The sequence below is a fragment of the Cryptomeria japonica genome, chromosome 10 (genome assembly GCF_030272615.1).
Source record: "Cryptomeria japonica chromosome 10, Sugi_1.0, whole genome shotgun sequence".
NCBI classification, from domain to species: Eukaryota; Viridiplantae; Streptophyta; class Pinopsida; order Cupressales; family Cupressaceae; genus Cryptomeria; species Cryptomeria japonica.
In genome coordinates this window covers 505,167,352-505,239,440 of record NC_081414.1, presented here as the reverse complement: position 1 = coordinate 505,239,440, position 72,089 = coordinate 505,167,352, and the positions used below count along the sequence as shown (strand labels likewise).

At 36.6% G+C, this 72,089-nt stretch overlaps 1 protein-coding gene across 1 annotated transcript; it reads left to right on the top strand.

Annotated features, from left to right (window-relative positions):
• The first annotated feature begins 54,089 nt into the window (after positions 1–54,089).
• On the top strand, positions 54,090–55,275 carry LOC131079669 (phospholipase A1-Igamma1, chloroplastic-like). The gene is made up of 2 exons (XM_058017679.2): positions 54,090–54,373; positions 54,483–55,275. The coding sequence occupies exons 1-2, from the start codon at positions 54,090–54,092 to the stop codon at positions 55,273–55,275; spliced, it is 1,077 nt and encodes a 358-aa protein (XP_057873662.2).
• The last annotated feature ends 16,814 nt before the right edge of the window (positions 55,276–72,089 follow it).

Sequence of the window (72,089 nt, the reverse complement as noted above, 5' to 3'; positions counted from 1 at the left end):
CTTGTGCACATTCTCTATTTGCCTCCCTTTTTAGGCACTAATACAGTAGGAATAACACATAGACTCAAAATATTCCTAATAAACCCTTTGTCTAAGAGTTTTGGCACTTGTTTGGCAATCTCTTCATTTTGGCTATGTGTCATTTTGTAGGCAGCTTTGTTTGGCAAATTGGCCCCTGGTATTAAGTCTATTTGATGATTTACATCTCTCATTGGAGGCAAATAATCAGGTATGTCATCCCCTATCACTTTTGCATATTCTTTGAGTAGATCTTGCACCTCTTGAGGCACTTCACTCATTAGATTTGCCTTAGCTTCATCTCTAGGCTTCAACACTATAGCATGGCCTTGTTGACCTTCTTGTTTCAACACTTTTATAAAATCTTTTTCTCTCATCAACATCACACTTGAGCCTATTTTATTTTCTTCCTTTGGTTCAGGTAGTGGATCCATTTGATACTTCTTCCCATTCTTAGTGATAAGATAGTTGCTCTTCTCCCCATCATGAGTAGCTCTCACATCATATTGCCATGGACGGCCCAACAGCAAATGACAAACATCCATAGGCAATATGTCACATAATAATTTATCCTTATATTCACCAATTTCAAAATCCACCCATGCTTGTTCATCAACCAAAACATGTTGCCCCCGGTTGAGCCATGATACCTTGTAAGGAGTGAGATGAGGTAATCTTTTCAGTTTGAGTTTGTCCACCATTTCAATTGAGACAATATTCTCAGTGAAACCTAAATCAACAATCACCTTACAAATCTTCCCATGTGACCTACAAGTGGTCCTAAGCAAACTTTTCCTTTGGGGTGGCTCTTGAGCTTGGGGTATCTTGAGCATTGTTCTCCTCATCATCAAGTTTTCTCCATCCGTCACTGGCCCTGCCTTGTTGATTGAAGAAGTTACACTCTGAGTGTCTTCCTTTTGCAACAATTGAGTTCTTCTTTTCCCCATGTATGAGCTTGTGGAGCTTGAGGCTTTCCCCGGGCACTTACTCATAGTATGCCCAACTTGATTGCAATGATAACACCTACAAATGAAGACTATATTTCCTCTTCTTGAATTCCAAACCTACCCCTAAAATTGCTCCTTTCTCTATAGGATCCTCTAAATGCTCCTCTCTGAGAGTCTCCATTGCCTTCTTGGCCTTGTTGCTCTTCATTTCTTGATGATTTCTACCCTCTACCAAAGTTTCCTCTACCTTTGAAATTCTTACCTCCCCTATGTTTCTGATTTTGTTCACTCCTCATTTTGATCTTCTCTTCTTCCCTTAGGGCCAATTGAAAACACTTATGGATAGTGTTTGGTGTGAGGATACTTATCTCATCTTGTATATTATGTCTAAGGCCATTCATGTACCTGGCCAACTTCTCCACTTCATTCTCATGCTTCTTAGCCCTCAAACTGAGTTTGTGGAATTCCTCAGTGTATGCATGGATATCTAACTCCCTTTTTTTAAGATTTTGCAGTCTCTTATGGATTTGAAATTCATAATCTCCTAGAAGGAATTGTGCCTTAAGTCTAATCTTCATACGCTCCCATGAAGTGAGATTCTTTTTGCCTTCTTGTATCCTTTCCTCTTGCATCATATTCCACCAAACCAATGTTGATCCTCTCATTCTTGATTTGGCCACATTGACTCTTTTCTCTTATGCTACCTCTTTGTAATCAAAGTGATTATTGAGAGCCTCTATCCAATCTAGCAACTCTTATCCACTAAGGTTTCCTCCATAGGTGGGTAATCCATCCAAGTTGTCTTTAGAAATGGATTTGGCTACATCCAAGGATAGCTTTTGGTATTGAGGCATGGCTACTATTGTTGGTTTCTCTCCATCTTCCACTTCTTCATCAATCTCATCACCCCATTATGTCTTAACCTTCCCTTTCTCCTTCTCGACCTCTCTGGTTCCTCTACTTTATTCTACATCCTTCAATCCTTATATCATCTTTGCCACCAACTATCAGATGGCTTCTGGAGACATTGCCTTTGGAGGCATTGAACTTGCTTTTGATTCTTCACAATCTGACATACATTGAATCTTTCAAAGAATGGCTTTGATACCACTTTGATGCAGAGAGTCTTGGAGCTTTGTTTGTTACACCTTCTTGAGTGACTTGTCCTACTCAACCCTACAACTACTCAAGTCCTTCCTATGGCACTTGGCAAGGGTTATGATAATAAGACCTCCTAGGTCTGAACCTTATTTACTTGCCTCCTAGGTATAGCCAATGGTTTCTAGACAATCAACTCCACTCCTTGAGGTTGCCACCTCAGTTACTCACACACTCCTCTCCTGGGCTCCAACCACTCCTGCAAGGATCTTAACACACAATCACTTCCTATGGTTTCCTAATGCATCTACAAGGTGTCTTCAATGTATTTTGAGGTTTTAAGCTCACCAAATCCATCACCTTGGCTTCCTAACCCTTCTAGGTCTCTACATACACCAAAATAGGCCTAATTGCATTAGCCCTCCCTAGGCAGTTTTAGGGGTTTAATTTGTAAAAGTCCCAAACAAGCCTATAAATAAATCATGTATTTGAGTACCCTTTTGGACATTATAGACAATACAGGAAAAGTGCATCTGGGTTATCTATACAAGTGGGGTTTCCAATGCTGCACTATTTTAAAGGGTTTTAGGCCTAACCGGTGACTTGGCAAGATGGGTCTAAAACTCTTCACCAGTCAAATCTCCTTCTACAAGAAATTTGGAAACCTTCAAGGGAACTGAGAGTTATTTCCATTCATGTGTCACTTGGTCCTGCACCAATCCCCATGTGCTCATAAATCACACCTTTCTTGTTGTCCTAACTCACCTACTCCCAACGGTGAGCCTAGGGCTTCATTGTTTCTCCTCCTCCTGGACCTGCAACACCACACATCCTATTCTAAACCTATGTATAGAACCTAACATATAATTCTTAGTGATTTCAATAGGTGTCATCCGAGTATTCCTAGGTTAGAACCATTTCTTTCTCTTAAACCCTACTTGTAAGGGTTTTGCTCCTAGTTGCAAAGAATGGAGGTAATCTCTACAACTTAGGACAATCAAACCTGAAAATCAACCTTGAAGAATACAAATACAATTAATACTCATAATTACAATGGATTTACACCATCTAGTTCATACTGGACTGTACAAAACAATGAAAATAAGAGTAAACTGTCAAAAATTGGTGGAAACAAGGTTGCTTCACAAACCAAAAACTTGCTCTTGCATTTCCAAACCTCCAACCCATACAATGATGTGAATTTTGGCTTATATGCTCTTGTTCTAGTTGGTTCAACCAACTTTTAACGCCTAAAACCAAAAATGCAACTTTTGCAAGGCTCCAAGATGCAACTTTGCATTCTAATGCATTTTAAGACTCCTGAAGGTCCTCGAACACCCTAGAAAACCTAAACACAACACAATTGACACCTAAACATGAATACATTCATCTAGAGTACTTTACCTATGATCTACTTAAGCATCTCACTTCTCAGGTTGTCAGCATCCTGGACACAATTGACTCAAACAAAAACTTGGACAACTCAATCATGGCTCTATTGAGTCCTCAATGGTTGTTCCATTATTATATCACAACGATAACACACAAATTTGAAAGAAAACAAAAACTTTCAACTTGGAGTGCTAGGTGCCCTGCACCACAAAATCCTTGGGTAGAGGAATCCAAAAATTCTCACAATTCCTTAGTATATCCTCCATGTTGCCCAAGAATTGAGATTTTAAAATGGCCTTGCCGAGATTCCTAGCCACTTCCTTGCTTAGCCCCGTGTCCAACGCTAAATCCAGAAACAATTACAAGATGTATGTGTTAACTTGATATCTATGGTCTATCATTATGAAATCTTCGTCCTGAACTAATTTGATTGCATAGACTACTTAAGGATGCTCGTATCTTAGAATGGAACTCAACCTTTTATCTGTGATCCTCCCTAAAAAATTAATTTATCTTTTCTTGGCAGACAGACATAATGGGATCTACATCAAATTGATAAATGCAATCTATGAAGAGATCTTTGTATTTAGAAATATCTCGCCTTCTCAAAAATTCATCATCTTTCCCAATCCTCTCCTAGATTTAATTGATTTTCAAGTCCGACTTAACTTCTCATTATTTCGCATTACTTGGAAGTCTCATTTTGTCCTCCCGTAATTTTCCATCATTATTTGATTGATCTCTTCCTAAGGAAAAACTTCATTAGGTGGTTGATTTCGATAATATTTTATCTTTGTTTCACTAAAATAGCTCCAATTCCTTCTTCCTTTGAAAATATTTTCCATTTAATGCTTTAGCCATTATTCCCTATTACATATTACTCCCTCATTACTGCCCTCCCATAATTGAAAGTACTTCTACCCACTTGTCTTTTAGTCCCATCTCATTTAATGATATGCCTCGATTTTAAATTTTCTCATTTCTAAAATTAACTGTCAACTCAATAATTACATGTATTTTAATTTAAATCCATTCCTTCTACTAATCAAGGGAGATAGGGACGGAGAACATTTACTGATGAGTTAACCCTCTATCCATATCTTTAATTATTATTGGCAACATATTTTGCTAGCCTATCTACTTCACAGTTTCCTTCCCTATATATGTGAGTAGCTCTAAAATCTTCCTGTTTTGCTATAATTTCTCTTATCGAGGTTAACCATTTGGCCTTCATAAAATTTAGAGTTTTGTTGTTGCAAATGGCGTTAATAACTATTAGGGAATCACCTTCATGGTGGATTCTTTTTGCTCCAATTTTGAAGCCCAATTTCAAACCTAATAAACCCACTCTTATCTCTACAATATTATTAGTTGTCACTCTTATGGATTTTGATTCTTGGGAAATATTAATCCCTCCCTCATTTATAGCTATACATCCTATCCCTCATTTTCTTGAATTACCTTTTGTTGCCCCATCAAAGTTAATTTTAACCCATCTTGCTTGTGGGGGAATCCATTTAGTATTTTTCTCTATTACTTCTTGATAACTTGTTTCTCTCATTTTGATAGTTTTTGGGGATAGCTAAACCCTTAAATATCTTGGCCATGTCTTCATCCCATAATTTTCATGTTGAGCTCTTTTCCATTTTATACTTAGTTGCTATATTAACGAATTCTACCAACTAATTTTCTATTTTCCTGATTAAAATTACCACTAGAATTTCCTTGTTCTAAAATATTCTCTTATTTATTTCTTTCCAAATTTCACATATTACAACTGAGGGGGTAACCTACCATACAGTTTCAAACACACCTCTTTTCCTCATGCCATTCCACATTTGAAACCAATTTAACAGGTGTTGAGGTTTGGGGATGTAAAATTCTAATTTACTGAAGAATTAATTCCAACATGTATTTGAGTATTGGCAGTCTAACAATAAGTTATTCACTGATTATACACTCGCCTTACACAGGATGCATATACTTTCTCCTTGATAACCCATCTTAGCCAAGTGATCCTGAGTAAGCACCTTTCCTTGGATTGCTATCCAAGAAAAGACTCCACCTTTGGGGGGGCATTATTTACTCCATAGTAGCTTGCATGGACAATCATCTTTAACTAAGGACATCTCTTTCATTTTGTATCCTAATCCCACCTTTTAAGAGCCCAATTTTGAACCACAACATCTTATATTGTCTAGTTTGTCAGAAGGTATTACCCACCTCTCTTTTAATAAGGTTGCAATGGTATTTTTTTGTATTTATGGAGCTTCTAGATTTTTCAGTGATTTCCATCTCTAGCATCTTATTCTATTTTCTTTTATAAATGCCCCATAATCTTTCATGTTTTTTACCTATTTTATTAGAGTGTCTCTTCTTATTAATTTAACATTATAGTCCTAATTAAGTTAATTGTGATATAGGGCTTAGGCCTTTTACATAACAATTATTATGTGGAAGAGAGGGGTCTCACAAGTAGAGAGATGTTCAAACGGAAAGGACCAAATACAACAAAAAGTACTTCCAACGAGACAAAAACAAAGAGAGACCAAGAAATGACCAAAAAGAACCACGGGAACCAATTGCTGATTTCCAAGATTTGTCTTTTTAAAAAAATGGGTAAATGCTTTTGACTTGGAGCTAGGAACAATGAACAAGGTTTTACTTTATTCTTAAAGTACAAAGATAAACACTTCTGTAGATTTTTCCCATTTTGATTGATATGATTTAATTTGCGATTTGATGTGAATATGCAAGATCTAGATTGAATGATAGAAAATGCATTACTTTCAACATAGACAATAAGATACAAAATTGGAAATCGGAAGAGTAGCTTAGATTTGTTAATATGAGAGAGAATATATATATCTCTTAAAATCAGCCAAAGAGTGTTGGACACAATTGGAGGGCACCATATTCTAGGGGTTTTTTCTTGTTCAAAGTTTGCAATCATCTATTTCTATCTTTGTTATGTTCACGTGTAGCACTCTACAGAGTCAGATCTAAACTTGCACACATGAAAGGAGACAAAAATATTATTTTGTATAGGGACTTTCATAAATAAAACCATGTGTTGGTATTCCATCTCCACTACAACAATGTTTTATGAAAAGAGAGTTTGTCCTCATAAATGACAAAGGTTGAAACATTAATGGAAATGCTTCAAATAATAAATATTGCCTTTGATGCCAAACCCTTGTCTTGAAGTCTCACACAAGGATTGATGTTTCTCTATCGATGTTAATGCATGCCTTCATCTCCAACAATTAGATGTAATTAATGTTAGAGTTAATTATTATTCTTTGACAATTAGTGATACATGTGTTTATAATTTTTTATACTTAATAGTTATAATTAATTATTTAAATTACATCCTACATTTCATTTGAATTACTTACAATTGTTGCCACACAAAAAAATTCCTAACTAATTTTATTTACTCCAATAATAGGAGCTATATATTTCTATCAATAATAATTACAATTTTTCATACACATTACAATTTTTTAGCTTAGTGATAGCTAAACATCTTGAATTCACTAACTCTAATCCACATGATTTCATAAATTTAATAGACATCCAAAAGGGATCTATACTTCCACCCATCGGATAGAGTTTCCCTATTATTTGTAATTCAATATAAGCCACAATGTTTAATTGATTTTATAACAACTATCAATTAATTTCTTATAAATTGGCATTCTTAAACCCATTATATAAAACTTGTTGTGATGAGCCAAGCTCCAAACTACTATATATACTCAATGACTTGAAATTTAAGCTCACAAAGATTTTTTAAATTTATAAAGGAAGCTACAAATGATACAAGGATAACACCTGACTTGAAGTCAAATATTTTTCACATTCTTTAGAAAATCCTAATCTGGAGTTGGGTGAATGAATAGTGGATGTGTAGTAAATATGAAACTGAAATGATGGAGAGACAAACAATAGTGTTAATATTTGATATTTAAGTTCTCTTATAAATATATCAAATACTTCATCAATAAATGCAAACATAGACATGTTTTTTAAAACATAAAACACCACAATCAAAATATGTGATTTCGACACAAAACCATAAAATTTGGCATCAACCTAGATAAAATCCAATCAAATGAATATTTTTATATCATGAACATTTCTCTTTTAGTCCACAACTTGTGTCATGTGTGATGTGTCTATCCTAATTGCAAGCATGATCCAAATTCCACCGTTTATTACTTTGCACACCTTGACATAAACAATATTTCTGTATATTTATTTATAGCTAGTCCTTACACAAATTACAAATGTCCCTTTGAAAAGTGTTCACTTTCACATTCAACAAAATTGGAAAATCCTTGTCAACTTTTGATACCAATATTATACCTAAACAAAATATTTTAACACACAAATTCATAATATTTCCTTTTAAAAATTAAAAGGATAGAAAGGTAAAATCAAGCTTCATAGGGTTACAAAGATATTGTTGAGAGACAACATGGGTTTTAGATCCTCTTGCAAAAGCTAACCTAACAATTAGAAAATTATCTAATGAAAACTAAAGAATCTTGAGGAAAATTGATTATAGTTTCAAACTAGAATGTGTCATCCTTGAAAGTTGCAATGAGTCGTCCAAACTAGTATATATTCATGCAGGGACTTGATACTTTAGCTCACAAATATTTTAAAAAGTATAAAGCGAACTACAAATGATGCAAGGATAACACTTGACTTGAGCTCCAATATTTTTACATTTTTTACAAAACCCTAATTTGGAGTTGGGTGAATGAATATTGGATGTGAATGATCAAACATGGGGACTTGATCAGGTATATTTCTCTCTCCTTTCTTTTATTTGCACACCCTCTTTCTTGCATTATACAATGAGAAATTCAATTGGATTCTCTTAATATAATATTAATGACTATCCAAATTCCAATAGCCCTATGCATAAATTAATTATTCATCAATTCCAAGGAATCACAAATTCAATCCATATTCAATACTTCATATATGCATAAGAAATTATTGATAATTAATAATTAACTCATCACATCAAAAAACTAGATGTTAGAGCTATTTTAATTTTCATCATAATCAAAGAAGATACATACAAGTAAGTAGAAGGACACAACCATGGAATAAATTCACCATCACCATTTCAATTTAATTAACTAAGATATGTACAAAATTAGGGTTACATTATCTATTAAAGATGTGGGGTTTAACACTTTGGTTCCTATTCCTAGTTTACATCTGATTATGCTTATTTGTGGGACATATTTTGGAAACTAGGTGTAATACCCTACTCATGACCTTTTTCCTTGAGTAAATTGTTGAGACTGGGGAACCCAATTCACTTGTCCATGGACTAGGCTTCCCAACACCCCTACAATCTAATATTTTCGGCTACAGATTTTAAATTACAATGATTGGTTTTGATGATAGAAAGAAAGTGGTCCTTGATGTTTGTCTTCATCAAAATTTAAATCCGAAAAGATGTAAGTTGCATATAAATACAACCCTCTCTCTCTCATTTTAAATGTAACTAATGTAAATGATCTATCAATCCTATGAGAACAATTTTAGTAATTGACCACAGGTCTGCAATCAAGGTGTCAAACATTCAAATCAACGTCTTTCTTTCAACAATAATGATCAAGTTTTAAATGTTCCTTCATGATGAAGGCATGCATTATCTTCAATCAAGCAACTTGAAGCATTATGCAAGAATTCAAGATAAGGTTTCATATCAAAGGTAAGAATTATCATTTCAAGCATTTCCATTAAGGGTTTCAACCTTTCTAATTTTTGAGGACAAGCTCTCCTTTCATCAAGCATTGTTGCAGTGGAGATATAATTACCAACATGGAGTTTGATGTAGGAAATCCCCTATATAAGATAACATTTTACCCTCCTTTCATGTGTTCATGTTCATATCTAAACATAGAGAGTGTTAGAAACATGTATGGAAGACAATGATAGATGATCTCAATGTCAGATTGTTGATGGAGTCCAAAGAACTCTTCAGGACATAGGGATTGGTTCCCCCCACCCTATCAAATGAAAGTCATTTCATGGAATATTAGGGGATTGAATCATCCCCACAAGCATGATCTTCTATGCAACCTGGTTAGAGATCACAAGCTGGATATTTTTCTTGTTCAAGAAACCAAAATGTTTGCGTGTAGAGTGGAAAAGATCAAGTTGGTTGTTTTTGGGGAGTGTGGTACTCATTATGTTGATACTGATGGGGCTTCTAGTGGTATTTCCACTTCGTGGAATCCTAGACGGCTCTCAGGTAAGGTTGTATTTACCTCTCCTTATCACATTACCACTATATTTACTAGTCTTGGATCATCTCTAATATTTATGCCCCAAATGGAAAAAATGCTAGAAAGTTGCTCTGGTCCTCAATCATTAATGCTAGAATGGCTTTCCCAAATGAAAAATGGATTCTATTAGGGGATTTTAATACCCCTTTTTCTAGTATGGAAAGGCTGGTGGAATACCAGTTTCAGATGATAGTAGGCAGGACTTGGTGGATATGATCAATTAATCTCTCGATTTGTTAGACCTTGATATCCTTGGAGCTAAATTCACTTGGTCCAATAGAAGAAGTGGGGAGGACCTCATCCAAGTCAGACTAGATAGAGGTATTATTTCTCCTAACTAGATTTGAAATGCTTCATGTAGATTAAATGTGTTATCCAGAATTGGTTCTGACCATTTTCCGATCTGTCTGAATATATCCCCTTTGAATGGGAGAAAGGCTTTTCCCTTCAGGTTTGAGAAGATGTGGCTTTTGGCTCTAGATATTCATGACAATATATCTAATTGGTGGAATGTTGGCATTCAAGGAACTGTGATGTTTAGAGTGGCTAAGAAGCTAGCCAATATTAAGTCCAATATCCAACTCTAGAATAAAGTTTCCTTTGGCAATATTTTTTAGATTAAAGATAAGCTTAAGAAAGATTTAGATGAGGTTCAATCTCGTATTCAAGTTGTGTGGTATGACCCTATGGTTATGGATAAATAAGTTGAGTTACTTACCGCGATTCATGATATCATTTCTAAGGAGGAGGAATTCTGGAAGTAGAGGTCCAAGGCTCTATGGCTCAAGTCCGATGACAAAAACACAAAGTTTTTTCATATGACTACCCTTACGCATAGGGCCTCTAATATAATCAATAAAATTTTAGGGGATCACGACTGGATTGATAAGCAGGAGGAATTGAATCAGGAAGCCATTAGATATTTCTCCACTCTTCTTTCAAATGATGGTCCCCTTGATGTTAATGCTCAAGATGAGATCCTTCAGGAGTTTAGAAGCACCATCTCCCATGACATAAATAAGGAGCTAACCAGAATCCCTTCTCTTGATGAGATGAGAGATACAATTTTTTCCTTTGAAGGTAATAAAGTCCCTGGCCCTGATGGCTTCCCTATTCTTTTTTTTTCAAACTTTTTGGTAGATTATTGGTTCGAATGTTGTGGATGCTACTAGAGAGTTATTTGGGTCCAAGTCGCTTCTTAATGAACTGAATTCTACTCTTTTTGTCCTGATTCCTAAGAAACCTGATGCAAGTTCCTTTCAGGACTTTGGACCAATTAGTTTATGTAACTGGATCTATAAAATCTTTACCAAGATCATTGTGTGTAGGCTTAAAATTTTGCTTCCCTCTTTGATTTCGAAGCATCAAAATGGTTTTGTTCCTGGTAGACAGATTTTGGATTCTATTATTGTTGTCCATGAGAGTATCCATTCCTTGTCTATCAATAAGAAGTCAGGCTTCTTGTTGAAGTTGGATCTCCTCAAAGTGTATGATTGGGTCAATTGAAATTTTCTATTTAAAGTGCTCCAAGCTTTTGGTTTTGGTAACCATTTCATCCAGCTTGTCAATCAATGTGTTACCACTCCCAAATTTTTTATTATGGTCAATGGTTCGGCATCTGGTTTCTTCTTGACGTCGAGGGGCATTAGATAGGGGGATCTTCTATACCCATACCTCTTTATTATAATGAGTGAATCTTTCAGAAAAATTATCCAGAGAAATGTCAGGAAGAGTAATTTGAGGCGTTTGCGGCTTTCATGTCAAGCTACTATTTTCTCCCACCAGGAATTTGTTGATGATATGATACTGATGGGAGAAAGTTTAATTAAAGAAGCAAATAATATTAAGGTTATTCTGGATACTTATGAGAAAGGATTGGGGCAAAAATTCAGTCTCTCTAAAAGCTCCATATTCTTCATGAATACTCCTGAGCATAGAAAAATGAAGATTGCCAATATCCTAGGATGTAAGATGGGTGTCCTCCCTGATTCGTATTTGGGTCTGCCCTTGTGTGTGGGACCTCCCTTGGACTCTTTCTGGTCTATTTTGGTTGATAGATTTCAAAGGAAGTTGGCTAGTAGGAAAGGGGATTTGCTAAGCCAAGTGGGTAAACTTTAATTAATTAAGGCTTCGCTTCATAATCTCCCTGTTTATGCTATGACTCTATTTAAAATCTCGGTCAAATTTGCTAATAGAATGGAAAGTATTCAGAAGTGCTTCCTTTGGTCGGGTTCTAATTCCAAGAGTAGGCTTCACTTGGTCGCATGGGATCAGGTTTGTTTGCCTAGAAATCATGGAGGCCCAGATATTAGACATCTGAGAGACTTTAATAGAGCTTTAATGGCGAAGCAGCTATGGAGATGTCTAAAAGAGAACAATGAGTGGATTGATATTTTTAAGGACAAATACCAAATTCATGGCTTCCAAAGAATGCTGGAAAATTATTCCCTCCTGACTTCTATTTCAGATTTGTGGGATAACTTCTTCAGATCCTCTTCAATTATTTCTCAGGGAAGCCGATGGGTTATGGGAAACGGTAGAAATATAAGGTTTTGGATGATTGGTGGAAAAGAGAGGGACCTTAGTCTAATTTGGCATGGGCTTCACAATTCAAAGAGAAATGCATTAATATGATTGGATCTTGGGTTGTGGATTACATCAATAATGGCATTTGGGTGGACCTCAGAACCTTGGATGCTTCTCTATCTCTGTTGTTTTCCTGGTTGAACCTGATCATCATTCCTTCTTCTCTAGTGGGAAATGTGGTTATTTGGAATGGCTCTTCCTCGAGGCATTTTCAGGTGGCAGATGCTTTTAGAATCATCACCAGGTCTTTTTCTCCTCCCCCCTTTTGGGCTGGAATTTGGAATAATCTCTTAATTCGTAAAGTCAATATCTTTTTCTAGTTATTCATTCAAAACAAGATTGCTACCATTGATAATCTCTTTAAACGTGGGATCCCCATCACTAATAGATGTTTTTTATGTAAAGAGGAAACCGAAAATGTTGATCATTTTCTCTTACATTGCTCCCTTGCTAGGGACATCTGGGCCTTCTTTTTCAACGTATGGAATTGCAATTGGGTCTCCTCTAATTCTGTCCAGAACTTCTGGTTCCAATGGAAGTGCCCTTATGACAATCATGCGATTGGTATTCTATGGAACTTATCCCTACCTCATATTTCTTGGGGTTTGTTGAAGGAAAGAAACAATAGGGTCTTCGGAGATTTGGAGTCCAATTCTCTTGTGGTGGCTATCAGAATAAGGAATGCTATTAAGGAAAATTTTCTTAATTGCTGTCCTGGTAGGAAATATTATCCCCCTCTTGAGTCTTGCCACGAGGAATGGGATACTATCAAGCGGTAGCAGATAAGCTGGAATATATCTATCCCTTTATAAGATCAAACATACTAGAGAGAATGTTTCTTGGAATCCGCCCCTTTCGGGGTGGATCAAAATTAATATCGATGGGGCGGCCAAAGGTAATCCTGGGTCAGCTGGCTGTGGGAGAGTGGCGAGGAACCATTTGTGTTTGCTAGTCTCTGTGGTGGTGCTCCCTTTAGGCACCCAGAATAACCATTTTGCAGAGGCCAACACTACCTATATTGGGCTACTCATGGAGAGCAAGGAGGGGTTCAAGCGGGTCTGGTTTGAGAGTGATTCGCTTAATATCGTCAAATACATTAAGGGGTGTATGGTGCCTAGCTAAACTATCTCAAACTTAATCAAAGATTGTCTTGAAATGATAGCCAGCCTGGAGGATTTTAAGATTTTGTACGTTTTCCAAGAAGGAAACAAACCAGTGAATCATTCGGCTAACTTGGTGATGGGAAACGTGGCGGTTAAATGGTGGAGAGGAGAGGAAACTTTCTCGAAAACCTTGTGCGACTTGGCAAGAAATGATGCCAAGATCTATGAACTTCCAATGAAATTTATGATAAAATATTATGATGGGACGGGAGTCGTTGGGGTGGTATTTCAAATTATTACCACTTTGAGAAGTGTAAGAACAATTAGTTTGCCATGTTTATGGTTTTCTTTCCTCCTTGTTTTTCTAGAATGTTTGTTTTATTCGAGCTTCAGAATGGGAGGTGAGAAGAATAGGTTTGAACCCACAACCTATGATAAATGGCAGAAGAACAAGGAGGTTTCAGAGGAAATATCTGATGGCAAGATGGTTCCTTTTTTGAAAAGACTGCATGGTCATTCGGCAATTGTTACGAAAATATTTGTCAAAGGGTGGAATAATGGTGTGTTGACTGCCTTTGGATCAGAATTTCAAGTTGATGAAAATATGGTCACCACTGTTGCGGGCATGGATATGAAAGGCAAAAAATTCTATAGAGACAGGAAGTCGGGTGAGGAGTCTATTGCTACCTTTTATGATAAAGAGAAGGAAAGACATGGTTATGAAGATGGCCGACGATGGATATAACAGGAAAGAGATTATTTCCCTCTAGGCTAATATGGACAAATTTATCATGAGATACATCACCCTGGATGTTAGATATACTAGTATTTTTTCTCATCATTTTACTATCTTAAACCATTTTAGGCATGGTAGATTGATTTACATTCCCTTTTATCTAGTTTCATCCTTGGAGAATAGTTTAGTTAAACACTCTAAAAATCAAGATAACCTTGTGATTCATGAAGGGCTTATCTTGTTGATTATGAAATACGCCAAGGCCCATGAAGTGAAACCCTCCCCTAAGGATAAAACCCACATTTCCTCTTCTAACCCTATGTACAGTTGGTTTTTGATATAGAAATGGAAGAGGATGATAATGGTATGGCCATGAACTGGTGGGATATCAAGGATATGGAGGACCCTAAGTATAAACCAAAAATGAAAGGGGATTTTATGGTGACCCCGGGAACTCACAACAATAGGAAAACCAATCCCCCAAGGTGGGCAGATAGTAAGTTTAAATCTAGCAACAAGCAAATGCAAGATCTGGATCCTCCCACCAAAAAGAAATCAAAACTTACCAAATCTAGTGGGTCCAAAGCCCTGCACCATGAGATTAAGTTAGACATCCCTATCAAGGTGGGTGATGAGAAATAGGGGAGTGCGATTAAGAAAAATAAAGGCGAGATAAAGGAGGAGAGGGTGATGAGGAATTTGCTATTAGAGGCTACCAGAAGTCAGGAGCAATGTTGGAAGTGGGTGGAGAAGGAGATTGGATCCCTAAAAGATGGGATTAAAGGAATTGTTTACATGTTCACGAAATCCCCTAGGCCCAACAAGTCTGAGATGATCATGAGTATGATCCAGAAGATTTTGCAGGATGTTGAAACCATGAAGGTCAACCAAGAGCGCAGAATTGAGAAGCTCGAAGAGGATGTGAGTGAGATCAAGGAAAACCTGAACAATCTGGTGGAAATCAATAGGCAGGCAATGAACAATAGCACTGATGGTTTGGAGAAGATTAATTCCATGATGATTGATTATAGAACCAGGACCATCACCAGTTACCCTCCCAGGGGTGAAAAGTAGAAAAAGATTGCTTCAGAGGCTGGAGAGAGTGTTGCTCCTAGGAAAATTAGTTCGAGTCCATTTACTAGAACCAGGAGTCAGAGCCAGGACCAAGGAACCTCAATTCTCATCATGGAGGACTTGGAGAATATTAATAGGAGTATTATTCAGAAAAATACTGATTTGATGCACTCTCTTAGTTGAGTGTCTGGTCCTATTTTTTGGTTCATCTTTTTTGTTTTTTGTTGTCGGTCTGTGTGGGGCTCATCCCCTGTTCTACTTAGTTTTTTGGTCTGTAATACTTTGGGTTTCAGGTCCCTGTAAAACCCGTTTATCTTTATTAAAAACATAAGGAAACTTAAATTAATTACAAAGAAGCACAGTTCATTGCAATTAAAAGAAAACATTAATAAATTCAAAGACTCATAAATATCCTCTTTATTCCTTCAATTTCAAAATATGAGTTCACAAACTCAACACCTCTATACAATAAAAATGCATAGTAAAGAAAACTATACTGCCCCTTTCTCCTTTTCTCTCCACCCTTTTTCTATCTATCATTTTATCTATTTATAACTAAAGTTTGTTCCGTTTTCAAAAATAGTGTTTAAAAGTAATGGTCTTGAAAACGACTTCTCTAAAGAATATTTTAAAACAAAAATTATCAAATAAACCCTATTCATGAACCATTAATCTCATGCTCCTTCTTCTTCATTGGGCACTGGATTGAGTGTTGCAATCTAATGGACAATCATGTCCGCTTTCCTTTGTTCTTCAATCAATACCCAAAGGACTTCAATAAATTTATCTTCATCAAGTATAGTTGCTCGAACGTAGGCACTCATGTCGAGAAGGATATCTTACTGCAAATACTCGACATTAGGTTGGATCAGGGGGGTTTTTCCTTTGATCACCATCCTTGATGTTATTTGAAAATATTATTTATTAGGAATCCTCTGTATAGAAAGCTCTCCCTATAGATGTCGCTTGTGAGTCTCAGCCTGCTCCACGATTTTCTCTAACAGGGTAATAACTTTCTATATTGGCTGAAGTCGGTATGCTCTTTCCATGCAAAAGACCGTAATTATTGGATGATATCTTCCTGTTCCATTTCTGGCCAATTCAACTCTGGGTTTCAAAATGAATACTCATCATCATGAGGTAAAACCATTTTAACAAGGACAACTCATGATAGCACATGCTCCTTTAGTAGTTTTCAAAAGGTGGTGTATTAAATTTTGTCTACAAGGGTGATAATATCAAGTGCTACAACACATGTTGTCACCTTTATGTGTTCACAACTGCTTAATCCTTTCTTTAATGATAAATCTTCCTAATCAACTTCTCAAAAAATGGGTACAGCATGTTGGCACGACAGGTAGAAGATGGTAACGACAAAAATGATTGCCTTCGTAGAGTAGATAAACTCGAACAATTTATGTCAGCGGCTAATTATAACATGTTCCCTGTCAACACTCGTATCGTCACCTCAGTAAGCCTATTGCATCCATGAGAAATGTGTCAGCTTCTAAGTCAGGTGGTGGTCCCTCCTTGAAGACTTCATGAATTAACACAAGCATATCGGGAAATTGGGTAGAATCACAACCTACGAACTGCTTCAAAAATCAATCAGAAACGGAAGTTTCTTGGATCTTCATGAATAGCGATCGATCTTTTGTGATTTCTCGCAATCATGTCAGGTGATCAGGAGTTTTCAAAACTTGGGAACCCCATGACATGATCAATAAAGCAAGGGACCAGCTACTTAGTGTTGAAAATTCAAAAATATGTGACTCGAGAGCCACATTATTGAAGAAGATTAAGGGAGTCCTAAGCGCATACAAATTTAAGAAATAGTAGCAAAATTTAAATTTTATGGGTAACAGAGGGCAAAGATTGATATCTAGAATTAGGGTGGGCAGTGAGGGAGCATAATAATTCACTATTTTCATTATTTATTAAATAATAAAAAATATTTATTATTTACTATCTATCAAATGGAAGCCACCAAAGTCAGGATTTTCTAAACTAAAATTTGACGGGCTTCTAGAGGAAATTTGGTCCCATCAAGGCTAGGTCGCATTATTAGAAACAACAAGGGGCAATTCATTGCAGCCTTGGCCTCTAAAATTCCATAAGACACTAATAGCATGGTAGAGACTTTAACTTCATACAAAGGATTAAATCTAGCTTTGTCCTGGCACATTGTTAAAATACACATAGAAGGAGACTCTCAGGTTATTATTAATGCTCTAAGTTCTAAACAAGTTTCAAATTGGAGGCTTCGTTATATCTTTTCAAAGATTTGGAAATTACTAGAGAACTTTGATGATTATGCAGTAGCACATTGTTATAGAGAGGCAAACAGTTTGGCAGAACATCTTGCCAATGCAGGGGTACACATTGATAAAGGGGAATTGATTTTATCTTGAAAAGACTTCATTACAATTCCCAAAGTAGCAGAACAAGTGATTTCAACTAAAAATCAATCCATCAGAGAAGAAATTCAGAGTGTTCATCCTTAAAATTGAATTGAAACATGAGTCCCTTGATCATAGGTTCGTTCTCTCCCTAACATTTATTTTTTTGTGCAGCTTCTCTTTTTCCTGAATTTGAAACAGCAGATGTGCTCGCTAGTTTGTATGGACCACTCAAGTTATTTATTTGGCGCTTTCACCATATGTTAAGCACATTTTGGATCATTATACTAGAGAAAAAGTTTCTTGGAATCCGCCCCTTTCGGGGTGGATCAAAATTAATATCGATGGGCCAGCCAAAGGAAATCCTGGGCCGGCTGGTTGTGGGAGAGTGGCGAGGAACCATTTGGCTTTGCTGGTCTCTAATGTGGTGCTCCCTTTGGACACCCTGACTAATGATTTTGCGGAGGCCAACACTGCCTATATTGGGCTACTCATGGCGAGCAAGGAGGGGTTCAAGCGGGTCTGGTTGGAGAGTGATTCGCTTAACATCATCAAATGCATTAAGGGATGTACGGTGCCTAGCTGGACTATCTCAAACTTAATCAAAGATTGTCTTGAAATGATAGCCAGCTTGGAGGGTTTCAAAATTTCACACATTTTCCCAGAAGGAAACAAATCGGTGGATCTTTTGGCCAACTTGGCAGTGGGTAATGTGGTGGTTAAATGGTGGAGAGGAGAGGAAATTTTCCCGAAAACCATGTGCAGCCTAGCAAGAAATGATGCCAAGATCTACGGCCTTTCCAATGAAATTTATGATGAAATATTATGATGGGATGGGAGCCGTTGGGGTGGTATTTTGAATTATTACCACTTTGAGAAGTGCAAGAACGTTTAGTTTACCCTGTTTATGGTTTTCTTTCCTCTTGGTTTTTTGGGAATCTTTGTTTTGTTTGAGCTTCAGAATGGGAGGTGAGAAGAATACGTTTGAACCCACAACCTATGATAAATGGCTGAAGAACAAGGATGTTTGGGAGGAAATATCAGATGGTGGAATGGTTCCTTTTTTGGATAGACTGAATGGTCATTCGGCCATTGTTACAAAAATCTTTGTCAAAGGGTGGAATAAGGGTGTGCTGACTACCTTTGGAGTAGAATTTTAAGTTGATGAAAATCCGGTCACCACTATTACGGGCCTGGATATGAAAGACAAGAAATTCTATAGAGACAGGAAGTCAGGTGAGGAGGCTATTACTTCCTTTTATGATCAGGAGAAGGAAAGACAGAGGGTTACGAAGATGGCGGACAGTGGCTATAAAAGGAAAGAGATGATTTCCCTCTGAGATGATATGGCACAATTTATCATGAGGTAAATCACCCTGGATGGTAGATATGCTAGTATATTTTCTCATCATTATACTATCTTAAACCATTCTAGGCATGGTAGATTTATTTGCATTCCCTTTTATTTAGTTTCATCCTTAGAGAATAGTTTAGTTAAACACTCTTAAAATCAAGATAACCCTGTGATTCATGAAGGGATTATCTTATTGATTATGGAATACGCCCAGGCCCATGAAGAGAAACCCTCCTCTAAGGATAAAACCCACATTTCCTCTTCTAACCCTGATGTGCAGTTGGTTTCTGATATGGAAATGGAAGAGGATGACAGTGGGCCATGGACTGGTGGGATATCAAGGATATGGAGGACCCTGATTATAAACCAAAAATTGAAGGGGATTTTATGGTGACCTCAAGAACTCATAGCAATAGGAAAACCAATCCCCCAAGGTGGGCGGCTATTAAGTTTAAATCTAGCAATAGCAAAATGCAAGACCTAGAGCCTCCCAGCAAAAAGAAATCAAAACTTACCAAATCTAGTGGTTCCAAAGCCCTGGACCACAAGATTAAGTTAGACATCCCTATCAAGGTGGATGATGAGAAACTGGGGAGTGTGATTAAGGAAAATAAAGGCGAGGTAAAGGAGGAGAGGGTGATGAGGAATTTGCTATTGGAGGCTACTAGAAGTCAGGAGTAATGTTGGACGTGCGTGGAGAAGGAGATCGGATCCCTAAAAGATGGGATTAAAGGAATTGTTGACACCTTCACAGAATCCCCTGGACCCAACAAGTTTGAGATGATCAAGGGTATGATCCAGAAAAAAATTTAGGATGTGGAAACCATGAAGGTCAACCAAGAGCACAGAATTGGGAAGTTGGAAGAGGATGTGAGTGAGATCAAGGAAAACCTAAACAATCTGGTGGAAATCAGTAGGCAGACGATGAACAATAGCAGGGATGGATAGGAGATGATTAATTCCATGATGACTGATTATAGAACCAAGACCATCACCAGTGACCCTCCCATGGGTGAAAAGCAGAAAAAGATTGCCTCGGAGGCTTGACAGAGTGTTGCTACTGGGAAGATTAGTTCGGGTCCGTGTACTAGAACCAAGAGTTGGACCAAGGACCAAGGAACATCCACATTCATCGTGGAGGACTTGGAGAAGATTAATAAGAGTATTATTCAAAAAAATACTGATTTGATGCACTCTCTTAGTTGAGTGCCTAGTCTTGTATTTTGGTTCATCATTTTTGTTTTTTGTTGTCAGTCTGTGTGGGGCTCGTCCCCTGTTCAGCTTAGTTTTTTTGTCTGGCTAGCTGCTGACCTTGGTCTGTAATACTTTGGGTTTCAGGTCCCTGTAAAACCTGTTTATCTTTATCAAAAAAATAATGAAACTGAAAGTAATTACAAAGAAGCACAGTTCATTGCAATTAAAAGAAAACATTAATAAATCCAAAGACTAAGAAATATCCTCTTTATTCCTTCAATGTCAAAATGTGATTTCACAAACTCAACACCTCTGTACAATAAAACTGCATAGTAAAGAAAACTGTACCACCCCTTTCCCCTTTTCTCCCCCCTCTTTTTCTATCTATCATTTTATCCATTTATATCTAAAGTCTATTCCGTTTTCAAAAATAGTTTCTTTAAAAGTAACGGTCTTGAAAACAACTTCTCTAAACATGATATTAAAACAAAAATTATCAAATAAACCCTATTCATGAACCATTAATCTCATGCTCCTTCTTATTCATCGGGCACTAGATTTAGTGTTGCAATCTGATGGTCAATACAGTCTGCTTTCCTTTCTTCTTCAATTAGCACCCAAAGGACTTCAGTAAATTTATCTTCATCAAGTATAGTTGCTCGAACGTAGTCACTCATGTCAAGAAGGATATCATCTTGCAAATACTCGACATTAGGTTGGATCAGGGGGCCTTTTCCTTTGAGCACCATCTTTGATGCTATTTGAAAAGATTAGTTATCAGGAATCCTCTTTATAGAAAGCTCTCCCTATAGATGCCGCTTGTTATTCTTAGCCTACTCCACGATTTTCTCTAACAGCATAATAGCTTTTCTATATTGGCTGAAGTCGGTATTCTCTTTCCATGCAAAAGACTGTAATTATAGGATGATATCTTCTTGTTCCATTTTCGACCAATTCAACTTTGGGTTTCGAAACGATAGTTCATCGTCATGAGGTAAAATCATTCTGACAGGGACAACTCGGGATAACACACACTCCTTTAGCAGTTTTCAAAAGGTGGTGTATTAAATGTTGTCTACAAGGGTGATGATATCAAGTGCTACAATAAATATTGTCACTTTTATGTGTCCTCAACTGCTTAATCCTATCATTAATTATAAATTTTCCTAATCGGCTTCTCAAAAAATATGTACAGCATGTTGGCACGACAGGTCAAAGTTGGTAATGGCAGAAACGATTGCCTTCACAAAGTAGATAAACTCAAACAATTTCTGTCAGCGACTAATTATAACATGTTCCCTTTCAAGGCTCATTTCATCACCTCAATAATCTTGTTGCATACTTGAGAAATGTGCCAGCTTCTAAGTTGGGGGGTTGTCCATCCTTGAAGACTTCATGAATTAACACAAGCATATCGAGAAATTGGGTAGAATCACAACCTACGAACTGCTTCAAAAATCAATCAGAAACTGAACTTTCTTGGATCTTCATGAATAAAGATCGATCTTTTATGATTTCTCGCAATCATGTCAGGTGATCAGGAGTTTTGGAAACTTGGGAACCCCATGAAATGATGAATAAGGCAAGGGACCAGCTACTTAGTTTTGAAAATTCACAAATCCGTGAATCGAGAGCCACATTATTGAAGAAGATTAAGGGAGTCCTAAGGGCATAAAAATTCAAGAAATAGTAGAAAATTTTTAATTTTATGGGTAACAGAGAGCAAAGATTGATATCTATAATTAGGGTGGGTAATGAGGGAGCATAATAATTCATTATTTTCATTATTTATTAAATACTAAAAAATATTTATTATTTATTATCTATCAAATGGAAACCTCCAAAGTCGAGAATCTCGAGATTTTCTAAACTAAAATTTGACGGGGCTTCTAGAGGAAATTTGGTCCCATCAAGGCTAGGTTGCATTATTAGAAACAACAAGGGGCAATTCATTTCAGCCTTGGCCTCTAAAATTCCACAAGACACTAATAGCATGGTAGAGGCTTTAACTTCATACAAAGGATTAGATCTAGCTTTGTTCTGGCACATTGTTCAAATACACATAGAAGGAGACTCCCAAGTTATTATTAATGCTCTCAGTTCTAAGCAAGTTTCAAATTGGAGGCTTTGTTATATCTTTTCAGAGATTTTGAAATTACTAGATAATTTTGATGATTATGTAGTAGCACATTGTTATAGAGAGGCAAACAGTTTGGCAGATTATCATGCCAATGCAGGGGTACACATTGATAAAGGGGAATTGATTTTATCTTGAAAAGACTTCATTACAATTCCCAATTTAGTAGAGCAAGTGATTTCAACTAAAAATCAATCCATCAGAGAAGAACTTCAGAGTGTTCATCCTTAAAATTGAATTGAAAGATGAGTCCCTTGATCATAGGTTCGTTCTCTCCCTAACATTTATTTTTCTGTGCAGGTTTTCATTTTCTCGAATTTGAAACAGCGGATGAGCTCGCTAGTTTGTGTGGACCACTCATGTTATTTAGTTAGCGCTTCACCATGTGTTAGGCGTGTTTTGTATCATTATAATAGAGAGAAACTTTCTTGGAATCTGCCCCTTTCGGGGTCGATCAAAATTAATATCGATGGGATGGCCAAAGGAAATCCTGGGTCAGCTGGTTGTGGGAGAGTGGTGAGGAACCATTTGGGTTTGCTGGTCTTTGTTGTGGTGCTCCCTTTGGGCACCCTGACTAACCATTTTGTGGAGGCCAGCGCTGCCTATATTGGGCTACTCATGCCAAGCAAGGAGGGGTTCAAGCGGGTCTAGTTGGAGAGTGATTCTCTTAATATCATCAAATCCATTAAGGGATGTACGGTGCCTAGCTAGACTATCTCAACCTTAATCAAAGATTGTCTTGAAATAATAGTCGGCTTGGAGGATTTCAAAATTTCACACGTTATCCCAGAAGGAAAGAAGCCTGCAGATCATTTGGCCAACTTGGCAGTGGGTAACGTGGCGGTTAAATGGTGGTGAGGAGAGGAAACTTTCTCGAAAACCCTATGCGACCTAGCAAGAAATAATGCCAAGATCTATGGCCTTCCCAATGAAATTTATGATGAAAGATTATGATGGGATGGGAGCTGTTGGGGTAGTATTTTGAATTATTACCAGTTCGACAAGTGTAAGAATGTTTTGTTTGCCCTGTTTATGGTTTTCTTTCCTCCTGGTTTTTTGGGAATCTTTGTTTTGCTTGAGTATCAAAATGGGAGGTGAAAAGAAGAGGTTTGAACCCACAACCTATGATAAATGGATAAAGAACACGGAGGTTTGGGAGGAAATTTCTGATGGTGGGATGGTTCCTTTTTTGGGTAGACTGCATGGTCATCTGGCCATTGTTACAGAAAGCTTTGTCAAAGGGTGGAATAAGGGTGTGCTGACTTCCTTTGGAGCAAAATTTCAAGTTGATGAAAATCTAGTCGCCACTGTTATGGGCCTGGATATGAAAGGCAAAAAATTCTATAGAGACAGGAATTCGAGTGAGGAGGCTATTGCTACCTTTTATGATAAGGAGAAGGAAAGACTAAGGGTTACAATGATGATGGACAACGGCTATAACAGGTTAGAGTTGATTTCCCTCTGGTTTGATATGGCACAATTTATCATGAGGTACATTGCCCTGGATGGTAGATATGCTAGTACATTTTCTCATCATTCTACTATCTTAAACTATTTTAGGCATGCTAGATTGATTTACATTCCCTTTTATCTGGTTTCATCCTTCGAGAATAGTTTCTCTTAAAATCAAGATAACCCTATGATTCATGAAGGGATTATCTTGTTGATTATGGAATACGCCCAGGCCCATGAAGAGAAACCCTCCACTAAGGATAAAACCCACATTTCCTCTTCTAACCCTGATGTGCAGTTGGTTTCTAATACGGAAATGGAAGAGGATGATAGTGATATGGCCATGGACTGGTGGGATATCAAGGATATCGAGAACGCTGATTATAAACCAAAAATTGAAGGGGAGTTTATGGTGTCCTCAAGAACTCACAGTAGCAGGAAAACCAATCCCCCAAGGTGGGCGGATATTAAGTTTAAATCTAGTAGTAGCAAAATGAAAGACCTAGAGCCTCCCACCAAAAAGAAATAAAAACTTACCAAATGTAGTGGTTCCAAAGCCCTGGACCACAAGATTAAGTTAGATATCCCTATCAAAGTGGATGGTGAGAAACTGGGGAGTGTGATTAAGGAAAATAAAGGTGAGGTAAAGGAGGAGAGGGTGATGAGGAATTTTCTATTGGAGGCTACCAGAAGTCAGGAGCAATGTTGGAAGTGCATGCAGAAGGAGATTGGATCCCTAAAAGATGGGATTAAAGAAATTGTTGACACCTTCATGGAATCCCCTAGGCCCAACAAGTCTGAAATGATCATGAGTATGATCCAAAAGAATTTGCAAGATGTGGAAACCATGAAGGTCAATCAAGAGTGCAGAATTGAGAAGCTGGAAGAGGATGTGACTGAGATCAAGGAAAACCTGAACAATCTAGTAAAAATTAATAGGAAGGCGATGAACAATAGTGCAGATGGTTTGGAGATGATTAATTCCATGATGACTGATTATAGAACCAAGACCATCGCCAGTGACCCTCCCATGGGTGAAAAGTAGACAAAGATTGCTTTGGAGGCTTGATAGAGTGATGTTGTTGGGTGTTGGCATATGTGTAGAGCTTGATGAAATGATGATATTGTATGTTGTCATTGATGTCAATATGCTAAAGTATGAACCGGTATATTGAAGTAAGCAAACTAGCAAGAGAACCAGTATGATATTGTGAACCAGTATATATGAGAACCGGTATGATATTGTGAACCGGTATATGTGAAAAAGTGAAGCGGTATGTTGGAATGAGAACCGGTATATGGGAAGTTCTGTATCAAGGTTTCATTTGGCATGACTACTGGTTGGTAGTCTCAGCTTCAGGGTTTCCGGTTGATGCATTCAAAGTCTGTGTGATTCAACCGATGACATCTTGTGATGAGTTAGCATTGTAATGAAGATCAGATTGTGTTGCCATGTCAGCCTTGTGCACGTGAAGGATTTCCTTGAGGATCTTGCATGGAGCTTGATCCTATCTACCTCGGGAATGTGTGAAGTCTCTGTAAACGATGGAGAGCGCATGATGGGTTATCAACTTCCTGAAACAGAAAATAATGAACGTTGGAGAATGTCTTAAGATTTGTTACAGACTATTGTGTTCAATGCAGTATGATTAACGGTCAGGATTGAACCGACTGAATTGTTAAACCTAAATGTTTAGGGTTTAGGGTTTATGCTACCGACCTATCTACTTCCTATAAGGTCGATGATGTTTTTCATTTTGAAGTTGTTGGCAAATGTTATGTGTGTATCCAAGTGAAGAGATACTTGATTCTTGCCAGACTAGAGAAGTGTGTGGATACCTGCAGAGTGTGATTGCAGAAGCAAAGGAGCTTAAGTAGATCTGCCTTAGCATTGTGTGTTGTTATCAGATCAGTGTATTACCTGTTGACTTCTAACCATTTCACCAGTTGGAAAATCCCTTAACCGGGTAGCTTTAACAGGCTTTTGTGTAAATCCTTTAACAGAGTGACTCAATTCAATGAGTTCTTCAAATCCTCTTGCGAGGTAACCTTTAACAGGGTTCTAACCTTTAACCGGGTATTTAGCCATCCCTTAACTGGGTGATCCCTAGCAGGATCGGTTCCTAGCAGAACCTATTGTAAAAGTCTTTAACCGGACTAGGCTCCTAACATAGCGGACTTCAGAAGAGTTCTAAGAACAGCTTGTGGGTATTCATCCCCACCGTGGTTTTTCCCAGTTGGGTTTCCACGTGAAAAATATGTGTCATGTGTGACACTTTTCATGTGATGCTTTAATATTTTCTGTCAAGTGGTAAGGCATGTTGAATAAGTAGTTATTGTATTTCTAATGATATATTACTTGTTTATGCATACGGGTGAAGTAGAAATGAGATATTAGATTGTGTGGAGATCTGAGTGTTACTGGTTTATGTCTTTCATATTCTCACTGTGTTTTACCGGTAGTGCCCTGATTTAGATCGGTGTTACTGTTTACCAGCTAAGTGCAATCTTTGTAGTCAAATTGGTTCAAGGAAAGTTTTTTTTGTCTGTACTGATTCACCCCCCCCCCCCTCCCAGTACCGGTTTGGTACTAATTGTTCATCATTATTCATCAATTGGTATCAGAGCATCTTCCAGGTCCTCTGTGTTGAAAGCTTAACTGCTTGAGGAAAAGATCCTACTCTAATGATGAAGAGGGAAGGTCCAAAGTTCAACAGAGATAACTTTAAGATATGGAAGGACAGAATGAAGATCTACATTAGAAGCATGGGTTCTCAACACTGGAGATATGTTGAGAATGATTATGTTATCCCTACCGATACTCTCATCGATGATCAAAAAAGAGAGATTATGGAGAATGGGCAAGTCATGGAAGCCATAATCAGCAGTCTATCTGACATTGAGTTTATTGATGTTCAAGATAAAGATAATCCCAAAGAAGTATGGGATGCTCTAGAGAATATCTATGGTGGTGATGAGCATGTGAAACAAGCTAAGAAAGAGAGCCTTAGGGGAAAGTTTAAAGACATGTGGATGGTTGAAGGAGAGACCATTCAACAATATGGAATAAGAATCACAACTATTGTTGGAGACATCAAGAGTACAGGAGGTAAAATAGATGATTCCACTATTGTTAGCAAAGTCTTGAGATCCTTGTTACCAGTCTATGCAATAAGGGTTGTTGTTATTCAGGAGTTGAGGTCTATAGACAAGACAAAGGTATCCCTAGACTCCATCATTGCTAAGTTGACTGCATATGAGCTAAATAATTATGATGGCAGTATTCAGAAGACTGGATCAGCCTTTAGAGCATATGTTGCACCATCTAGAAAGGGAAAAGAAGCTAGTACCAGTTGTGAACCAAGACAAAGCAGAGAAATGGATGATGAGGAGATCCTGATGGAATTTGAAGCTCTCCTTGCCAAGAGACTTCCTAAGGGAAATGGTAAATACAGAGGTAAGCTCCCTTTGAAATGATTTTCTTGCAATACGAGAGGACACATTGTTGTAAACTATCTTAATGGTGATAATAAGGACAAACCGGAGAAGTTCAAAGGAGGAAATAGGAGAAATTGTTTTGTAGCAGTTGATGAAGGTGTCACTGATGAGGAATTAGAAGATGAAGAAAGTGAAGACATTGTGTTTGTAGAAGTTAAGGAAGATGTGTCAAACAAGAAGGCTCTTATCTCCCACTTTGATAATTCCAATGAGTGGATTATTGGCAGTGGTTGTTCTCACCACATGACTGGTGACCGGAGTAAGTTTTTGTCTCTGGAAGAGTATGATGGTGGTGTGGTCCGATTTGGTAATGATGCACCATGTATGGTAAAAGGCAGAGGGTCCATCTCTCTAAATGGAAAAAGCAGTGCTGATAATGTGTATTAGGTAGAAGATCTCAAGAACAACCTTTTGAGTGTTACCCAGTTGAATGATAATGGACTCACTCTGGAATTCAAAGATGGAGTGTGCAAAATAAAAGGAAAGAGTGGTGAACTAATGGCCAATGGTATGCAGACCAGAGGTAACTTATTTCAGTTGAATGCAAATATTAGTACATGTATAATGGCTAAGTTTGATGATAGCTGGATATGGCATAGGAGACTCTGCAATGTAAACTTTGATAATATTGTGAAGGCCAGTAAGATCAAGGTAGTTAGAGGATTGCCTATGCTGAGAAAACCAGAGAATCCTTTCTGTAGAGAGTGTCAACTGGCGAAAATGTCTTCCTCAACCTTCAAAGGTAAATCTTTCACTGCAGACAATTTACTTGATCTTGTGCATACTGATTTGTGTGGTCCTATGAAAACTAGGAGTGTGCAGGGAGATAGGTACTTTATGATTCTCACTGATGACTACTCAAGAATGATGTGGGTCACATTTTTGAAAGATAAGTCTGAAGCTTTTGGATAGTTCAAAGCTTTCAGAGCACTAGTCAAAAAGGAAAGTATTGTGAAGAGAATGGCATCAAGAGGCAACTGTCTGCCCCCCGGACTCCACAGCAGAATGGCCTAGCAGAGAGGAACAACCGGATTATTGTTGAAGCAGCCAGAACGATGCTGATTCAAGAGAAGGTTGCTCACACCTTCTGGAGAGAAGCGATGAGCACTACAGTCTACACTATGAACCGAGTACTCATCAAGAAAGGTAAGGATAAAATACCTTATGAGTATTGGACTGGTAAGACTCCTATAGTAAGCTACTTTAGAGTGTTTAGTAGCAAATGTTATATCAAGAGGAGTGAACATCAGAGCAAGTTTGATGCAAAATGTGATGAGGGAATATTCCTAGGATATTCCACCAAGAGCAAAGCTCTCAAGTGTTTCAACAATAGGACTCAGAGAATTGTTGAAATTATTAATGTCAGAGTTGATGAAACCTCTAAGAAACCTGAGGAAACCGGCAGTGAGCGAGTGGTAGATGAACCAGTTGTAACCTTCTGGGAACCGATTACAAAACAGCCTAGTACCAGTAACAGTGCCTCTACACCAGTAGATGTTGATGCTGATGAAGATGAGGATGAAGAAGAAAAGCAAGAGGAAACAGCTAAGATCATTCCTAGGTATGTAAATTTAAATCATGATCCAAAGTAGCTCATAGGAGATAAGGATGCAGGAATTCTTACAAGAAGAAAGGTCAGAGAAAATTCTTGCATGATCTCTAAATTTGAGCCTAAAACATTTAAAGAGGCACATAAAGATGAAGACTAGATCAAGGCTATGGAAGAGGAACTTGACCAGATAGAAAAGAATGGTACATGGTCTTTGGTACCCAGACCTAAGCATAAAAATGTCATTGGCACCAAATGGGTTTTCAGAAATAAGCTAAATGAAGGTGGCACAGTGGTAAGAAACAAAGCCAGACTAGTGTGTAAGGGATATGCTCAAGAAGAAGGAGAAGACTATGGAGAAACCCTTACTCCAGTAGCTAGATTGGAATGAGTTTGTATGCTTCTTGCATATGCAGCCTTCAAGGGATTCAAAGTATATCAAATGGATGTAAAATCTGCATTTCTGAATGGAATACTTGAAGAGGTGTATATAGAGCAACCAGATGGGTTTGCCCTATCAAAAGACAGTGACATGGTGTGTAGGCTACATAAAGCCTTGTATGGATTGAAGCAAGTGTTGGCATTTTTTATGTTTATGTTGTGATTGTCATTGATGGACACACACTTGCATTGAGATCCCCTTTATATGTATGAGCTAGAGCTCAACTGGTATCTATTCCAACCGGTATGTTGTATTCTAGTCTTTAGACTATTGGTGATTTTGCAGAATGTGTTTCCCAGTCTGAAGCGGCATGTCAACCCCAAGCGGTTCGTAGATCTCAAGCAGTATGAGGGAGCAAAGCGGCATAACACATTCTTACCAATCTTCATTTTTGTCAAACCGGCAACCAGGATTTTGTATGAACTGGTAATACTCTGTGATGAGTTACCAACTGGCGTTTTGTGATGAGTTACCAATCCACCAATTGTTTGACAGTGCCGACACACTAACGGGGCTTCTTGTGTCGTGTTACTAAGTATGTCTAGATTCATTGAACCTAGGAAATTGTAATGTAATCCTATTGGACCAACATGAAATCAGTTTCCTTTTAAAGGACATCATGTCTAGGGTTTTAGGTTGTTGCTAGAAGGGTTTATGTTGTGCTAGGGTTTAAGGTGGTTGATGAGTTGTTGTAAGAGCGATCTTATCTGAGAAGATCAAGTTGTAACTAAGTGAGAGATAGAGAAGACTGAAGTAATGTTGGAATGCATTAGCTGTGAGCTATACTAGATCTAACCAAGCAGTCTGTGCTATTAGATAGATCAAACACTTGTTGATTACTCACATCTTTGACAAGTATGTAGCCCTTAACTAGGTAGGCCCAAGAGCCTTTTGTAAAATCCTCTAACAAGGTGGTTCACCTCTGTGAATCTAAAATCCTCTAGCAAGGTAGTCTTTAATCGGACTTATCTCCTAACAAAGATTGAGATTCCTAATAGGATCTGTTCTGGTGAAGAACATTGTAAGACCTTAACCGGTCTGGTTTCTATTCTGCAGATAGTCACTTGTGAGTTCCATCTCACTGTGGTTTTTCCCATTTGGGTTTGCATGTCAAATATCTTGTGTTATGGTTGTATTGCTTTTGTGGGTGAATGCTTTATTTGCATTTTGGTTTGCATGTGTGATAACCGGTCTGTCTGTTAAACTATTTTACCGGTTTATCTTCAGACTGTTTAAGTGTTTTAGTGCAAAGATTTTTGGCATACTAATTCACACACCCCCCTCTTAGTATTCATTAATTGGTATCAAAGCCTACCTTTCTATAAGTTTAACCACTTGGAAAGAGATATGGGGGAATACACCTTGAGGGAACTTACTCAATGGCTCACTCGGTCTGAGCAAGCCTATGATGATCTTATGGTTAAATACAAGGAATCTCAAGCAAAAAGGAGAGAACATGCAGAAAAGTTGATGGAGCTATCTGAAAATAGTTCTGCAGATGAAGCAAATATGGAATCCATGATAGCAAAAGTAAATAAGTTGAATGAATCAAACTCCAACCTGAGAAAGGAGTTGGAAGGACTGACTATCCGGTTTAGTCAAGAGCTTGAGAACCGGAGGAAAGCTAAAGATCTAGTGAAGGACAGAGATCATGAGATCTCCAAGTTGAAACAAGAGATTAGTGCACTAACTGCTCACCTTCATGAGAGCAGAATGGAAAAAGAAGGAGTACAAGATGAACTGAACATAGCCATCTCTGAAAATGCAAGCCTAATGGAGACAAATACTAATATTTCCAAAGAACTCTCTGAGTCTAAGGAAATACTTGCTAAGTTTAGCCAAAGTACTGTTAAGCTAGAGCAGAAGCTTGAGTCGGCTAGACCAGTAAAGAATACCAATGGACTTGGTTTCTCTAGACATGAGGAAGGAGAATCCTCAGCAACAAATGTTGAAGCATCAAAGAAGCAACCAGTATTCAAAGGAAAAGGTAAGCAAAAATTCAAACCTATTTGCTTTAACTGTCTTAAAGAAGGACACACTGCCAATGTATGTAGGAGCAAAGCCTACAATAATTTTCCTTACTTTATTAACAATGTATCTAGATCCAATAAGTTCAATGGTCATTGTTATGCATGCAACAAGTTTGAGCATAGAGAATTTGAATGCAGGTCTGTGATGAATAACACTGGAAGATATCCTCAAAGGACTCAAGGAGTTGGTCCTGAACCTTTTGTGAATCGGAACCACAACCAGTTTAATGTCTTCAATCATCAACCAAGAAGCGATGGCCATCAAGCGGCAACCGGATGGAGAGAAAATTGTATGATCTGTCATGGTCATGGTCATGGTCACACTGCTGCAATATGCAGAAGGAAGAATGGAAACATGAACAATGGACCTTGAGGAGCACCTGGATTGGTTTGCTACCACTGCAACAAACCAGGTCACATTGCAAGATTCTGCAGAAGCAGAAATAGTATATCTGATGATATACCAGTCACTCCGGAAGGAGAAATTGATGTTGAAATGGTTCAAGCGGACATGAACAAAACCTAGAGGAAGAAACCAACAATGTTGGAAGAGGAACCAGTTTTTGCACCTAGTGTGGAAACATCAAAACCGGCAAACTAAGCTTCAAAAGGCTTAGGGGGAGCAAACAGCAAAATGTTTTCAAACCCCCGGTTTACACTGGTAAAAGACCTTTAACCGGTATGTGATACCTGTTGCTTGGCAGAAGACCGGAAATGGTAAAAAGGCAAATTAGGGTTTACGCCCTAATAGAGGAGCATTAATGGCGGTAGGTGAGAGACATGTATAAAAGCATTTTTCAAATCATTTCTCACTATCTGTTTTCGAGCGAAGAAAATTTTTTCAAAGAGAAGAGTGAAGAAAAGGCGATTTGAGCTGAGATTTCAAGAAATTGACAAATCATGAAGGAGATTCAAATTCAAATTGCAAACGGTCAAGTGGAGAACACAAAGTGGTGATTCGGCAACTGACGAAGTGTGGAGTGAAGGAGGATCAGAAAGCCCTAAATTCGCATTTTAAAGGTATTTCTTGAGTTCTTAAAATATTCTACAATGGCTTCCGCATCTCATACCAGTTCTAGTGCATCCATTGAGTCTGAAAGTTTCATTCAAAGGAAGTCAAAATATAATGCCCTATCACAAGTTTTGACTGGTGTGATAGTAGAAGAGGGAATCTCCGACTACATAGATTGCAAAATAGAAGATCTAGGGTCTTTAGCTATTCACACCCAGTTAGGTTTATTTTGCGGCAAGGATAAGAAGATCAAACCGGAGTTTAATATTTTGGAGAAGAAAAAGCTCCACAATGTTGTCTACTTCCTGGAAGATTTTACAGAGGATCATATTAGGATCATTTTGAGCAGAGTCCATGGTGACAAGATGTACCTAGAGAGGATTCATGATATCACACCACAGGCAATTCATGCAGTCACCGGTTTCTACAACACGGGGGAAGTGCCAGCCCTAAGAACGGTAAGCAAAACTGAAATGGCCAAGCTCACCGATTCAAAGAGTGACTCATGAGGCATGATAGTAAATCCTATCAAGGATGATTTGGTGGAGTATGCGTGTATGGTTATTGGATACCGGACATTCTCAGCCAGCGGGATTAACTCTGTATCTGTTGCAACAGTAAATGCCACTTACCGGATGATAAAGGAGGATGCATCATTTGATTTGTGCACCAGTATGCAAAGACAACTCCTGTTGAATCTAAAGGCGATCAAACAGGATAATGCACTTAGGTTCAAGTTTGGACAACTACTAGTAGCGTTGTTCTTCTATTTTCAAGGCTACTTCCCAGGAGTAGGAGACATTCAGTGGTCCCCTGACCAACTGGTAACCAAGCAGATCAAGGAAAGCATTCAAGCGATCGAAACCGGTTACCCTGATGTGTTGAACAAGTATTTTGATGAGTTCAGATGGAAGATGAGCCAAAGGATGAAGATCTCATGTAATATCGTCAAGAAATATGAAGATGACATCTGTTTTACCATCCAGGTGGACAAATGCTTAATGGAGGCTATTGAGCCTAGAATGGAAGAAGTGGAGCCAATGGGCTATGAGGTGATGTACGATATGCTGGAAGGGTATGCCTCAACCCTTATTGCCTTACCTCTTGATCCTAAGGCAAAGAGGGACGAAACCTATCTGGAAAGGATTGCACCGACCGAAGAACCCTTTGTTAAGAAAGGAAAAGAACCGGCAACAAAGAAGGCAAAGGTAGTGCCTGCAGCATCAGCACCAGCTACTACTGCAACTCCAAGAGTGACCAAGAGGTCACCTACAAAGAAGAAACTGGAAGTGGCACCAGCAAAAGCCTTTGAAAGAAAAAGGAACAAGAAAAGAAGAAGGAAGCAGAGAAAAAGAAGAAGGAAGAAGAAGACAAAGTAGCGAAGAAAAGCAAAGCGGACAAGGCAGTGGAAGTGGTGAAGAGCACACAGATGGAGACTCCGAAGGCAATCGAGAGTCAAGCCAAACCGGCTGATATCACCAGTCCTATCGATCTCCAGTATGCAAGTGAATCGAAGCTAATGCAGAGCATCAAGGTTTCTCAAGAGCGCCTTGAAATCATTTGAAAGAAAAAGGAGTAAGATATAATTCAAGCGGTTGTAGACACCCTTACCGGTTTGATCCCCGGTACCAATCTTCCCACCACCGAATCATCACTAGCACAGCTTAAGCTACTATGTACTGTAGTGGATGATCAGGTGCAGAGCCTGGAAGAAGCAGCTGAGGCACATGTCAAGAAAGAGCATCAAAAGGCTCTTCACATTGCTTTGGTGAAGAAGTTGAATGAACTCTGGTCTGAACTGCTGAAAGACCAAAAGGATACAAGGGACACTTTGGATGAGGGAAATCTGCTTTTAAGAAAAATATTTCCACCCCATCTATTCTACGATGATGTGCTAGCTCAGAAGAAAAAGCTTCAAATGGACTTACAGTCTTACTTGAGCACATTTAAGCCACCTTATGATTCCTTTGCAACTTATGGGCAAACCGTTCACTGGTTTCAGATCTAGTCAGCCAAAATGGAGCAAGAGATCAGCACACGTTCTAGAGACTTGCAGGAGCTACAACTGGTTTTACTTCCACATCTGTAAATTCTTTAGAAGTGTTATCTGAACGTGGATGCCTTGACAATTACGCAAGAAATGAGCACAGTTGATGCCATGGAAGAATAGGTATCCCAGATGCAAACAGAGAAAGAAGTGGCCACCTCCCTACTTGAGTCCTGGTCACTTTCAATGAAACAATTTTTGCAAGACTATAAATCGGTTTTTGACAAGTATTATTCCTTGTTGTCATAAACTTTTATTATTTTAATGGAAACAGGGTTGTTCAGCAATACTTTGTCATTGTTGGCAAAGGGGGAGAAGTACTCTATCTATTTTGGAGAAGTATAGGGAGAAGTATATGGCTTTAAAATTTTGTTATATTCTTTGATATATGCTCTGATATTTCAATGTTTATGCTATGTATGCAAATTGCTATACATTGTATTGATTAAGGGATAGTGTATATGCTTAGGGGGAGCAATTTTGTTAATGGCATGTTTTTGTTGTAAAACACTTAGATGTCAAAATTTTATTTTCCTAAGTGTTGCCATCAATGCCAAAGGGGGAGATTGTTGGCATTTTTGATGTTTATGTTGTGATTTTCATTGATGGACACACACTTGCATTGAGATCCCCTTTATATGTATGAGCTAGACCTCAACTGGTATCTGTTCCAACCGGTATGTTGTATTCTAGTCTTTAGACTATTGGTGATTTTGCAGAATGTGTTTCCTAGTCTGAAGCGGCATGTCGACCCCAAGCAGTTCGTAGATTTCAAGGGGTACAAGGGAGCAAAGCGGCATAACACATTCTTACCAGTCTTCATTTTTGTCAAACCAGCAACTGGTATTTTGTATGAACCGATAATACTCTGTGATGAGTTACCAATCGGCATTTTGTGATGAGTTACCAATCCACCGATTGTTTGACAGGACCGACACACTAACGGCGCTTCTTGTGTCATATTACTGAGTATGTCTAGATCCATTGAACCTAAGAAATTGTAATGTAATCCTATTGGACCGACATGAAATCAGATTCCTTTTAAAGGACATCATATCTAGGGTTTTAGGTTGTTGCTAGAAGGGTTTATGTTGTGCTAGGGTTTAAGGTGGTTGATGAGTTGTTGTAAGAGTGATCTTATCTGAGAAGATCAAGTTGTAACTGAGTGAGAGACAAAGAAGACTGAAGTAATGTTGGAATGCATTAGCTGTGAGCTATACTGGATCTAACCAAGCAGTCTATGCTATTAGATAGATCAAACACTTGTTGATTACTCACATCTTTGACAAGTTTGTAGCCCTTAACCGGTAGGCCCAAAAAGCCTTTTGTAAAATCCTCTCACAAGGTGGTTCACCTTTGTGAATCTAAAATCCTCTAGCAAGGTAGTCTTTAATCGAACTTATCTCCTAACAGAGATTGAGATTCCTAACAGGATTTGTTCTGGTGAAGAACATTGTAAGACCTTAATCGGTCTGACCTTAACCGGTCTGGTTTCTATTCTGCAAATAGTGACTTGTGAGTTTCATCTCACCGTGGTTTTTCCCATTTGGGTTTCCACGTCAAATATCTTGTGTTATGGTTGTATTGCTTTTGTGGGTGAATGCTTTATTTTCATTTTGGTTTGCATGTGTGATAACCGGTCTGTCTGTTAAACTATTTTACCAGTTTATCTTCAGACTGTTTAAGTGTTTTAGTGCAGATATTTTTTGCATACTAATTCACCCCCCCTCTTAGTATTCATCAGCAGGCACCTAGAGCATGGTATGAACGCTTACACTCCCATCTTGTGAAGATTGGATTTGAAAGAACAAGTGAAGATAGCAATATCTATTTGAAGTCAAAAGGAGATCAAATTCTGATCTATGAAGTATTTGTTGATGACATAACTTTTGGTGGAGATGACAAGATGAGTCATGATTTTGCAAATGAGATGAAGAAGGAATTTGAGATGTCACTTATAGCGGAGATTAAGTTCTTCATTGGACTACAGATTCAACAAATGAAAGATGGTATCTTTATCACTCAGTCCAAGTATGTCAAAGAGGTGTTGAAGACCTTTGGCATAGAAGACAGCAAACCGGTTGGTACACCGATGGTGACCGGTTGTAAATTGTCAAAAGAGGATGACTCAACGTTGGTGAATGAGAAGGAATACCGATCAATGATTTGTAAGTTGCACTATGTAGTACATAGCAGACCAGACATTGCACATGCAGTGGGCATTACTGCATGGTTCCAGAAAAGTCTAAGAGAATCCCACTTGGTAGCAGTCAAGCAGATTCTTAGATATCTAAAGGGAACTATTGACTATGGATTATGGTATCCATATAGTAATAATTCCAACCTGAAAGTGTTTACAGATGCTGATTGGGCTGGTAATGTGGATGACCGGAAGAGCACAACCAATGGTGCATTCTTTCTTGGTGGTAGACTAGTCTCATGGATGAGTAAGAAGCAGAGTTGTATCTCCCAGTCTACAGCGGAAGCGAAATATGTTGCAGCATTTATGAGCTGCACCCAGACAATTTGGATGAAGCATGTATTAAGTGGTTTCAAAGTTCCTGTATCTGAACCGATGAGTATATTCTGTAACAACACAAGTGCAATTAATATTTCCAAAAATCTGGTTTTACATGCTAGAACCAAGCACTTCAAGCTCAAGTATCATTTCTTGAGGGAGAAGGTTCAAAACAAAGAGGTTGTATTGGAACATGTTTCCAGTAAGGAGCAATTAGCAGACATATTCACCAAGCCTCTACCGAAGGCTACATTTACCTATTTAAGAGGTGAATTAGGGGTGTTGCCCCTTCAAGAGGTGAACTAAAGGTGTGTGCTCCACATCAGTCAGGTATTGCATTAATAAATCTTTTTCAGGATTGGTGTGTTGAAGGATGCTACTCCTTAGGGGGAGCAGCATAGTGGAACATAGTTGTTTGTGCCTCCACTTTGGCATTGTTGTCAAAGGGGGAGAAGATGTGAAGCGGAGAAGATATCTACAGTATTGGGGAGAAGATGTGAAGCAAAGAGATATCTTTGTATATTGCCATCAATGCCAAAGGGGGAGATTGTTGGCATATGTGCAGAGCTTGATGACATGATGATATTGTATGTTGTCATTGATGTCAATATGCTGAAGTATGAACTGGTATATTGAAGCAAGAAAACTGGCAAGAGAACCGGTATGATATTGTGAACCGGTATATGCGAAAAAGTGAAGCGGTATGTTGGAATGAGAACCGGTATATGGGAAGTTCTATATCGGGGTTTCATTTGGCATGACTATCGATTGGTAGTCTTAGCTTCAGGGTTTCTGGTTGATGCATTCAAAGCCTGTGTGATTCAACTAATGACATCTTGTGATGAGTTAGCATTGTAATGAAGATCAGATCGTGTTGCCATGTCAACCTTGTGCGCGTGAAGGATTTCCTTGAGGATCTTGCATGGAGCTTGATACTATCTACCTCGGGAATGTGTGAAGTCTCTATAAATGGTGGAGAGCGCGTGATGGGTTATCAACTTCCTAAAACGGCAAAGAATGAACGTTGGAGAATGTCTTGAGATTTGTTCAAGACTATTGTGTTCAATGCAATATGATTAACGATCAGGATTGAACCGACTGAATTGTTAAACCTAAATGTTTAGGGTTTAGGGTTTATGCTACCGACCTATCTGTTTCCTATAAGGTCAATGACGTTTTTCATTTTGAAGTTGTTGGCAAATGTTATGTGTGTATCCAAGTGAAGAGATACTTGATTCTTGCCAGACTGGAGAAGTGTGTGGATACCTGCAGAGTGTGATTGCAGAAGCAAAGGAGCTTAAGTGGATCTGCCTTGGCATTGTGTGTTGTTATCAGATCAATGTATTACTTGTTGACTTCTAGCCATTTCACCAATTGGAAAATCCCTTAACTGGGTAGCTTTAACAAGCTTTTCTGTAAATCCTTTAATAGGGTGACTCAATTCAATGAGTTCTTCAAATCCTCTTGCAAGGTAACCTTTAACAGGATTCTAACCTTTAACTGGGTATTTAGCCATCCCTTAACCGAGTGATCCCTAGCAGGATCGGTTCTTCGCAAAACCTATTGTAAAATTCTTTAACCGGACCAGGCTCCTAACAGAGCGGACTTCAGAAGAGTTCTAAGAACAGCTTGTGGGTATTCATCCCCACCATGGTTTTTTTCAGTTGGGTTTCCACATGAAAAATTTGTGTGTCATGTGTGATGCTTTTCATGTGATGCCTTAATATTTTTTGTCAAGTGGTAAGGCATGTTGAATAAGTAGCTATTGTATTTCTAATGATATATTACTTGTTTATGCATACGGGTGAAGTGGAAATGAGATATGAGATTGTGTGGAGATCTGAGTGTTACTGGTTTATGTCTTTCATATTCTCACTGTGTTTTACCAGTAGTGCCCTGATTTAGACCGGTGTTACTGTTTACCAGCTAAGTGCACTCTTTGTAGTCAAACTAGTTCATGGAAAGTTTTTTTTGTCTGTACTTATTCACCCCTCGTCTCAGTACCAGTTTGGTACTAATTGTTCATCATTATTCATCACTAGGAAGATCAGTTCGGGTCTGTGTACTAGAACCAGGAGCCAGAGCCAGGACCAGGGAACCTCCAGATTCATCGTGGAGGACTTGGAGAATATTAATAGGAGTATTATTAAGAAAAACACTGATTTGATGCACTCTCTTAGTTGAGTGCTTGGTCTTGTTTTTTGGTTTAGCTTTTTTCTTTTTTGTTGTCGGTCTATGTGGGGCTCGTCCCCTGTTCAGCTTAGTTTTTTGGTCTGGTTGGTTGTTGGCCTTGGTCTGTAATACTTTGGGTTTAAGGTCCCTATAAAACCTGTTTATCTTTATTAAAAACATAATGAAACTAAAAGTAATTATAAAGAAGCACAGTTCATTGCAATTAAAAGAAAACATTAATATATTCAAAGACTTAGAAATATCCTCTTTATTCCTTCAATGTCAAAATGTGAGTTCACGGACTGAACACTTTTGTACAATAAAACTGCATAATAAAGAAAATTGTACTACCCCTTTCCCCTTTTCTCCCCCCCCCCCCCTTTTTCTATCTATCATTTTATCCATTTATAACTAAAGTCTGTTCCATTTTCAAAAACGGTTTGTTTAAAAGTAACGGTCTTCAAAATGACTGCTCTGAACATGATTTTAAAACAAAAATTATCAAATAAACCCTATTCATGAACCATTAATCTCATGCTCCTTCTTCTTCATCGGGCACTGGATTCAGTGCTGCAATCTGATGGTCAATCATGTCTGCTTTCCTTTCTTCTTCAATCAACACCTAAAGGACTTCAGTAAATTTATCTTCATCAATTATAGTTGCTCGAACGTAGTCACTCATGTTGAGAAGGATATCATCCTGCAAATACTCGACATTAGGTTGGATCAAGGGGGCCTTTTCCTTTGAGCACCATCCTTGATGCTATTTGAAAAGATTAGTTATCAAGAGGTTGCTCTCCCTATAGATGTCACTTGTGATTATCCACCTGATCCGCGATTTTCTCTAAGAGGGTAATAGCTTTTCTATATTGGCTGAAGTCGATATGCTCTTTCCATGCAAAAGACCATAATTATTGGATGATATCTTCTTGTTCCATTTCTGGCCAATTCAACTCTAGGTTTCGAAATGGCAGTTCGTCGTCATGAGGTAAAACAATTCTGATAGGGACAACTCGGGATAGCACACACTCCTTTAGCAGTTTTCAAAAGGTGGTGTATTAAATTTTGTCTATAAGGGTGATAATATCAAGTGCTACAACACATGTTGTCACCTTTATGTGTCCTCGACTACTTAATCCTATCATTAATGATAAATCTTCCTAATCAGCTTCTCGAGAAATATGTACAGCATGTTGGCACGGTAGGCCGAAGTTGGTAATGGAACAAATGATTTCCTTCACAGAGTAGATAAACTCGAACATTTTTTGTCAACGGCTAATTATAACATGTTCCCTTTCAACGCTCATGTCGTCACCTCAGTAGGCCTGTTGCATCCTTGAGAAATGTGCCAACTATGTCGGGGGGTGGTCTGTCCTTGAAGACTTCATGAATTAACACAAGCGTATCGGGAAATTGGGTAGAATCACAACCTCCGAACTGCTTCAAAAATCAATCAAAAACCAAACTTTCTTGGATCTTCATGAATAGCGATCGACCTTTTGTGATTTCTCACAATCATGTCAGGTGATCAGGAGTTTTCAAAACTTGGGAGCCCCACGACATGATCAATAAGGCAAGGGACCGGCTACTTAGTTTTGAAAATTCACAAATCCGTGACTCGAGAGCCACATTATTCAAGTAGCAAAATTAAACTTTTATGGGTAATAGAGGGAAAGGATTAATATCTATAATTAGGATGGCTAATGAGGGAGCATAATAATTCAATATTTTCATTATTTATTAAATAATAAAAAATATTTACTATTTATTATTTATTATTTATTATTTATTATCTATCAAATGGTGCTTCTAGAGGAAATCTGGTCCCATCAAGGCTAGGTTGCATTATTAGAAACAAGGAGGGGCAATTCATTTCAGCCTTGGCCTCTAAAATTCCACAAGACACTAATAGCATGGTAGAGGCTTTAACTTCATACAAAGGATTAAAACTAGCTTTGTCCTATCACATTGTTAAAATACACATAGGAGACCCCCGAGTTATTATTAATGCTCTCAATTCTAAACAAGTTTCAAATTGGAGGTTTCGTTATATCTTTTTCAGAGATTTGAAAATTACTAGAGAATTTTGATGATTATGCGGTAGCACATTGTTATAGAGAGGCAAACAGTTTGGCAGATGATCTTGCCAATGCAGGGGTACACATTGATAAAGGGGAATTGATTTTATCTTGCAAAGACTTCATTACACTTCTTAAAGTAGCAAAACAAGTGATTTCACTAAAAATCAATCCATCGGAGAAGAACTTCAGAGTGTTCATCCTTAAAACTGAATTGAAAGATGATTCCCTTGATCATAGGTTCGTGCTCTCCCTAACATTTATTTTTCTGTGCAGGTTTTCATTTTCCCGAATTTGAAATAGCAGATGTGCTCGCTAGTTTGTGTGGCCCACTCATGTTATTTATTTGGCGCTTTCACCATGTGTTAAGCATGTTTTGGATCATTATACTTGTATTAATGAGGAGATGTTGAAATATTTCATATCTTTCACAAACCGTCTATTTTCAAATTACTATCAAATCAGCATGTGTAGACTACTTAACGACATATTTTAAAAAACTCTTTCGTATCCATGTTTGACACTTGGTTCTCTTCCCATATTTGATAGCCAGGCCATTTATAGAGACTCCTCCAACTTCAAGTGCCATCGCCACCATTTTCAAAATCTTTCTTTTCCTTGGACCATGTGTGCATCACGAAGAGGCTTGAGCACTGCTTCCTCTTCTACATCCCATATTTATGCCTAGTCCTTTTCTTGGCATTTCCATCCTAGATTTTTCTTCCTACAAGGCATAATAGTTTATCATTTCTTGTACAACTGCATCACCATTCCAAATCTTAAATGGAAAAAGCCCATTTCAGGTGTTGTTACCATGTCCCACATGCGTGGAATTTTCAAGATTGACGGGTGGGGGATAGAATGTTCAATTTACATCATTATTGGTGAGGATTTCTTGAATGCTAACTCCCCTAGATGTATTTTCCCATCGCTAAGTATTGTGAAAATTCCTCGAATAGGTTTGATTCAATTTAGGATTGGAGTATGTTCCACAAAGTGGCTGGCAAATATGTTACAGAAGTGTTTATTATGGGAAATGGTGTAAAAATTGTTTTATGAAATGTATCATGGAAAGGCTTCGATTGGGGGTTCATTTCCAGTAAGATATATAGAGGATCGACCTATTTTTGTCAAAGTATATGAGGCTATTAAGATTGGCCTCGACACATACAATTGTAAGCATTTTTAAAGGGAATTGTCATAGGTTGCATACATTCTTTCTCCTCCAATCGCTCAACACATCTCCGAGGTCTTATTTTCTCTTCACATGCTTCTTGATTACAAGACTATTGTTATTATTCCACTTTATATGCCTAGGAATGTGGATTTTGTTCTAAACACCAAAGTTTATCGAGCTAAAAGGGGAGATGGTGACAAATTGCATCTGCTCGTCTCCATTGCCATAGCTTCACACATTGTTGAGGTTCTCCACACTAGCCCATCTCATCTACAGAAAGATAAACGAAAAGTAAAACTTTTTGAGAAATGAGGAATGCTCCCATATTTCTTAACTTTCATATGCTTACTTGTTTCGCTAGTTAGCTTCTAGTTCTATACATTTGTATACATGTCTTTAGTTTATTATGTTGGGCTTTGATTAGTTAGTATGTAGTGATGGTCTAAATATGTTGCTATTTGTAGGACATTTATGACGTGCTTTATGTATCTTTTATAATTATTTTCTTATTAATGCAAGTATGAGTTCTACCCTTTACCTTAAAAAAAAATGCAGTTAGACCAACTGCATAAACTGCATAACCACAACTACCTACTTTAAAACACATAACAATATGTAATATGCCAACATCATCTCCATATTATATTGTCCTGCAAAAGTACCAGGGGACCACCCTAGAGGCTTACATCACAAAAATTGTTAATTACATAAAATAAATACATATTTTTTTGACAAGTTCTTTTTTTGAAGAAAATGAATAGTGAATCAAGTGGACTTCCATCAAACTACATCAGTCCCTAATTCCCGAATCATAAATACTAGATTATTGGACAATAATCTACATTGAGGTCAACACCGAACCCCTTAGCTATCTCCAAAGATCAAACTTCACAATATATACGTTCTTCAAATCTATCAACATCTACAATGAAAGCAAAAAGGAAATCAAGAAACTCATGTAAAAAATGCTTTTCATGAAAAGAAAAAGAACCATCTCAAATAATGAATGTACGTAGCAAGAATGGACCTCCTAGCCTCTTCCATCTTAAATTGAAAACCGTGGATGATCACTATTGGAACTAACATTACTGAAATAAACTTGCACCTCTTTTCTATGTCATTGAAATAAGAAATATTTCTATTTGAGTAGGTCAAGAACCTTGTATTAAATTTATTTTATATAATGATTCTAATAGTTTACAAATTAGTTTTATGCACTTCAGTGAATAATAAATTATTTAAACACTCACCAAAAAATTAGAGTGTCAAACAAATGCTCATAAATTGGAAAAACAATCCTGATCTCCACACCTTTATAAATAAAACTCCAATTAATTTTTAGAATTTTTACTTACACCTCATCTTCACAAGTGCCTCCAAACATTGGAAATGAAATGCTGAAAAATAGTCTATAAATTTTAACGCTAATATTTATATTAACACAAGTCAAACATCTATTCACCATGTATAAAAATTGTGTCCTCATTTCCAATGTTGCAAGTATCCTTCTCTTTCCCATATCGGGTGTAGCTATACATTTGCCTTTATAGAACTTGGTGATATTTTATGTAGCTTTCAAATTACTTGCAACAAATGCAATAGATGTTTGGCTCAAAAACTATCTTCAAACGGCAAGGCAAAGGAATTTTGCAATGCTCTTCAACTTCATTCATGAAGCTTTCAATGCCATTCTTCCCTCTCATGCTAGGAACTTCTCATTGGTCCAAAGTTCCTATTAGTCACCATTTATATAAACTCTCCATGTGCATATCAAATTCCTTCATCACCTACTTTGAAGCATTTTATACAATATAATACTTCAGTTTTATTATTTTTTATTAAAGAATAACGAAATGTAATGAGGAGTAATCCATTTAGGCTAACTGTATAAAATGCATAAATATAACTACCTACATTATCATGCATCATAATGGGATAGAGAGAAGAACATGTAGCTATAATTTGGAGAAAAATATGCCAAGTAAGGATGGAGGGTGTTTTGGTTAACGATAACTTCCAAATTTTGGATCAAAAGACTCTGTAGATTTGTCTCTTCAAAAATTAATTGAAAAGTATCATACATGATAGGATGGTGTCATAGTCCATGAATTTCTACTTATTTAAAGTTTGAGATCATCTATCATTGTCTTCCATACACGTCTCTAACACTCTCTATGTTTAGATCTGAACATAGACACATGAAAGGAGGGGAAAATGTTATCTTATATAGGGGCTTTCCTACATCAAAATCCATGCTGGTAATTATATCTCCACTGCAACAATGCTTGATGAATGGAGAGCTTGTCCTCAAAAACTAGAAAGGTTGAAACCCTTAATGGAAATGCTTAAAATGATAATTATTACCTTTGATATGAAACCTTATCTTGAATTCTTGCACAATGCTTCATGTTACTTGATTGAAGTTAATGCACGCCTTCATCATGATGGAACATTTAAAACTTGATCATTATTGTTGAAAGAAAGACGTTGATTTGAATGTTTGACACCTTGATTGCAGACCTGTGGTCAATTACTAAACTTGTTATCATAGGATTGATAGATCATTTACATTAGTTACATTTAAAATGAGAAAGAGAGAGAGGGTTGTATTTATATGCAACTTGCACCATTTCAGATTTAAAGTTTGATGAAGACAAACGTCAAGGACCTCTTTCTTGCTATCATCAAAACCAATCATTGTAATTCAAAATCTGTAGCCAAAAAGATTAGATTGTAGGGGTGTTGGGAATCCTAGTCCATGGACAAGGGAATTGGGTGCCCCAGTCTCAATAATTTACTCAAGAAAAAAGGTCATGAGAAGGGTATTACACCTAGTTTCCAAAATAAGTCCCACAAATAAGCATAATCAGATGTGAACCAGATATAGTATCCAAAGTGTTAGACCCCACATCTTCAATAGTTAATGCAACCCTAATTTCGTACATATATTAGTTAGTTAAATTGAAATGGTGATTGTGAATTTATTCCATTGGTTGTGTCCTTCTACTTAGTTGTATGTATCTTCTTTGATTATGATGAAAATTAAAATAGCTCTAACATCTAATTTTTTGATGTGATGAACTAATAATTAATAATCAATAATTGCTTATGCATTTATGAAGTATTGAATATGGATTAAATTTTTTATTCATTGGAATTGATGAATAATTAATTTATGTGTACGGCTATTGAAATTTGGATAGTCATTAATATGATACTAAGATAATTCAATTGAATTTTCTCATTGTATAATGCAAGAAAGAGGGTGTGCAAATAAAAGAAAGGAAAGAGAAATAAACCTGATCAAATGCCCCATGAATATTTTTTAAGGATAACCTATGTGCTATAAATGGGAATGAAAAAATGTAATTACCATGCTTATGGGGTTCTTATATTAAGGTTCAAGTAGATATAATTTTAATTCATGTAATGAAAAGGGAGCTTAAGGTTTGGAAATCATTGGGTTATGTCAAAACTCATATGGGTCTTTGTATTGGTGTTCCTACTTCCACTACAATAATGTTTGATGAAAAGAGAGCTTCTCCTCATAAAGGAAAAAGGTTGAAACCTTAATGGATATTCTTTAATTAAGAAATGCTACCTTTGATATGAAACCCCTATCTTCGAGTCTTACACAAGGATTCATGTTTCTCGATTGGTATTATGGCATGCCTTAATCATGGAGGAACTTGTAAAACTTGATCTAAAGTATTTATTAATCATTTTTTAACATAATTTTTTTTTTTATAATTAAACTACTAATTTGGGCCAGTCCCCTGCATTAATCTAAAATAAAATCATATCATTGTGAAATCCCTTCTGAGATAGAGTATTCCTTCTGATATTTCTCAAAAATCACCTAGCATGTAAATACAGTTTCTACTGACATATTACAAAATTGCCTGAAAGAAGATATGATTCATAAGCATTAAAATTTATAGATATTTGTTCACCGTCTAATAAAACCTACCCATATAAGTCTATTCCCGATTTAGCCTATTAAATAAACTTATTTTGCCTATTAAATTAACTTATTAGCTAAACTATCTACCTTGTTTAGCCTATTAAATAAACTTATAGGACATTATGCCAAAAAACTCAAAACAAAGGGGCTTTGCTAACATCTCTAACCTTAAGTATTGTCCTCCATTTCTTCATTTTCCATGGGCCTTCCTATTTCCATATTATTTCAATGACTCTGCAGCTCCAAACTTGCCATCTCCATGAACTTTGTTATCCAGTTCGGCTCTAGATTCACCACCACATTTGTCCAATTTAGAAGGAAATTGAGATTCCTCAATGTTTTTTCCCTATGGTCCTGATATATTCCATTTCATGATCGAGAAGAATGGTTGGCAATTTTTGGATATCCTCTCCCTTTTTGTCAAAATCCTTGGGTAGAGGAATCCAAAAATTCTCACAATTCCTCAATATATCCTCCATGTTACCTAGGAATTGAGATTTTAAAATGGCCTTGTCGAGATTCCTAGCCAATTCCTTGCTTAGCCCCCTGTCCAATGCTAAAGCTAAAAACAATTACTTACAATTATTGCAACACAATTAAATTCCTAACTAATTTTATTTACTCCAATAATAGGAACTATATATTTCTATCAATAATAATTACTATTTTTCATACATTCATTATAATTTTTTAGCTTAGTAATAGCTAAACATCTTGAATTCACTAACTCTAATCCACATGATTTCATAAATTTAATAGAAATCCAAAAGGGATCTATACTTCCACCCATCGGATAGAGTTGCCCTATTATTTGTAATTCAATGCGAGCCACAATGTTTAATTGATTTTATAACAACTCTCAATTAATTTCTTATAAATTGGCATTCTTAAACCCATTATATAAAACTTGTTGTGATGAGCCAAGCTCCAAACTACTATATATACTCAATGACTTGATATTTAGGCTCACAAAATATTTTTAAATTTATAAAGGAAGTCACAAATGATACAAGGATAACACCTGACTTGAAGTCAAATATTTTTCACATTTTTTAGAAAGTCCTAATCTGGATTTGGGTGAACGAATAGTGGATGTGTAGTAAAATATGAAACTGAAATGATGGAGAGACAAACAATAGTGTTAATATTTGATGTTTAAGTTCTCTTATAAATATCTCAAATACTTCATCAATAAATGCAAACATATATATTTAAACATAGACCTATTTTTTAAAACATAAAACACCACAATCAAAATATATGATTTCAACACAAAACCATAAAATTTGGCATCAACCTAGATAAAATCTAATCAAATGAATATTTTTATATCATGAACATTTCTCTTTTAGTCCACAACTTGTGTCATGTGTGATGTGTCTATCCTAATTACAGACATGATCCAAATTACAAATGCCCCTTTGAAAAGTGTTCACTTGCACATTCAACAAAATTGGAAAATCGTGGTCAACTTTTGATACCAATATTATACCTAAACAAAATATCTTAACACAAAAATTCCTAATATTTCCTTTTAAAAATTAAAAGGATGGAAAGGTAAAAACAAGCTTCATAGGGTTACGAAGATATTGTCGAGAGACACCATGGGTTTTAGATCCCCTTGCAAAAGCTGACAACCTAACAATTAGAAAATTATCTAATGAAAACTAAAGAATCTTATGGAAAATTGATTATAGTTTCAAACTAAAATGCCCCATCATTGAATGTTGCAATGAGTCATCCAAACTAGTATATATTCATGCAGGGACTTGATAATTTAGCTCACAAATATTTTAAAAAATTATAAAGAGAACTACAAATGATACAAGGATAACGCTTGACTTGAGCTCCAATATTTTTACAATTTTTACAGAACCCTAATTTGGAGTTAGGTGAATGAATATTGGATGTGTAGGAAGATATAAAATTAAAATAATGGAGAGCATAATGATAATGTTAATGTTTAATATTTAAGGTCTCTTATAGATATCTCAAATATATCTATCAAAAAGAAAAAAAACTAAAGATATTTGTAAATAACTTATTTTATTGACTTAAGGGTTATGGTAAATAAGAATAGTTACATTTCACTTTCTAAGCATTAAAGAGTTAATTTTATTTAAGATTTTTATTTTTAGTTTTAATTTTTTTATAAGTATATTCTTCCATGTTTTAATTTCTATGCCTGCTAGTTTTTTATGTCTTTTTGTCATTCTAAAACATCTCAACATAGTAACTAATCAAAATTGATGTTTCTCTATTTAATAAAAAAATATTTATTAGTGATTAAAATTGAAAAAAAAAATTGTTTATTTCTTTTTGTCTCAAATGTCAAGTGAAAAATCATTGTTGGGAATCCAAATAGTGGTAGGGAGATCAAACCATAGGAAAGTGAATCTAGTGAATAATCTATGTGAAGACCTATCAAACTATGGAGAGCATCAAAACACTTCATTTTAAATTTGTTTTGTATTTGTAAATTTGAAAAAATATACTTAATTTATTTTTTTATAAAAGATGTTTTAATTAATTGTTTATATATTATGAAAAGACTTAAATAATCTATGTGAAGACCTATCAAACTATGGAGAGAATAAAAACACTTCATTTTATATTTATATATTCAAAAAAATTTACTTTATTTTTTTTTTTTTTTTTATAAAAAATGTTTTTGATTGTTTATATACTGTATTAAATACTAGACTTTACAATGATATCTCCATGGGGACGTTTGCAAAGCCCTTCATTACTTAAAAACAAAAAAAACATTAAGGCAATCAAATGCTCTGGCGCACTTTGCATTAATAGAAAGAAATAGCGGTCATGGGTTTTGGTAATTTGAAAGTTAGGAACCCCAGGCCAGACAATCTGAGCGTGGCGATCAAAATTATTATGATTAATTCATGAGATAAATCGTGTGAAGGCGGGTGAAAAAATATAATGTAATGCAATCTGTGTGGAGAAGCTTGACCCCTTCTGATTATAGACTTTGAATAAATAGTATTAATCTTGTGTCTGAACGTTAGGTTTGAAAACAACAACGCGGGAAGAAGGAGAGAAGTCAAAGCCTTATATGCCCAGTTCTCGTCAACATTAATGTGCAACAACAAGAAGTTCAGGTTGGAACCTGAAAATTCAAATTCTACTTTGTCTACTATTGTTGTCACAGGCTTTGGGAGTCAAGCCCGTGCGGCACCGAAAAGTCCCGTCCCGACTCGGAATAAGTCTGCGGACTGAGGCCTTCGGCCTACGCCTTGTCCCTTGTCCAAATTACGCTAAAGCGGAAATGCGCAAATAAGAAAGCAGACCGAACTTCTCTCAAGTAATGACACAGAATGCGGACCATAAAGATAGACTGCTAAAGAGTTTTAAGGGTGGGGCGAGATGCCCAAATCCTTCATTATGAATCCAATATTTACATTGTCGGATAGAACACAGTATTGAGGAATACAGGTCGCCCCCGAATGAATGTCTAGCCAGCCAACTTGGCTTAGAACAAGAATACAAAGAGCCCCTTGGCTCAAACAGAGATCGGCTTGCTCAAGAGGAGGACCAGTTCGCTCCTCGAGTCTGCCTGATCGCTGGAATTACAAAGTCGCTCAAGACTTCAAATGCCTTTGCCTTCACACCGAAGTCCTTCGCTCCAATCTCGCATCCAAAACTCCATGCGAAACTCCTTATCCAAAAATGAGCTTTGCGCTCAGCTCTTATAGAGAAGGCTCGGACCCAAACAAAGGAGCCGTTACCCAAATAGGACCGGTCCCAAATGAATTTCCGCCAATGAGAATTCGGCGCCCAAATAGGTCCGGACTTAAGTGCTTAAATCCGCGCCAAAAGAAATCCATCGGCAAGTTCATGTCGACCCCGCCAAGGAATAAATTTATGTCGGTCGCGCAAAAAGGCTAACTCCATGTCGGCCGCACAAAAGGGTAAATCTCCGATGCAAAATAGAACCCCACTTAAAAAAGGTCCGGCCCAAAATGATGTGCAAGTGATCCGCCCAATGCAGGTCCGTTACATCCTCCCCCACTAAACTAGTGGCGGCGCCCTCGACGCCAGCGCCCCTGCACAAAGCACTAGGAGGCCAAATTCCAAAAAACTACTCCTGTCTAGGAGAGCTCCCCTTGGAGAGGAACTCCATGATGATCTTTTCATCGCGCCAAAGCGCCTCGTTGTGCACCCATGAAGCCGAGTCGCATTCCTGTCCCTCGAAAACTACCAAAAATTCTCGGATGCCCATTCTGCCTCCTCCTCGAGTTCGCATCGCAAGAACTTGGCTGACTCTGCGGTCCGGATTGTCCAACACATTTGTCGGGCCCCTGTGCGGAATGTTCCTTGTCAGGTCTTCCTTATCTGGGTGGTGCGGCCTTAACTGAGAAACATGAAAAATAGGATGTGTCTAAAGGTGGAGGGGTAGGTCGAGTTGGTAGGCGACGGGACTGATCTTCCGGACCACTTCGAAGGGCCCATCAAATCGCCTAACCAAAGAAGCACTCAACCCCTTTGGAACTTTGAATCGATCCTGATTCATTCGAACCAAAACTTTGTCCCCAACGTTGAACTCCAATTTACGCCTGTGCCTGTTAGCAAATTTCTTCATTCTGTCCGAAGCCTGGGTGAGATGGTACCGAGCCAAGTCTACCTTCTCATTCCAGCTCTTCAAGTGCTCTGTCGCATCAACATTCGCACCCTTGTAGCCCGCCATGACTGTATGAGGCGAAAGTGGTTGTTGGCCCGTTGCCAATTCAAATGGACTAAATTTGGAAGATTCGCTCTTCTGCAGGTTATAGGAGAACTAAGCCACGTCCAACAACTTTGGCCAATTCTTCTGGTCCGAGACTAGGAAATGCCTCAAGTAGTCCTCTAGTATGTCATTTATCCGCTCTGTCTGTCCATCGGTCTGGGGGTGGAACCCAGAACTCATCAAAAGTCGGGTCCCAACTAGTTTGAATAGTTCTTGCCAAAAGCTCGAAGTAAATCGTGGATCTCGATCACTCACGATGTTCAAAGGGATTCCCCAGTTCTTGACCACATTTTTAAAGAAGAGTTCGGCCGCCTCCTCGGCTGTGCAAGAAGTCTTGCATGCAATAAACACTGCATATTTGCTGAACCTATCTACAACGACCATTATGCTAGAAAGTCTGTCCACTTCTGGCAATTGTGTGATGAAGTCCATACTCACACTTGCCCAAGGTTGTACTGGAACGGGGAGAGGCTGCAACAAGCCCGCTGGCTGCAATTTCTGAGCTTTGTCTTGTTGACAAGTGAGGGCACTTCTCACGTGCCTCTCAACATCATCCCGCATATTGGGCCAGTAAAAGCCTCTTTCCAACAAGGCCATCGTTTGCTTCTGTCCCGGATGTCCTGCCCAAACGGAGTCATGACACTCCTGCAAGACTTCCTTGCGAACTTCTCTCCACTTCGGAAGGTAAACTGGGTTGGTGGCATAATACAGAAGCCCATCCTGAATCGTGAACTTCCGTGTTCACCCAGCTCGCACCTGCAAAACAATCTGCCATGCTTGCGAGTCGTTTTCTAGACCCTCTTTGATCCTTTCGATCATGTCTTCATTCAGCACAGCTTGACTCTGGCCCAAGAGTTCTAAAGCACCAAGTTGTGTTTTTCGGCTACCACATTGTGCCAGCCCGGGTTGTATACCAACTCGAAATCGAATTCTGCCAAGAATTCTTGCCACCTCGCCTGTTTCGGGGTGAGCTTGGACTGAGTCTTAAAGTATGTGGAGCTGACGTTGTCTGTTTTCACTATGAACGGCACGCCCAACAAGTAGTGCCTCCAAGTTCTCAAACAGTGCACAATAGCAGTCATTTCTTTTTCGTGCGTCGAGTAGTTCCTTTCCCTGTCATTGAGTTTCTGGGACTCATAGGCCACTGGATGCCCATCCTGCATCAGAACTCCGCCCATGGCATAATCGGATGCATCGGTTTGAACTTCAAATGGTTTGCCGTATTTCGGCAATGCTAAGACTGGCTCCTCAATCAATTTATCTTTCAACATCTCGAATGTTGACTGTTGCTTGTCGCCCCATTTCCACCTGCGGTCCTTCTTCAGCAGGTCCGTCAAAGGGCTCGCAATTCGGGAGTAGCCTGCTACAAATTTCCGGTAGTAGTTAGCTAATCCAAGAAACTGTCTTACCTCGTGCACATTGTGGAGTGGCTCCCAGTCTCAGATTGCCTCAAGCTTTTTCGGGTCTGGTCGGATCTGGCCATGTCCAAGAATATGACCTAGAAATGACACTTCTTCCTGTGCAAAGGCGCACTTCTCCTTCTTTGCGAACAATTGATGCTCCCTCAACAAAGCGAACACCTCTTGAAGGTGTCTCTTATGTTCCTCCAAGTCTCGACTGTACACCAAAATGTCATCCAAGTACACAACTACACACTTGTCAAACAACGGTCGAAACACATCGTTCATCAAAGTGCTAAAGGTGGCAGGAGCATTAGTGAGGCCGAAGGGCATGACCAAAAATTCATAGCTACCATATCTCGTCGTGATCGCGGTCTTTTCCTCGTCACCCGGCGCGATCCTGATCTGGTAGTAACCCTGCCTCAGATCCAACTTGCTAAACACTCTTGCATCAACCAGTCGGTCAAAGCTATCCGCTATGAGGGGTAACGGATACTTGTTTTTGATTGTGAGCTTGTTCAAAGCCCAATAATCCATGCACATCCGAAGACTTCCATCCTTCTTGCGCTGGAACAAAACTGGGGCAGCATAAGGCGACCTAGACGGACGCAAGTAACCCGCCTCCACGAGTTCCGTCAGCTGCTTCTTTAACTCCCCCATCTCTGGTCCGGAGAGGCGGTAGGGAGTCTTCGCTAGCGGTCTTGCTCCGGCCTCAAGTTTGATCCGGTGATCTACATGCCTCCGTGGTGGCAAAACTGCTGGGAGACTGTCTGGCATTACATCCGCAAACTCAGACAACACTTCTTGGATCGCCGAGGCGTTGGAGGGTCCCGAAGACTCTCCTTCGTCCCAATCTCCAATTAGTGCGGCCAAGAACAACTCTTCCCACCTTCCTCTGCCGACCTGTTTAGCACTTAGTGCATTCAAAAGGAGATCCTACTCCATGCTCTTCACCGTCGGGATCAGACTCGGTCTGTTCGGATCCAATACGAGAATGCAGCCCAAGTGTGGTACTACTGCCGCAGATGCCAACCTCAAGAACTCTTGCCCAAGTATGAGGTCGAATTCGTTCATCCCAATGGCGATTAAGTCGAGCGCACCCTGCCACGATCCAACTCGAATTACTTCCTTGTGGATCTCGCCGCTCACCTGCTGTGCGGGTGCGGTCACCGCTTTGAACTAATTTGAAGTCGGCTCGATCTTGAGTCCAAGCTTCTTCGCTCGGCATGCGGAGATGTAATTGTGTGTTGCGCCTGAGTCCACCATAGCCAACACCTTCTTTCCACCAAGGAAAGTCTCCACAAAACATAGCTCATGCTTATCGGCCCAATGCAGGTCCGTTACAATTGTAGTGCGTGATTTTCTATTTATAAGGTGCTCGATCGTCTTAAACCTTGTATTCATTCTCAAACGCTTTAATTTGTCTGGCTGATCATTTGTTGACATCCCAGAGATGAGACATTAATTATTTGATTCCTTTTTATATATTATCAGTCAATCAATGGTTGTATTTCCATTGCCCCAGCTTGAAGATAATGCTGGATTAGTACCCAGTTCCCAAACTAACTCAACGGGAAAGTAGCCTCAGCTATGTGAGGAATGGAGAGATATACAAGGTGCCCATAATTGGAATGGTTTGCTTGATCCCATGGTTCCCAATTTGAAAGCTGAAGCTCTCAGATATGGGAATTTGGCACAGCTTTGTTACGACGCATTTGGTGGCAAAAGCTACTCCAAAAACTACGGCACATGTTATCACAGTAAAAGAGATCTGTTCAATAAGATGGGCATGTCTGAAAGTGGCTACCAAGTCACTAAATATATTTACGCCAATACTGATGTGTTAGATCAAGTTTTTGGTGAGAAACCAAAAGACCAAGGTGTTTGGTTGGGTTTTATTGCAGTTTGCACGGACCCAAAAGAGATAAGAAGGTTTGGACGACGAGACATAGTGATTGCATGGAGATCGAGGAACTCAGACTACTGAAGAATGGATAGAAGACCTGAGAGATATTCTTGTACCTACAAGATTATCCTATAGATGCGAGAGGACAGGCAAAGACCAAGGGCATCATTTCGCGGATGGAGTACTAATTGTGAGAGGATTCCTGAGCTGCTATACTTCAACTCTCCGTCACCGTCAAGGTGCTGCAGGAGCCACTGCGAACATCAGCACCAGAGATTTGGTAGTCTCGGAGATAGAACGATTGCTTCAAGTTTATGAAAAAGAGATGGACAATTTAAGCATAACATTTACGGGACACAGCTTAGGAGCTGCTCTTGCAACCTTGAGCGCTTATGATATCAAACAAATGCTTTGCACTAAGCATAATTTTCATCAAATTCCTGTTACCGTCTTCGCTTTTGCCTCTCCCCGGGTAGGAAATCTTGCGTTTGCTAAACGGGTGGAGAAGATTGGAATCAAAGTGCTGAGGTTTGTTAACAAGCGTGACGTGGTTCCCAAAGTGCCCGGAGTTTTTATGAACGAGAACATGGGATGCCTCAGCAAATTGCTGCATTGGCTTCCGTGGACATACTTTCATGTTGGCGTCGAGCTTCCCTTACACAACAATTCCCCATTCATTCAGCACACCCATAATCTTGCCTACTTTCATAATTTAGAGCTCTACTTGCATTTACTGGACGGGTACGTTGGAAGTAAGCAGCCGTTTTCTTGGAGTGGAAGAGATCATGCTCTGGTTAATAAGAGCTGTGATTTATGGCGCGAGAAATATGAAATTCCTCCAAAATGGTGGCAGCAACAGAACAAGGGTCTCGTTAAAGCTCCAGATGGCAAATGGACGCAGGCATCGATAAGATTAGAAGAGGAATAATTCCTGTCTCACTCAAGTCGTACTATGTCGACATGACATCTTCTGCGCTGCAATGTCAACACAACTGTGTTGTGTATTGAATTATTCTTTTTATCTGTCCAGATGGATATATTTAACATGTTTTCACATTCATTATTGAATTAAATTAACCTCCAAGCTTAACCTTAAGCATAGAATAAAATCAACTAACTATGGAGGACTTCATAGCTGTGGATTAGCTTTTGGCTGTCACAGAAAACAATCGTGTGCAATTAAAATTAAAATCTGGGCACCTCCCGTTGTCCAGAAAATGTGGAGAAAGAGTGGCAGAGCCGGATATCATTAGTAATTTTATCTTGCAAAAACTTCATTACACTTCCCAAAGTAGCGGAACAATGATTTCAACTAAAAATCAATCCATCAGAGAAGAACTTCAGAGTGTTCATAGATACTAGTTCCCAAATCATAGATACCAGATTATTGGACAATAATTCATATTGAGGTCAACACCAAACCTCTTAGCTATTTCCAAAGATCAAACTTCACAATATATACATTCTTCAGATCTATCAACATCCACAATGAAAGCAAAAAGGAAATCAAGAAACTAAAGTAAATAAATGCTTTTCATGAAAAGTATCATCTGAAAGAAAGAATCTAACTTGAGATGATGAAAATTCATCCATCCCTCAGTACCACCGGCCTCCCGTAGATCTATTTTATGCTCTATCCATTTTATGTTGTGTTAGATTCCACAAAAGCATGAGCATATGACTTCTTAATATCTTCAATGTCAATAGAAATACGGATGGCCTTGACAACCCAAAATTTTGATGGCATACAAAAACTAAACATTATTATACTTAAAAGTGTCAAGGTATCAATAATAAATTAGATATGCATATGACGTTCTTCAAATCTATCAAAGTATTATACTAAGCATATGACGTTCTTCGAATCTATCAACCTCTACAATGAAAATGAAAAGGAAATCATGAAACTAAAGTAAAAAATGCTTTTCATGAAAAGCATCATCTCAAAGAAAGAATCTAACTTGAGATGATGAAAATTCATCCATCCTTCAGTACCACCGGTCTCCCGTAGATCTATTTTATGCTCTATCCATTTTATGTTGTGTTAGATTCTCCAAAAGCATAAGCATATGACGTCTTAAGATCTTCAATGTCAATAGAAATACGGATGGCCTTGACAACCCAAAATTTTGATGGCATACGAAAACTAAACATTATTATACTTAAAAGTGTCAAGGTATCAATAATAAATCTCTCCATAGATATATACTCATCACCTCTTAGGATTATTTTCAATACATTTTTAAATAGCACTTGATTATGACCTTTGACTAATTCCTCACAACCAACACTCTGATATTCACATTCTTTCAATATCTAAGATAGAAGTACTATTTTCCTAAATAAGAATTTTGTGCTTGGTGAAAATTTATATTCTTTTCCAGTAGGTACCTAATGCCCCTCCAACCACTACCTTTGACTCTAAATTTTATGCCACACCTAAAGATTTAGAAAAGAATGAATGTACATAGCAATAATGGACTCTCGCCTCTTCTATCTTAAAATGAAAACCATGGTTGATCGCTATTGGAGCTAGCATTACTAAAAGAAATTTGTGCCTGTTTTCTATGTCAATAAAATAAGAAATATTTCTATTTGAGTAGGTCAAGAAACTTGTATTAAATTTATTTCAAATAATGATTCTAATAGTTTATAAATTAGGTTCATGCACTTCAGTGAATAATAAGCAATTTAAATGCTCACTAAAAAATTAGTGGCAAACAAACGCTCATAAATTTGAAAAGCAATCTTGATCTCCGCACCTTTATAAATAAAACCTCAATTAATTTTTAGAATTTTTACTTACACCTCATCTTCACAAGTGCCTCAAACATGGAAAATGAAATGCTGAAAAATAATCTACAAATTATAACACTAATATTTATATTTAACACAAGTCAAACATCTATTCACCATGTATAAAAAATGTGTCCTCGTTTCCAATGTTGCAAGGATCATTCTCTTTCCCATATTGGGTGTAGCTCTACATATGTCTCTAGAAAACTTGGTGATATTTTATGTAGCCTTGAAATTAATTTCAACAAATGCAATAGATGTTTGGCTCAAAACTATCTTCAAACGACAAGGCAAATAAATTTTGCAATGCTCTTAAACTTCATTCATGAAGCTTTCAATGCCATTCTTCCCTCTCATGCTAGGCACTTCTCATTGGTCCAAAGTTCCTATTAGTCGCTATTTATATAAACTCTCCATGTGCATATGAAATTCCTTCATCACCTACTTTGATACCATTTTATACAATATAATACTTCAATTTTATTATTATTGATTAAAGAAGAATGAAATGTAATGAGGAGTGATGCATCTAGGCCAACTATATAAAATGCATAACTATAACTACCTACATTATCATGCATCATAATAGGATAGAGATAAGAACGTGTAGCTAGAATTTGAAGAAAAATATGCCAAGTAAGGCTGGAGGGTGTCTTGGTTAACAATAAGTTCCAAATTTTGGATCAAAAGGCTCTGTAGATAAAACCAGAAAAGAATTTCAATTAGGTGGTGTGTGCATCCAAAAATGGCTAGATACTTTTGGGATAGATGGTGGATGGTTTTTTATTATCCACCACATTGTAATTATGAGGTCCCTTTTTATTTTTTGAAGAAATTATACTGTGAGTTTGTAATGAACCAAAAACCAAATTATTTTGACATTAAGTCATTCTAGGGTGTTGGTCGTGGAATGCCATAGCATAGATTAGGGGCACGGAGTAATAATCCCTACCAAATCCACCCATAGTTCCACTTGTTGCTCCATCGATTCCTGCAGATGTCCAAAATACATCATTCATTTCGACATTAGATGCTTTGACTTCCCTCACAGGAACCTGAGTGAGCAAGCTGCTCACATGGCATCTGCTCCTTGATGGATGCTACATATGTGTTCGAGTTGTCATGAGACGTGTGTAGGTCCTACTGCTGCTGCAGGATCTACTTCAGTTCCAGCTGAGCATGATGCAGCAGATGATAGTATGATGGCATCTTATATGGATTTTCTTTGCGCGGATGTTCATCTTGACCAGGTATAGATATATATACATGTACATGTCAATCTTTTAATACTTCATTAAATATAGGTATAAACTAAGTGCATCTCTTTTTTTTATACAATCTAATGCTTCATTAAATAAATTTTGTTTATGTAGATAAGGACTACACCTAATATTAGAGTTAATATTGCATCTACTGGAACACAACTCGGCACACCTTATGGGGTATAGTATAAATTTCTATCTAGACATTGTACTATCTTTTTAAGTTAATATGTTATCATCGTATACTATATAAATTTTCATGTTGATACATTGAATGCTTCTTTCTCTAGGATTCAAGTCATGAGGGACCCTCTACATCACATCGAGAAGAGGGTCTAACTACTGTGACACCATCTATGGTATGTATCTTATAATTCTTAAATTAAATATGAACTCTTACAACATTGTAACTTAACTTGAAATTATTTAGTACACATATATATGTTCACTAAATATGATTTCATTAAATGCATGTATGCAGGTGGACACTACCATTAGGATAGGTTATCCTCATAATTTTGATCAAAGCCAATTTGAACGCACATCGACATCCTTTGAGGTATTAATATGTAATACTTAATTTGATCTTATTTTGACTCTTAATTTAAGATTTAATTGGACACTTTGAATTTGACCTTGTACAGGAGTTAGCTAGCACTACATTTGGTGTTGATACTGCACAAGATACTGCTAGAGGATCTGATGAGCATATGGTAAGTTTGTAACTTAATTTATGAATTCTACTATATTTGATAAATGATTCTTTTAATAGTTAATTTCAAGTAATATTTTAATATTATTTTTTTATTGTACAGCATGAGACAGGTGGATCTAGACCACGTCTCGGGGACAAGAGAGATACTACTAGAGGATCTGATGAGCATATGGTAAGTGTAACTTAATTTACAAATTCTACTATATTTGATAAATGATTCTTTTAATAGTTAATTTCAATTAATATTTTACTATTATTTTTTTCTTGTACAGCATGGGATAGGTGGATCTGGACCACGTCCTGGGGACAAGAGACCATGGGATGTTATTGATGATAGCACTTAGATTTTACTATTTATTTGGCTTTGATATGTACTTTTTTATGGACTTTACACATTTTTTTACATGTGCACATACTTTATATATATATGGATAGTTGCATAATAGGATTAGATCATATATATTTTGGTGCATACTTTATATATTTTGTGCACATTAGATATTATGTGGAGTGAACATCATGTTACCATCTAGATATATATATATGGATTAGATATTATATGGATTATGTGGACTTGAAATTTTACTGTTTATTTGGCTCTGATATGTACTATTTTATGGACTTTACATATTTATTTGCACGTGCACACATACTTTATATATATGGATAGTTGCATAATAGGATTAGATCATATATATTATGTGCATACTTTATGTGCATTGTGCCCATTAGATATTATGTGGACTTGAAATTATGTGAAATTATATTTTGTGCACATTAGATCATATATATTTTGTGCATACTTTATATATTATGTGGACTTGAAATTTTATTTATGGAAGTTGTGCTTAAACAACTTTATAGGGATTATGTGGACTTGTAATTTTATTTTTGAAATTTCATTTAAATAGTTCTTGTGATTAGATAAACTAAAGGTACATACATCATGAACTAAGTATCGAAACATATCTTATAATTATAACATATTCTAAATTCAAAAGTATCAAAACAAATATAATGAATAGAAATTGATTAAAACATAATTATCTCATTCATAAATTTGACCAATAGTCTCTCATTTATGTATATTGTACACAAAATGTAATCAAGAAGACATATCTAAAATAAAATAAACAGTCTATTTAAATTATAATAATAAGTATTTATATCTCTCAAAATACAACATAAAGTATGCACAAACAATAGTAGTCATTGAGGCCAAGTCTACTCTGAGAAACCTGGAAAAAATAAAAACATGTGATTAATTTTTATAATCAGAATGCATTGAATTTAAAATACAAAGGGATTTGCCTTAAGGGTACAATAATTTAACTTACTTGTAATTATTCAAAATGAAACATAAAGTATGCACAAATAACTTTGTTTTCATTGATGCCTTCTACTTGTGGTAGACCTGAAACAAAATTTTACTAGATTAGGTTTTATAATTATGATGCATGATTTAAAATGCTATATATAATATGCATCATGACTTTTAAAAGGGAGGTGGATTAAGGGTTTAAATTATAACTTACTTGATATTCATTCCGTTATACCATCTGCATCCTCTCTCTTTTGCAAAGCATCTATAATTGTTTCGTGCTCTTCCATAGAGAGAGTCCATAATTGTTTATTAGCAGGCCTACCACGATATCTATCCAATTTTATATTAGTTGCCACTACCAAATGCGAGTAATGTATAATCTTCTTCTCTAATTCATAATCTTCAAATGCGGGCAATCCATTCTTTCTTGTTAGATATTTGTGTAGCCAAGTGCCAACAACAACCACAGATCATGTCGGATAGTCATAACCATCATCATCTACTCGAGGAGTGGTTAGCTTATGTTTTGGCTCTACACATCGAGCCAACCAATACTCTATCCCCTCTTCATTGTCCTCTGGTGCAACAATAGCATAGACATGTCCTGTGCACAAAACAATTTTATTTTAATATTTAATGAGAAATAAAAACAAAAATATACACTGTAAGATTTCATAAATATGTACTATTTAATAAATCAAAACAAATTTCAAAAATAATTTTACCTTGTTGTATAAGATCTGAAATGCGATCATAGTCATTTGATGCAAACATTTGATCCATATCTTCATTAGTTCTTTCATGCGGATCATTTGCATCTATGGGTGTCAATGATCTTTGTTGCCATTCTTCAACCCATTCTTTATTCTCACAAAATTCCCAATCTCCAGAAACACAAAACTGACAAAAGCAAGCAAGTTGCCTTATGAATATAGTCCATGTGTTTGAATTAGAACTCTTAAACGAATGCCATTTAGCTGATCCAATGATGGTATTACAATCATGTCGAATAGGAATACTATCTTCCTCTATCAACCAGAAGAAACGTCAAATTGCAAAGTTTTCAGTTGATCCTTTTGACAACTTTGAATTGCACCAATCTACAACTGCACAAGCATCTCTGAATTTCACTGCATCCTCGAATTTCAATTGTTCTCTAGCAAGAGCTCTTTTTATACAGGCATTGGCTCCATCATGTTCCCCCTTACCATGTCCCGCTTCAAAAAAACTCCATAAATGTTGGACATTGGTTATCTTGTGAACTTTGCATAGCCAATAAAACATTCTTGCATTTTTTAATTGTCTAGTGCAGTTATCTAACCATATCATATGTTGTTTCATGTCAATTTCTCTTTCCTTGAGATTATCATAAAATACCTCGAAGCAATGTTGAACAAAATCTGAAGAGTGTAATCGATTATCACTAACATAGAAATGATACTCCCTCAAAAAAATTATGTTATCTTCTATATTGTCATGGTCATGTCTATATATAATGTGCACAAATATGGCCACTTGCACTGAGTTGTAGTATTGTGATTGAGTTTCCTCTTGTGGTTTTAGAGTATAATTTTCTGCAAAATCCACAACTGATACTATTGTTCCAACTGGAAATGTGTTCTTGCATATGCAAAACTGTCCATCAAGCCATCGGGCATGTTGGGAATGTTTCACATCTTTTGGAACAATATGAGTTTTAAACTCACTAATAAATGCATTCACCCTATTATGTTCTGTAATCAATTCTAAACATTTCCCCGTCTTTCCATCCTTTAGAGGGTACTCTATATTTTTAAATCTCCTAACATCAACCATTTTTTGTCCAAACTCAGATGAAACATGTTCATGCAAACATTCACCTATCGAAGAATAGTTCCCACATAAATTGCAAAGGCCATAAATGCATGAACTAGAAAGAAATAATTGTTCATTAGGTGGTTTACAAAATAAACTTCCAATAAAATCTTTTATAGTTTTAGGTGGAACATAAACACCAAAATCCTGGACAAGATCATTACCACGCAACATACAACGTATATATCGAAAAACATCATAATAGTAACGAAACTGAACATGAGTTTTACAACAACAAGATATTCTTTGTTTATTGATTTTAACATACCAGGGTTTGCATTTTTCAAATTATCTTTGACTAATTCGTAAATTCATTAACACAGATTCATCACTAAATTTTTTAAAGAATTAAGTTTGAATCATGTCAAGAAGATGTTTTGGATGAGGATCACGAATTTTTTATCCCACCCTTAACTTTAAAACATCTCTAGCATTTGATGAAACTCTAGTGTTATCATGCCAAAATTTTGCAATTAATTGTTTAGTTTCATCATTTAATTTCATGTCCGACCTTTAAAGTCTACCACTAAAACTCCAACAATGGTTTAGTGGATCAATTTCAATTGTGTCTCTTCTTTTGGCCGCTCTTGACAAGGTTCTACAATGTAAGTTCAAATAGCCACTTATATCACTTCACATTCTTTTACTAACAATCATTTTGTCAACTATAACAGTCGTTATAACTCTACGTGTTGCATTCTTATCTTTAGATTGACTTGTTTTTCCGATAGAATCGATGGCACTGGCAACAGTAGATACAACTTGCTTATATGATTCATCTTTTCTTTTTGGTTTTGCATAAATACCTATTTTTTTAATGACTTTATGCATTTTTAACATTTTTATTAATTGTAGCATTAATTGACATTGGAATCCTAACTTTTATTATAGAAAAATTGTTTATATAATCTGTTCACATGTGTTCTAATTTTTCTCCAAGAAACTAACCCATTAAGAGTATCTAGCACATTGCTATCAATAGTAAACAAATTACATTCATTTTCTTTCAGAGAGGGTGGTGTAATATTTTCAATTTTTATTTCTTTTCGTATTGGTGTATGAAATTTATATCCAGCTTCATTTAAATCAGCAACTTGATTGGCATCATAGTCATCAGGATTTAAAAACATACCAGGATTCGCATCCACATGAACATTTGCATCAACAGTCATACCTGTGTGTGGTTCTAAATTTCTTGCATCCATCATGATGTCTTCAATGGTCTCATCTACAACGGGCACTGAACTAGATGCTTCGGAAGTGTTATTCAATTGTCGTTGTTGTGATCTTCGATCTCTTTGGCGTTTTGCCTCCTTCTCTCTTTGTGCTTGAATTTCGTCCACTGTCATTGTCCTCTTTTTTTTCTTTTGATGTTGCTTAGAACCCATCTTTACAAACTCCTCTTCAAAAAATAATATCTTTTTACTGAGTTCTTCAAAAAATTGTGTAAAAAATATTAAAAAGTACTGCCAAATGATGTAAAAAATCTTTGTCAGTACGGATTTCAATGATAGTGTGGTAAATCGATGCAATCTATCTTTTTTTTTACAATAACGGTTATTTAGAAACGGGGACCCGTTATTAAATCCAACAGGCAAAAAATGGAACAGGGAACGAGCCCCCGTTTTCGTTCTGTAAAATTTAAATCCACAACCCACCACTTGCCTCGGGATTAGGCCCGGGATAGGCCTAGGATGGCCACACGTGAGACATGAAACTGCAAATTCAAAGCTCCATGAATGAAAGCACAAATATGAACTTCTGAAATAGTTTACGTGCCTCTAATCAAAGAATTTTTATACGAAATTAAAACCCATTTCAGATTATACTGTCTAGATTCTAAATATGTAAATTTATTTAAAAATTGATTATTTTAACTATTTTTCATTTAATTTATACTAAATCAAGTCCATAAATTTGAAATATTAACTAATTTTCTTAATTTAATAACTTTTTTATTTTAATGAATTTTGAAAAAAAAATTATATGTCATCAATCTACACAAAATTCTTTTCTATTTAAAAATAATAATTCAAAAAATGCTAAGTTTACGTCAAACTATGTGGGTTGTACATGTCAAATTTTTAAAAAGATAATTACAGCCATTAAAAAATTAATTAAAAAAATAAATTGAAAAAAAAATACAGAAAATAATGCTCATCAATCTTCAGTGTGTTACAAACCATTTCCCAAAACGGTTTGAGAAAATAATTTTAATTGTGTCAAAAAGTGTGGGTCGTACACATGCATGGTATGGTCCTGAAACAGACATTTTTAAAACATAGTTTTTAGAACTCCATTCAAAAAGTTATTTTTTATTATGTGGGTATTAAAATAAATTACATATTTGAAAAGTAAACTCAGAGGGCTATCTTTTATATTACTGACTTTTTCCAAGATTCAATCTCTAAGTGTTTCAAAATTTAAGCTCAAATGAGACAAAATCTGAAAAACAGGGAAAACACTTCCACTTTTTGGCCAAAAAGTGGACTCATCTTCTTGTACTGACCCATTTATCTCTCCAAAAATCAATCGAAAAGTATCATACATGATAGGATGGTGTCCTAGTCCAAGGGCTCAACTACTTATTTTAAGTTTGAGATCATCTATCATTGTCTTCCATACACGCCTCTAACACTCTCTATGGTTAGATTTGAACACAGACACACGAAAGGAGGGGAAAAAGTTATCTTATATAGGGGCTTATATAAGTAGAAATTGTTTAGTTGACAAAGTGGTTGCTTATATAATTAGCAATCCATTGCAAGATTAATTCATTAAATTAAATGTAATTCATTAAAATATCTTTATTCCTTTCACCCAACTATCATTAGCCTTTGAAGGGCTCAAAGAGAAATTGGAACAAATCCATGAGACAACAAGAGCTATCATCTACCAACAACTCAAAACTATAGATGGAATTGAGCTAGATTCAACCAACTAATCATTAGATTCTACTAAAATCTGTAACAACCCCACTATTGCTAAAGGTATTATTTTCACCTCCAAGTGAGCATATAATTCGATCTATTTTTGTAAAAATAGAGGAAACTCGCATCAACAAAGAATAGGAAATTTTGCTGAGAGACCCTTTATCATAGGGTCAAGGACTACTCTCAATTGAGGAGGATATGTGATTCGAATAAATGAAATTTGGTACATTTCCCTAAAAATCTAATATGAAATCATAAAAAATGGTCAAGAAGTTCCTTTTCATATTTATAGCTTAAATTCAAAGTATATGGGACCTTTACTCCATCTTCAATCAATTTTATTATCAACACTCAATATTTTTATAAAATTTTAAATATATCCGCCAATATATTATAATTGATATGAATCTTATAAAATTAATACTAAATAAATAAAGTAAAATGGTGGGAAAAGATTCACCAAATGAGCAAAGATCATTTAAGTTTCTCTTAGACACTCATCCAACCTTCACTCATTCTTATGGCGAAGCTACCTAAACTTTATTTATATGTAAACGTACCTAATCAAAAAATGTATATTACTAACATCTTTATTTAGTAGGAATATACTAGTATTTGCTTCTGCAAGAAGACACATGCAATTTAGGCATTAATAAAATGAACTAGGAGAACTCTTTCAGGAACCATAAAAAACAAAGGAAAAAGAATGTAGTATTAATTAAAATATAAAAAACTAATGAAAATGATTATCTATGTACAAGAAGATTAAATTATGTCCTTGTATTTAAAATTCATGTGATATTGATGTCAAGGATAATCCCCTATTTGTACAACCAACTATATCCAAGTATACAATTTTAATCAAAGAATACCAAGGGGAGAGATATAAAAAGAAGGCAAAACTATAAAAAGACACATAATCTATAGGGTGATCTTTCAATGATACTTAATTAGTTGCTAATAGGAGGCCTACATGGGATGTTAAGGATTTAACCATAATTATTTAAAAGAATGATTACCTTTATCATATGCATTTGCCATTTTAACACACAAGAAAAGAGATCTTGTGGAATCTAGTAGTAAATAAATCTTATTCATCCATAAATAATATTCAATGGCACCTTTGACTAATGGCCATTGGAATTATCAAATAAAGTGCTAAACCAAAGGTGAAAAGAGCTACATGAGACCAATTGACATGGTTGAGCTAGATAAGTAGGATAATTGAATTTACATGTAATATTTTTTTAAATGGTTCAAATTTTATTTTTTTAAAGGTGAACTTCATAAGCTCTAGTCCAAGATAATTGTTAAGATCAATGGTTAACACAATTGGGAGGATGTCAACATGGAGATAATTTTATGTTCCCCACAAAAAAGAAAGATATTGGTGAGGGAAATGATCAATATCTAGAATTCGGGTGGGTAATGAGGGAGAATAATAATTCATTAATTTTAATATTCATTAAATAATAAAAATATATATAGAGTAGTGCAGTTAGGCCAACTACATAAACTGCATAACTGCAACTGCCTACATTACTATACATAACAGTATGTAATATGCCAACATTCTCCACTTATTACATTGTTCCTACAAAAGTATCAAGGAACCCCCCTTGAGACTTGCATCACATAACTTGTTAATTACATAAAATAAATCCATGATTTTTTGACAAGATCTTTTTTTCAAGAAAATGAATCATGAATCAAGTGGACCTCCATCAAACTACCTCATGACCCTCATATAGGTTTATCTCCAATATGAATTCCTCATTTCTCAATCCTTGTGCCTCCCAAACCATAGACATAAAATTAATTGACAATAATCCATATTGAGTTCAACATAGAACCCCTTAGTTGTCCCCAAAGGTCAAACTTCACGATTTATACGTTCTTCAAATCTATCAACATCTAAAATGGAAGCAAAAAGGAAATCAAGAAACTAAGATAAAATATGTTTTTCATGCAAAGCATCATCTCTAAGCAAGAAGTTAACTTAAGATGGTGGAAATTCATCCATCCTTAGATACCACCGGCCTCTAGTAAATTGATTTTATGCTCTATCCATTTTAAGTTGCATTAGATTCTCCAAAATGATAAGCATGTGACTTCTTAAGATCTTTGTCAATAGAGAAATGCATGGCCTTGAGAACCCAAAATTTTGGTGGCATACGAAAACTAAACATTATTAGATTTGAAAGTGTCAAGGTATCAATAATAAATTGAGCTACATAGATACATACTCTTAACCTCTTGGAATTTTTTTTCAATAACACTTGATTATCACCTTTTAATAATTCCTCACAACCAACACTCTAATATTCACATTCCATTCATGTCTAAGAATTAGTGTCTTCCTAACTAAAAATTTTATGCTTGGTGAAAATTTATGTTCTTCACCAATAGGTGCCTAATGCCTCTACAACCACTACCTCTGTCTCTTAATTTTATCCCACACCTAGAGATTTAGAAAAGAATGTTCATGCAGACCAAAACAATGGACCTTTGGCCTCTTCCATCTTAATTTTAAAACCATAGATGACCACTATTGGAGGTAGCATTACTAAAAGAAAGTTGCACCTATTTTCTATGTCATTGGAATAAATAATATTTCTATTTGAGTAGGTCAATAACCTTGTATTAAATTTATTTCATTTATAATGATTATAATAGTTTATAGATTAGGCTTATGTAGTTAAGTGAATAATAAATAATTTAAACGCTCATCAAAAAATTAGAGTAGAAAAAAAATGCTAATAAATTAGAAAAACAAACCTAATCTCCACACCTTTATAAATAAAACTCCAATTAATTTTTAGAATTGTTACTTACACAGGTCATCTTCACAAGTTCCCCAAAACATGGGAAATCAAATGCTCAGAAATAGTCTAAAATTTTTAATGCTAATATTTATATTCAACACAATTCAAACATCTATTAGCCATGTATCAATAATGTGTCCTTATTTCCAATGTTGCAAGGATCATTCTATTTCCCAAGTTGGGTGTACCTATACATATTCCTCCATGCAACTTGGTGATATTTGATGTATCCTTCAAATTACTTGCAAAAAATGCAATAGGTATTTGGCTTAGAACTATCTTCAAATGACAAGTCAAAAGAAATTTTGTAATGCTCTTCAACTTCATTCATGCAACCTTCAACGCCGTTCTTCCCTCTCATGCTAGGCACTTCTCATTGGTCTGAAGTTTCTATCGATCCCCATTTATATCAAACACTGTGTGTGCATATAAAATTCCTTCATCACCTACTATGATACCATTTTAAATATAGTATAATACTTCACTTTTATTATTATTGATTAAAGACTGAAATTTAATGAGGAGTAACATAGCTATTCTTTTAACCTACCTGCAAATTCTACTTAACCACTCTAAACCTGAGAACTCTGCAAATGCTAAAATGGGTGGTGATAGGAGTCATGATGAGCCTCTGGATTGTGAAGGCCTAAGGGCCAACCATTGAACAATCTGGAGAATTCTAGAAAAAGGGGGAGCTTACGCCCCATATTAAAAAACTACATGGATGGGATCCTAAAGTGTCTAGGATTTTTTCCAGAGGATTCAAAGATGGAAAACTAACCATGTTTGGAAGGGATGTGATGGTGGACGAGAATCTAATTGTAGAGATTATTGGGCTCCATGCTAAGGGTCTCAAATTTTATAGAGACAGAAAATATTCAAACCCGGCGGTGAAGAAATTCCCCAAAAATGACAAAGAAAGGAAATTATTGGTGAAGAAAAATAAAAGTTGCTATGATGCAGACACCATTAAACTGATTTGGAGGGAGGTTTTGAAGGTGTTAATGGAATAATCACCATGGATGGTTGGTACTCGCAGGTCTTTGGGCACCATTTTTTTTTCCTAATCACTTCAGCCACCAAGTTAGGGTTTCTTTTCCTTTCTATCTTTTGTCGTCCCTCAATACTAGCATTTCTGAGCATAGAGAGAATCCTAGTGCTAACCCTATCCTTCATAAATTGGGTCTTTTGGTTCTTATTTATGAACACTTTAAAGTCATCTTTGTCAAACCTAATTCCCCCCTCATTTTTATTTTGGAGGATGTGCAATCTGAAACCCACAGTTCTAATGATGTTGACTGGAACATTGACATGGAAGATGAGTTCCCTACTCCCCCCTATGAAAGATTGTTCCCCCTCTTGCTGGGAAAGGGAAGAATATTGACTCAGTTTTGCGCCCCTCCCCTACCTCAGGTGCCAAGATTGCCTCTAAGAAGTTAAGAGGTTGTCCCCTGCCTAAGGGAAACGCTCTCGAATTAAAGGAACATTCACCTGTGCATGATAACCAAGCTCCCCAGTCACCCTTGCATCCGCTCAACTCTTACCCTTCTACGGAAAAGGAGAATAGACCCTGGTTCCCCAACCAGCTCAACCCAAACTCTCCCCTGCTGATTTTGGCCCAGGAGTTCCCCACTGATATCTTGGCTTTTGCTAGAGATGGGGCAGTGGATTATTTCTGGATAATGAAGTGGGCTTTCCATGAGATCAAGAATCTCAAGATAAAACAAAAGGCTTGTTGGAACACTAATTTTTGGTAAAATATAGTGTTTCCTCAAGTTCTCAAATAACCATTTTTCTATATCTTATGTGCATATCATCATCAGGATTTTGCATTTCATTATCCTAGGAGAAAACTCTTTACCTTGCTGACACTGAGCTCTTCCAATCTGTGGATACTGGTTTGAGAAGAATGGTTTATTTTCTCACTTAGTGGACGAGGTAATTATTCTTATAAGTTCATTAATGAAAGATGAATACTATTGAAATTTTAATGGAGCTTGTTGTTTCAAAATTTCACACTATATGTGGTATTAAAATGCGGCTCCCACAAGGGTAGAGCCCAGTATACAGTTTCCACAAGGGGACCAGCATATGTCATTATTTAAATTTTAATTCTAAAGCCCAATATTAATAATTTAAATCTTTATTTAAATTAAAGATTTAAATAAAAATTTAATGATCACTTGGTAGAAAGATATTTATATTATGATATTACTCCCCAAGATAAACATGAAAAGAAATGGATTTTAGACTGTAACTCTATGGTTTCAGGTCCTTGTAAAACCTGTTTTTTCCCTAATCAAAAAAATGAAAAGAAATAGGGCAAATATATATTAATCCCATCTTTGGAAATAAATTATAATTATTTCAAGGAGGTTTGGACTCTCTTAAATATGTTTGATTATGAAAGAATCAAGATTAATTATTCTATGAGAGGTAAGAGTGGGGCCCTACCAATTATTTATTATCTCTGCAAAGAAGAAATATGAAGACAATTAACTTTCAAGAAGAATTTATATTTTGGATATAGCAATATGGTAGGCTCATTTTCACACAACCTTCATTTAAGTGAAAACCTTATTTAGGGCACAAGACAAATTTATACTCATTGGTATAGCATTGCATATCTGGCAAAGGTGAAATATTTTCATCAAAATGGGATTCTACACCAAAAGACATAATGTTTGGGAAGTATTAAAAAGATAAAAATGGACTCATCATTTTTTATATAGCATTAGATACCTATGAGACAAAAGACAACTTCACCAAAATGAGAAGTTACATCAAAAAATGAGTTTTCAAGCTAATGCAATCAGTGGGTATGAAGATAAACTCCACAACCCTCATCAAATATTCACCTTGCCTGCACCATAGGTTGAAATCGGGTATGAACATTCACTATGGCGTTAAAAGTGAAAGACCGGTATCAGACATTGTTGTTGTAATTGCCTTGGCACAATATGGAGAGTGCAGATAGAGCTCAAATGGATGTGATTGTAATACCCTAAAATTGGTCATCTAAACCATGGGCCCCTAATCTCGACAACATCACAAAGGTCCTAACCAAAGGCAATTAAATCAATCTTGAGCACATTATTAATTATTTAATCATCAAATATCGCATGGCAAATCAACTACTCAATATTAATTAAATATTTATTTAATTTTAATCAAATCATTTCCAATAATATCATTTTGATCAATTATCCCATTTTAATTTATTAAATATCCTTGCATATTTAATTAATTAATAAATTTGTCATTCAAACATGCAAAAAGGATTAATTTATTACAAAGAGTTGAATTGAAAATAAAACAAAAAGATTTGAATTGACAGAGAAATCAAACTTGAGATATTATTTCTTTTTCTAAATTTAGAACTTGAAATCAGAAAAGCAATTTAATTGAATTATTGAATTATTCTCTAAAATTAGAACTCAAAGTTTTTCAGAAAAAGAAGTTCAGTTGCATTGAAAAGACCTTTTTCTTGAATAAATTAAAGAATTATCTATTTTCATCATATATGCATGGAATTAATTTATTATTATTTTCCAATGCAACTTGGACTTCTAATTTGAATGCATTTCAATTAAACTATAATTGGAATCTATCTCAAGGTTAACTAAACATGATTTCTCAATTATTTTCAGTTAATCCTAAATTGAGCTTTTTCATCATTTCTCTTGTGATTCTCTATAAATTCAGTCTTCAGCTCTCATTCCAATTCAAGAGATTTTTGAGAACACGCTTGGAGATTATTATCACGCTAATTTCGCTCTGGAGTCATTGAAGATTATTGTGCTTTTTAGATTATTTGCATCCATTTTACATCCATTATTGCTTCCATTGTTGCTTGAAATTGATTATTTGCTTGAATTATTCATCCATCTTGCATCCATATAGCTTAATATCATATAGATTAAATCCTTCGTCTTGGTGTAGTCTAGTCACTGGTATTGCTTATAAAAATCTGAGAGCAATCTTATACTCGCATCTTTTAGAAGGCAATTGGTCGCTTTGCTATGGTTTATTA

What these genes read in the sequence shown, in the direction of transcription:
- LOC131079669 (XM_058017679.2), top strand. Translation starts at nt 54,090, where the DNA reads ATGGTTCCCAATTTGAAAGCTGAAGCTCTCAGATATGGGAATTTGGCA. An exon ending in GACCCAAAAGAGATAAGAAG is followed by an intron (nt 54,374 to 54,482) that starts GTTTGGACGACG and finishes ATTATCCTATAG; the next exon opens with ATGCGAGAGGACAGGCAAAG.